General features: G+C 36.6%; 2 protein-coding genes across 2 annotated transcripts; both read left to right on the top strand.

The window, feature by feature from the left end:
* The first annotated feature begins 38,985 nt into the window (after positions 1–38,985).
* Positions 38,986–43,917, top strand: LOC113274727 (sec1 family domain-containing protein MIP3-like). Its single transcript, XM_026524118.1, has 8 exons — positions 38,986–39,086; positions 39,376–39,439; positions 39,610–39,753; positions 40,358–40,507; positions 40,723–41,256; positions 41,487–43,007; positions 43,255–43,323; positions 43,485–43,917. Exons 2-8 carry the CDS (start codon positions 39,392–39,394, stop codon positions 43,599–43,601), a joined length of 2,583 nt encoding a protein of 860 aa, XP_026379903.1. The 5' UTR covers positions 38,986–39,086; positions 39,376–39,391; the 3' UTR covers positions 43,602–43,917.
* A 2,979-nt stretch (positions 43,918–46,896) lies between these two features.
* On the top strand, positions 46,897–49,505 carry LOC113274726 (cytochrome P450 86A2-like). The gene has a single exon (XM_026524117.1). The coding sequence runs from the start codon at positions 47,545–47,547 to the stop codon at positions 49,138–49,140; it is 1,596 nt and encodes a 531-aa protein (XP_026379902.1). The 5' UTR covers positions 46,897–47,544; the 3' UTR covers positions 49,141–49,505.
* The last annotated feature ends 22,584 nt before the right edge of the window (positions 49,506–72,089 follow it).

The raw sequence follows: 72,089 nt of genomic DNA, 5'->3' as shown, positions 1-72,089 counted from the left end.
CTTCTACTGCATTACTTTTGGAAGTGCCTCTAGTTACAGGATCCATGAAAACGTATGAGAAGAAAGAAGAAGTTAAGAAGATTTATAAGTGGAAAACCCTGATCCTTGACACAGTCTTCCACAGTTTAAGGATCCACAATCAATATCGTTAGCAGGATATTTTCTTAAAAAACAAAGATACATACTTGATCCACAAGATGCATAGCCTCAATCCTCTCAAGCTAAGAATGAGGATGCAGGCGTCTTCGAGCTCAACCAGATACAAAGTGAGCCAGATGCTCCCCTTGCTTGTCAAGGCTTGTTGAATAAACAGGTTTTCTCCTCCTTCTGATTCTGGAAGCATTGGTTTTGCACGACCTTTGATTATGCATATTCAACTTTTGCATGTTCTCTTGTAGTTTAGAAATTCTTTTGTTCCTCTGATTGAACCTCCAACACGTGTTTTGAACATGATTTGCATTTCCACAAAACGAACAAACCGGCGATCCTTTGTCTTGTTGAAGTGCCTTCTGTTTATCACAACTACCAGCCTTTGTTTTCCCATGACACTTAAGAACATAGTTGACAATGCCTGCAGTCTTGCTCTTAAATCCTAAACCATTAGTGTTTCCAAAGGATTTCTGACCAAATAGCATTGCTGATATTTTATCAGAACTTCCAGATAATCGTTGAAGATCATCTTTGAGAGTATTAATCTCTTTTTCCTTTAGAAAAATGGTCCTGGTGAGTTGATCATTAATACAATCTATCTCAAGATCTTTCACTTGGATTAAAGATTCCAGTTTCTTCAATAAAGCTTTTAATTGAAGATTTTCTTGAAGAACCTCTTTGTTCAAGAAATTGAAAATCTCTGTGTCAGACTCAATTTCTGAATCAGATTTTGAGTGTATGGAGGTTTTTGCTGCGAGAGCCGTAGATTCACATCCAACAGACGTATTCAAGACGTCGACACAAAGAGATTTATATTCCATAGAATCTTTAGAATCTTTAAACGCAATAGCTTACAGGGGATGTTTATCACATCTAACGCTCCTCTTTATAAAATCCTTGATCCTTTCTGTTAACAACGGTTTATTGAACCGATAACCAGATGAACAACACTCATCAGCCCAAGATAAGTTAGAGGATTTACTTGTCTCGGAAATAGGGTTGAACGCAACGGTTTGAACAGAATTTGGATCACGAATTGTCACCTTTCCACATGAGGTATTCATGGAAGGAGTGTTGAGGTTGTTTCCTCCATTGATGGCATGTTTCTTAGAAACGTATCTCTTGTCTTCAAATACAGTTTCTAAGATATCCCAGGCTTCTTTAGTCTTAGTGCAAGTATCCACATAGTACTGAAGATTTTGGGTAACGGCCTGTCTGATAGCATTTAATCCAAAAGAGTTTTGCATTGCAGCAAGAGATTCTTCAGGACTATAACTACCAACATCCTTTGGTATAGATACATCGTCTTTTGTATTAACCGGAGGATTATAGTCGTTAACAATACATACCCAGGTTTGAAAATCACATGCTTGAAGATAAGAACACATTGCAACTTTCCATGCTGAGTAGTTTGAGCCATCAAAGACTGGTGGTACGTTAATAGAGATAACACCTCTGTCCATAGAGTCAGATCGCTACAAACACAGACTTTTTAGGTCTTAAACGTGTTTGCCTGCTCTGATACCAATTGAAAAAGCGGGGGTCTAACAACACCATCCAATATTTCGCTTAGTAATCTGTATGGACTAACTCCGGAATACTTTGCTAGAGAATCAACTAGACAGTCAGACTCAATCTAGATAAAAGTATCTCAAGGAGTTAATATCTCTCTCTTGATTTGATTTTTACTCAAGCTAAAAACAATAGCGAGTCTTTATAAAATACAAGGAATACTTGGACGGTACCAAAGACCAATGTCCAAGGATCAATTAATATCAATCAACAACCAAAGGTTGGATTTCCAATTGATGATCACGAACGCACAACCTGTATTATTTCAATTATAAAAAATATAATGCGGAAAAGGAATAACACAGACATCAGAAGTTTTGTTAACGAGGAAACCGCAAATGCATAAAAACTCCGGGACCTAGTCCAGATTGAATACACACTGTATTAAGCCACTACAGACGCTAGCCTACTCCAATCTAACTTCGGACTGGACTATAGTTGAACCCCAATCAGTCTCCCACCGATCCAAGGTACAGTTGTGCTCCTACATCTATGATCCCAGCAGGATACTGCGCACTTTATTCCCTTGGATGATCTCACCCACAACCAAGAGTTGCTGCAACCCAAAATCGCAGACTTGATAATAAACAAATCTTTCTCACACAGAAAAGTCTATCAAGGGGAAAAATTTGTCTCCCACAGATAAACCCTAGGTTTTGTTCCGTATAAAGATATGAAATCAAGGTGAACATGAACTAATTTATAATCCGGTCTTATATTCCCGAAGAACATCCTAGATTAATCAATCATCTCTCTACAATCCTTCCTGACTACGCAGGCGGTTTGTCGACGGATCACAAACAGTGAGACGAAGATGTTTGTGACTTCTTTATCTTGCCTATCGGAGAACTCTCACGATCTCAAGCCAATCAATAGATTGTACTCGTACGATAGAAGATGCAAGATCAGATCACACAACTACGATAAAAGTAGTATCAGTCTGGCTTCACAATCCCAATGAAGTCTTTATGTCGTTAACCTGGTTTTAGAGAAGAAAACCAAAGGTTAAAGGAGAATCGACTCTAGCGAGCGCACTAGTATCACACAGACGTGTGGGGATTAGTTTTGCACAATGGTAGATGTCTCTTTTATATAGCCTTCCAATCAGGGTTTTGCCTTAGTTACAAAGCAATCCATATTCACCGTTAGATTAAAACCCGATTTACATTCAAGCTAATATTTCTCAACCGTTAGATCGAAAACTTAGATTGTCACACACACTTGGGTAGACATTTACTAGGTTTGCGAAAACCATGCCAAAACGTGTACGTGTATGTTGGTTCAACATAGTAACCCAAAAGGTTAACCATATGAGCATTTCATATTAACCTTGTTCTTCTTCGCCATAACTAGTTCAATTGACTCAAATGAACTAGTTAAAGAGTTGTTCAATTGCTATGAGATCTTATGTAACTACACAAGACACAATTGAAACAAAGATGATTCGATTCGATTGAATCGTCTCATGGACTTTATAGCCACGGTTTGCATAAAGCATTCCTTAGTAATTTAAGTTTCATGTTCAGAGCACATCTTTAGATCATAACCACTTAAGCTCAAAAACAAGTTCGCGGACTTAAGACAACCGGCAGAGTTTTCCAAACTCAGAAGAAAATCTCGGCAAGGAGACTTCCGCCACTTTGCGGACTAGGTTCGCGGACTTACACGCAAACAAGTTTTTGGAAAATCCCAGCAGAAATTCTCGGTACGAGAACTTCCGTCAGTTCGGACTAGGTTCGCGGACTTGGGAAATCCAATTCCTCTGGTTTCTCTCAATCAACAAAGTTTGAAAACTTCGGATTAAGGAATACATGGTTATGTAATCTAAACTCTCATTCCAATCATTGAGACATTCTCATAGGATGTTATATAGTCGTTATTCACAGAACGTTTCACGTCAGAGCAATCCTCAAAGTAATTGAAACTTTTCATGACTTTCGTCACTAGGTGAAGATAAACTTGATCAAAGCGAAATGCTTTACCAACACATGATTTCGAGATATAGATAGGCGAGATATACTCGGCTCGAAATATCAAATGTGTATGATCCAGTCTATATAGCATACAAATTTTGTCTCATAAGAAGTAGGAGATAGACTTTTGAGTGATAGATAAATTCAAGTCTCCACATACCTTTTGTTGATGAAGTTCCACGGTTTCTTGAGTAGATCTTCGTCGTTGTATGATGAATCGCCATGAAGTCCTTGAGCTCAACTACACTTTTATATCCTAGTCCGAGACTTAGCTATGTAGGTTAGAAATCAAGACTCATAGTTTTGATCACTAACATTGACTAACATGCTTGAGATAGCAACGCATGTGAGGTCGACCGAGCTATGCTCTAACAGTTGCATCTCTGCAACTTGCCCAAGAACAGTGTAACGCTTTGAAAAAGGAAAACTCTGTTTTGATGATTAAGTCATTCTCTACACCTTCTCCTGATACGCACAAGGTTTTACCTCGTGTAAAGAAAAATTCTTACAAGGAAGTACCTACTGAGAATCACTTGCAAAATGTGCATGTGAAGGAAGAAGGTTTGGATCAAGGCAATCATGTCCCAATTTCACGATGTTGTTCATTCTGTGGGAAAAAGAATCACTATTCTATTCATTGTTTTGCTAGGAGGAAACAAATTTCTAATCTCCATACTTTTCTTCTTTCTACTTTCAATGGAGTAAATCGTCTGAGGACATCTACAGTGAATCTCTTGCCGACAGAAAAACAGAAATCTTATGATTTCTGTTCAAGAAATCATCACAGGTTGCATGTTCCTCATTATGGTATACACTCTTGTGCCACTAATGAAGACTTTACATGTGTTCATAAGAACAAGTCAGGTAAGTCTAGATCAAGAAAATGAAAATCCTCCAAATTCCCTTTTCTCTAGAACCTATTTCTAGAGGTCCTAGACTCAGTCCTCAGAAAAATCCTTCAGAAGGACTTTTGAAAGGGTTTATGAGTAATTCCTCTGGAATACGTTATAATCAATGGAAAAAGGGGAATAAGTAAAACGGTCAAAGAATCTGTACAACCTCTTCCCATGTTTGGTAGTGAGTTCACTTCTCACTCCTTTACCTAACTTTAGGTAATCTCATCCTTGAATCTATCTTAAGAGGTACAAGGATGATGACTATGGGAGTCTCAAAAAAAATTGTACGTCTTTATGTGTCGTTTTCTTTTTTCAATCAATCAAAGTTATGAAAGACTGTTTTATGACTCAGGCTCTAATTCTAAGGACTTTTTAGCAATATTTTACAAACATTGTGTTCTTCCTCTTACTGGATTTAGTTCAAATTCATCCCTCTCTTGTGAACGGTCCATGAACGTCCGTGTCATACTCCTGTGAGTTCATAGGGTTTCCAAAACAAGAGTTTCCTTCTCCTGTTTACAAACACATATATACTCTTTATTGTGTTATTCCATCCCTATAAAAAAGCATATGGAGAACTCTACAAAATCTCAAGAGATAGTGCATCTTGATATGGAGGAAGACACTCAAGGACATGAGTTAATTCAAGAGCTGGTTCTAAAGAAGATGCTTGAAACAAAGGATCACAACTCCTGGATTGATGATTCTGTCAAGGATTTAACTCATTTTCAGAACGATTTAAAGGTCGAGTTTGTGAATCTTCAACTGCAAATAAACCAACTCTTAGATGGTCAGGCCAGAATCCTTGCTAATCAGAATATTCTGATGCGGAATCAAAAGAAGTTCATCATGGACTATGTCAAGGCTAGACAGATTGCTCGGGTTGTTAATCGTAAAGTTAGTATTCTAACTCACGAACATGGTGTGTCCACGGTCAAGAGAGTAAAGGAAATTCGTGATACCTTCTTTGACGGATTCATTGAAAGGTATGAGGTTCTCAATGAACTGTGATTTTATTTTGGCTAGTAAATCTTCTGATGAGAATTTTATTTTCTTGTTTTATTTAGAAGAATAACTAGAGTTTGGAATAGACATTATTGTGATTACACATAGCTATGTCCAACGTTTTCATCTTCATGTTTTTAGGTTTATTTGTTTAAATTCTAAAAAATTGTTTGGAAGATGATTTTTGCAGTATTAATCTTTATGGTTTCATATATTGCAATTTTTTATGGGATATGTGTGTTTGCATCCGTGAACTATGATTGTCCCATACTTTGTTAAAAGTTAAGTCTTTCGTATTTCGATATACATGTATTGATAAAAGAATGAAAGAACTTCTGACATTAGAAAAGTTTGAAGCCTATTATGTCATTATGCAAATATTGATGGAAGATAGGATGAACTTTTGTTTACGAGGATTATGTATGTTGTATGTCATTGTGCAAATAGTGATGGAAAATAGAATGAATCCTTGTTTATTCCACAGTATTGATCTTCCATGATCCATATTTTATGTATATACTGTGCGGCTCCGTAAGTTCTCTCATGTCGAACATGACCAATTGAATTGATCATACTCTTGTGGTAATTTAGTTGTGTATTCCGATTGAATTAATCATGGGTTTTCTTGTGGTTAATTTAATTGAGTATTTTTGGGTTAAAATTCATATTCGTATGTGATTTGTTATGTCCAAAGAAATCCTTCTTTCCTTGTGAAAGTAAGGTCGTTCTTGTTGTTCTTTCGGGAATGGCATTTTATGGGGGAGAGTTCTTAATTGAACTTGTGCTTAATTGCCAAATCTTTATGGGGAGTGCGACTGTGGAATATTATAGGGGTTATCTTGTATCTTTATAAACACCTTGATGAATGCATGGCATCTAAAAAGTTGATATGCGCTTTCTTTTGGTCATGAAATGTCTGTATGGAAATTTCATTAGGACCCCACTAGTTTTCGTACCTTTTCCAATTTTAGTGACAAAAAGGGGGAGATGATATGGTTCTTTATGTTATTGTAGATAGTGGTAAAAGGTTGTCGTTCACTCAGACTTGTGAAGATTTGTTTTAGACCTAAATTAAAATAAAAACTCAAGATGAAGTTGTTATCAAAATTATAAAAATCACCGAGACTCAAGATTCCACCATTGACCAATTAAGTGATTTAATATAATCAATATTCATGCAATTGTTTGCGTTTAAAGTGATTCTAATGTATTGCCTCTAGTAGATTTTTGAAGTAACAATTGTATACATCAAGCATGAAACATCAAAAGTCTTAAACTAAGCATGCTCAATCAAAACGGATCACAATCATTCAATAAGAATCAATTTTCCAATATTAGTTCCATGCAAATAATCATAAAAGAAATTGCAAGAATTAATTAAAATATAAATATACCACTTTTCATGGAACAATGGCTTCCTCCGTCGCCTCGGCTAAGGGGTTTAGCTCCTCATATTATTCACATACTCAAAATAGGTTTTCATAGCTCAAAAGGGTGAAAAACAAGAGAAAACTAGTTAAGCAGGCAGTTTGCAACGGTGTATAAGCGTTACAAACAGCTGTTACAGAAACAATATATGAAAACTGTTGTAGAAGAAACGACTGTCTCTGGGAGTAGTATGTTCTTCGTGTTCTTCCCCTACACCAGCAGAACTGAATGTCTGTAATTTCAATTTTGAGCTTTCTGTGGTTATCTAAACTACCCCAAACTATTCGTAACCCTTCTATGCCCTATCCGAACTCCTTTTATACTGCTCAGAAACCTAAAAATTCCAATAACAATTCTCTCTTTCTTTTCGTGCAAGTCACGGAAATAATCTTCTCTGCCGACTTTTTTACGCGTTTCTGAGCTTTCCAAATCATCCCGAACTCTCTATTAGGTAAGTAGTTATCTCCGGAAAGATTATCTCCGGTTTAATCTCCCTGAAACTTCAAAAATCAGGCCAGCAGAGACCCATGTGTAACTTCACCTCTGTTTTGCTCCAACTCGAGTTCTAGCCCAATTCAATCCATTCCAGCGCTCATACCAAGCCTGTTATGCTAAATCACGTCCAACCCAACCACGATTGAATCTCCCTTAAATAGCCTAGAAATCCGACCCTAACTCTGGTATGCAAACTGGTTTTTTTCCCGCCAATTTTTTCTTTTGAATTTTGAGAAGAAAGTGGTCTCCCCCTATCCAAAGTGGGGGTGCGAATAGTAGATGCCCTGCAGGTATGCCCCTTAGTAATTAGGTTGCCCCTTATCCATGGTGAGAGTCTGAATAGCAAATGTCCTCCGGGGGTGCCCCGCACAACTTTTCGAGCCGATTTTTGCAAAAATGTTTATTGGCCAAAAATACCTACACACATAAAACACCGTAATAAGTACAAAAATGAGCACTATCAATTATAGAATCGAGACAAATTAGACACAAAAATGTGTATATCAAATACCCCCAAACTTATTATTTGCTAGTCCTCGAGCAAAGATAAAATCCTAACTCACTGACGCAGGCATCGTCGATTGCATTTAGCGTATGCAATAAGCCTTTAAACCCCTAGGTGGCCCTAGTGGCCGAGTTATAGTCTCGGGAGGGCTTACCAGAGGTATACCCACAAAACCTTTATACTCCAGACCCTAGCTATCTACGCAGAACCTTGGAAAGCACTAAAGAATCTCCTTGGTTGGCATACTTATTGACTACAGGAAGAAATACCCTGATGCGAAATTCCAATTGTTGTACACGAGTTTGCACTCAAGCATACTAAAATTCATATAAAGTGACAGAGCTCTACTCAGATAGTTGCACTATGGACATCAATATTCGGAGTCAAACCAATCACATGGATAGATTAAGAGATGGATATAGAAAAACGTAGATGGTTTTGATGTTTACTAAGTGAATGGTGTTTCCCATATCTGTCTGAAGGCCTCCGCCAAAATGAACCTATCCTAATGGATTGAGATACTGGTCTGACTAATATCAACAGAACTGGCATATACAAGGGAACCAGTGATCGATAATCCTAATTCTAGTTCAACACAACTGGCATATACAAGGGAACCAGTGGTCGACTTTATTCACTGATTTTTTTTCAGCATTTTCGTTTCATTCATTTTTTTTTGATCTGTTTGGTCTAATTGGTCTGGTCTTTTTTTTTTCTTTTTCTTTGTAACTCAATCACTTTAATTCACCCTAGCATTGGTAACAACTTGAATCGTGGGCCCCACCTATCACTTAGAGAAACATGGTTTAAAAACAAAATAAAATAAAAATAGAAGTGAAAAGGACTCAACGAGATATGGTGAAACTATCATGTTACTTCTAACATCTGAGCTATGTGCTTTTATGAATAGACTCTTCTAGATGTTTCCATCTAATCAGATTGGTCCCTCAACTCCTACGATCAAAATGCTTCCATCCACTTAGATTAGTTAGTGCAATCCTCAATAGGCATAAATTTCTAGGTTCTGGAGTTTATTTATTCATACTGCAACTAAAAAGTTTCTCCCATACTCCCAAACTTAAATCTAACATTGTCCTCAATGTTCTAAAGATAAAATTAAAAGCATGAACAAGGAGAAACTGTTACCATTTGAAGCAAAAGAGATAAGGAAAGATATTACCATGTTGCATGAGATTGGGTTACCTCCCAAAAAGTGCTAAATTTAAAGTCTTCAGCGAGACGTCAAATACCACAAAATGGCTAATTACCTTTCAAATGATATATTAATAGTCGAAACAACTGTGGGTCAACAAAAGCAAATAAAATTGCCACAATTATCAGACAACTGCACCAAATCAGAAAAATGAACAGACATAACACATCCTCATCCAAGGTTTCCTGCAAGACAACTGGGTTTTTCTGTAGTGCCCATTTAGGCTTCATATGAGTGTCTTGACAAATTGACTCATTCGAACAACAAGTCTTTAGAATTTCCTCCTGGACAATATTAGGAGGATCCGGTTGCAGAGTCGGAAGTGACTCAAGTAATACCTCAGGTACACTAGGCTCGAATCCCAAGTTAGGGACTTCTAATGGGGATAATTGACCATTACCCCCAAACTTAGGGTAGTCAGTATTCTCGGACAAACCTCTAACTATTGCTTGAATTTCTGGATCCTCAGAGTCTTTAAAATACTCAAGAGCTTCTTCTAGTTCAAAATTTTGGTCACCTAACTGACTTAAGAGAATTTCCTCATCAAGTTCATCTAAGGAATCACCAAATAAAGTGTCCCAATTATCCTGAATTAGATCCTGAACTAAAGTGCTAATCATATTCACTTCCTCTAAATCGTCAGAAGGTTGTCTATTAACATTAAAGACATTTAGTTCAGTGGTCATATTACCAAAGGAGATGTTCATAAGTCCGGCTCCTACAGTTGATGACAGCGTTAGCTGTGGCTAAAAATGGGCGACCTAAAATCACCGGTATTTGAGCACTAGGATTGAACAGGCTGAGTATCTAGAACAACGAAATCCACTGGATAAATAAATTTATCAACCTCAATCAGAACATCCTCTATGACACCACGAGGTACTTTGACAGACCTATCAGCTAATTGCAATGTCATTTTAGTCGGTTTCAACTTTCCAAGACCTAGCTGGTTGTATACATGATAAGGGAGTAAGTTCACACTAGCTCCTAAGTCAAGCAATGCCTTATCTACTGAATAATTACCGATCACACAAGATATGGTGGGGCATCCAGGATCTTTATACTTAGGGGTTGTTTGGTTCAGAAGGATTGAACTTACCTGACCAGCTAAAAAGGCTTTCTTATGGACATTAAGCTTACGCTTTCGTGTACAAAGGTCCTTAAGGAACTTGGCATAAGCAGGCATTTCCTAATTGCTTCTAATAAAGGGATGTTAATGTTTACCTGCTTAAATATCTCTAGTATTTCGTTGAAAGTCGACTCTCTCTTTGTTGGAGCTAACAACTGTGGATATGGGGCTTTGGTACAAAATGAGACCTGTCGGGAACCACATTGGCATCACTAGAAATTTTATCGGTTTCTTCAGTTAGTGGCTCCTTCTGGGGCTCATCTTGGGAACTAGAAGGTGGATCTACAGTATGTCCATTATTAGGCTTGGCTACCCTATTGTCTACCATTTTACCACTCCTAAGGGTTGTGATAGAATTCACTTGATTAAATGGTTTTGCACCTACTTCATGAACTCCTCTAGGGTTGGGGGTAGTCTGACTATGGAGCCTTCCGTTATCTCTCTCACTTAAGGTCTTAGATATTTGGCCGACTTGAAGTTCTAGCTTAGCAAGGATCTGAGCATTAGTTTGAAAGTTCTTCTTGGTTTCCTGCTGAAAACTAATTTGGCTTTGTGCTAACATATCCTGATTTTTTGCTAACATCTTAATAGATTCCTCTAAGCTAGTCGTTTTATTTTCTGGGCCAGATGAATTCTTAGTGTAACCAAAATCTGGGGGAGCATTAGAATTACTAAACTGACCTAGACTCTGGCCCTTAGACCATGAAAGGTTCGGATGGTTTCTCCAACCATGACTACAGGTTTCTGAATATGGGTCAAACTTCTGACGGTTGTCAAACCTAGTGTTATTATAGAGAGCATTGGCTTGCTCTTCATTATTATGGCCTTCCCAAAAAGGCTCTATTATACCACTAGTATGACCCAATTCTAAGGCTTCTAACCTTTTTGCTATAGCAGCAATTTTGGCATCTGATTCATAGCTTCCTTCTACCCTATTAACGTTTCCTCTACCTAGAAGAATTGTTTTCTTGGGTTCCCTACTATATTCCCATTGCTGGGTCTTTTCGGCGATTTCATTCAAAAATTCCATCGCCGCATCAACAGTTTGGTTTTCAAAACCACCAGTGCATAGAGACTCAACCATGGTTGTTTTCGAATAATCTAAACCCTCATAAAGGATTTGAACTAGCCTAACCTTTTTTAAACCATGATGAGGACATTGGGCTAATAAGTCATTGAACCTTTCCAAATACCTATACAAAGACTCTCCCTCCTGTTGAGAAATTGTGCAGATTTGCGTCCTAATAGACGATGTTTTGTGCCTAGGGAAAAACTTGTTCAAAAAGGAAGATGTAATTTGTTCATATGTTTTTATTTATTCGGAAGCCAAACTATACAACCACGACTTGGCTTTATCTTTTAAGGAAAAGGGGAATAACCTGAGTTTCAAAGCATCATCATCAAGGTTTCTAATTTTTAGGGTACTACAAATTTCCTCAAAGTCCCTAAAATGAAAGTATGGGTTTTCATTTTCTTTCCCTAAAAAGATTGGGAGAATCTGTAGGATCCCAGGCCTAAGTTCATAATTTGCTTCAGTTTCAGCTAACCTGATACAGGAGGGACGAGTAGTCCTAGTAGGTTTCAACAAAGCTTTTAAAGTTGCCATTTCTGGCACGATCGGGATATTTGGGATTCTATGCAATCATAAAACAAGGCTGACTCAACCAGATCAAACCTAATTTTCTAGCAAACAAAAAGCATGATGGTTCCACTTAGATTGTTTCTAGACCAGCTTCTATTCTTTCGAAAAGGAACTCGTTACAATCTGAGCAAACCCCTATGGAATCAATCCGATTCAAAATAAGTTGAATAGAGGCGAGGGAAGCTCAGTGGAGCTTTGATACCCAAGGCCTCACCGGTTACAAGGCGGCGCAGTCACGCATTCAACTCACAAAAACTATCATGAACTTCGAAGTATGCTCAAAATAGTAACCAATATTTTTCGAACGACTTTCCTATTAAGATCGTTACCCTATAGGTCTCGTTCTAGTCAAAATTTTAGGCTTAGGTTCACGTTTGGTTTCGTTTTCCTAAGGCGGGCAAGAAGAGAACGGTGATGAAATCCGAACCCTTATCTTGTATGGCCAGTCCTTGCCCTTTACTAGGAAATTAAAGAAGATGTTTTCAAGTCCTCAGCATATATGCAAACGAAGGAATACAATAAACCCGCTGACAGGGGATTCACGTGTGTTTCGAAAAACTTACCTCCCGTACCAGAAGGGCGAAGAACCGCTGAAGTCGATTCGGGCCACGACTCCTATGTCATGTACGAACCCGAGGGGCTGAGGCGATATCGTAATCACCGTCCTTCTCTGCACACAGTTTTTATTTAAACCAACCCTTCCGTAGGGTTTAAAAATAATAATGTCCCAGTCCAAAAATAAAGTCCAAAAAGTGTCCAAAAATAAAAAGAAAAATTACAAAAAATAAAACCCTATTTACAGTTTCTAAAAATAAAACAAAATAACTATATACAAAATCTTCTTCTTCACTCCTTTTGGATTCCTCTCTTCTTTCCTTCTTTGGCGATGCTTTCCTTTTATAGTACTTTTTTCTTTCCTTGTAGCTTCGCTCCAATCTGAAAAGAATCGAAAAATACCAAAGGCGTAAAAGAGAACAAAAATTCTAAAAGAAATAAAATAAATCTAAAACCTAAAACCTAATACAAATCCACGTCGGCGGCGCCAAAAATTGATATGGTTTTTTATGCTGTTGTAGATAGTGGTAAAAGGTTGTCGTTCACTCAGACTTGTGAAGAGTTTTAGACCTAAATTAAAATAAAAACTCAAGATGAAGTTGTTATCAAGATTATAAAAATAACCGAGACTCAGGATTCCACTATTGACCAATTAAGTGATTTAATCTAATTAATATTCATGCAATTCTTTGCGTTTAAAGTGATTCTAATATATTGCCTCTAGTAGATTTTTGAAGTAACAATTGTATACATCAAGCATGAAACATCAAAAGTCTTAAACTAAGCATGCTCCATCAAAACGGATCACAATCATTCAATAAGAATCAATTTTCCAATATTAGTTCCATGCAAATAATCATAAAAGAAATTGCAAGATTAATTAAAATGTAAATATACCACTTTTCATGGAACAATGGCTTCCTCCGTCGCCTCGGCTAAGGGGTTTATCTCCTCATATTATTCACATACTCAAAATAGGTTTTCATAGCTCAAAAGGGTGAAAAACAAGAGAAAACTAGTTAAGCAGACAGTTTGCAACGGTGTATAAGCGTTACAAACAGCTGTTACAGAAACGATATATGAAAACTGTTGTAGAAGAAACGACTGTCTCTGGGAGTAGCATGTTCTTTGTGTTCTTCCCCTACACCAGCAGAACTGAATGTCTGTAATTTCAATTTTGAGCTTTCTGTGGTTATCTAAACTACCCCAAACTGTTTGTAACCCTTCTATGACCTATCCGAACTCCTTTTATACTGCTCAGAAACCTAAAAATTCCGATAACAATTCTCTCTTTCTTTTCGTGCAAGTCACGGAAATAATCTTCTCTGTTGACTTGTTTACGCGTTTCTGAGCTTTCCAAATCATCCCAAACTCTCTATTAGGTAAGTAGCTATCTCCGGAAAGATTATCTCTGGTTTAATCTCCCTGAAACTTCAAAAATCAGGCCAGCAGAGACCCGTGTGTAACTTCACCTCTGTTTTGCTCCAACTCGAGTTCTAGCCCAATTCAATCCATTCCAGCGCTCATACCAAGCCTGTTATGCTAAATCACGTCCAACCCAACAAATTCCCGCGATTGAATCTCCCTAAAACAGCCTAGAAATCCAACCCTAACTCTGGTATGCAAACTGTTTTTTTTTTTCCGCCAATTTTTTCTTTTGAATTTTGAGATGAAAGTGGTCTCCCCCTATCCAGAGTGGGGGTGCGAATAGTAGATGCCCTACAGGTATGCCCCTTAGTAATTAGGTTTCCCCTTATCCATGGTGAGAGTCCGAATAGCAATTGTCCTCCGTGGGTGCCCCGCACAACTTTTCGAGCCGATTTTTCCAAAAATGTTTATTGGCCAAAAATACCTACACACATAAAATACCTTAATAAGTACAAAATGAGCACTATCAATTATAGAATCGAGACAAATTAGACACAAAAATGTGTCTATCAGGAGAATTAATGTGTAGTTCACACTACAAATACATAGGATTTTCGGATCCTTATGTAAGGGGGAGTGGTTTCCATGTGAGATGGAGTATTGACTAAGGGGGAGTGATACATATCACCATAGTATTGTTGTCGAAGTAGTGATACAATTGAACTTTGATGTTGTATAATAATACTATGACACTGTATAACAATGATTGAGAATTCTTGTTTTCTCATTGTTATGACTACGGATTTTCAACAACGGTGATACTAAACATACAACCTTTGGGATCATTGGAGTACTTGGAAATGACGAATATTTCGAGTAATGTTGAAGAACCAAGAAGATCAGGCAATCTACAAAAGTTTATTTATCTATTTTTGTATTCCATATGTAGTTATAGTTTTGTCATTAAAATTGACAAAGGGGGAGATTGTTAGAGCACTGCTCGTTCGAACTCGCATGTGTTGCTATCTCAAGCATGTTTGTCAATGTTAGTGATCAAAACTATAAGTCTTGATTTCTAGTCTACTTATACCTAAGTCTCGGACTAGGATAGAAAGTGTAGTTGAGATCAAGACTCCATGGCGATCATCATACAAACACGAAGAACTACTCAAGGAACTAGTGGAACTTCATCGACTAAAAGGTATGTGGAGACTTGAACTAATCTATCACTCAAAAGTATATATACTCTCTCATATCTTGAGAAAAAAGTCGTTTTGCTATATAGACTTTGATTATACACATTTGTTATTTCGAGCCGAGTTTATCTCGCTTATCTATTTCTCGAAATATGTGTTGGTAAGCTTTCGCTTTGGCCAAGTTCATCTTTACTAGTGACGAAAGCCATATTAAGTTTCAATTACTTGAAAATTGTTTTGACGAAAAATAGTGTGTGAACAACAACTATATAACGTCCTCTAAGAATGTTTCAATGATTGAAATGAGGTTTAGTTTATATAACCACGGTTGGATATAAGCATTGTGTGGTAACTCATACATGTATAAAACCGGAACTAGATTCTGCGTACCCAGTCTGTGTACTGTCGGAGGTTCTCATCCCGAGAATATCTGCTGGAGTTTGTGAATTGAAAACAAACTTATTCCGGGTACTTAAGTCCGCGTACCAGTCCGCGTACTTAAGTTGGTTATTTTCTAAAAACGATTATTCGTGAACTTAAACTTATATAAACTACGGAACGCAAGTTTGCAAACCGTGGCTATAAAGTTCATGAATCGATTCGAGTGAATCAAATCGTTTTTGCTTCTATTGTGTTTTGTATACTTCTATAAGATCTAAGCAATTGAACAACTCTCTAACTAGTTCATTTGAGTCATTTGAACTAGTTACGGTAAACAAGAATATGGTTGACATGAAAGTGCTCATATGGCTAACCATTTGGTTAACTACTGTTGAACCAACTAGATGTACATGTTTGGGTACGGTTACACAAACCTACATAAACGTGCATTTCATTTGTGTGTAACAATCTAAGTTTCGATCTAACAGTTGAAAGATATTAGCTTGAATCTAATCAGGTTTTCATCTAAAGGTGAATATTAAATGCTTTGTTACTAAGATAACATTGATTGCAAACCATGATTTGAAATACTATATAAGGGAGAACTCTAGAAACTGGGAAACCTAATCCCCACACCTCCTGTGTGATACTAGTTGTATTAGCTAGGGTCGATTCTCCTTTAACCTTGACCCTGTAGGTTAACGACTTGAAGACTTCATTGGGATTGTGAAGCCAGACCGATACTACTTTTATTGTAATTGTGTGATCTGATCTTGCTGTTTCTATCGTACTAAGTACAATCATAAGATTGGCTTGAGATTGATTTCTCCGATAGGCAAGATATAAAGAAGTCACAAACATCTTCGTCTCATCGTTTGTGATTCCGCAATATCTTCTTTCGCTAGTCGATTAAGATTATTGTGAGGTGATTGATAATTCTAGGTTGTTCTTCGGGAATATAAGTCCGGGTTAGAAATTGGTTCATGTTCACTTTGATTTATCAAAAGACGGAACAAAAACTCGTAGGTATTTCTGTGGGAGACAGATTTATCTATTATTGTAGACTTTTTTGTGTGATACTGATTTGTTTATTAAAGTCTTCGACTTTGGGTCGTAGCAACTCTTAGTTGTGGGTGAGATCAGCTAAGGGAATCAAGTGCGTAGTATCTTGCTGGGATCAGAGACCTAAGGAGCGCAACTGTACCTTGGATCAGTGTAAGATTGATTGGGGTTCAATTATAGTCCAAACCGAAGTTAGTTTGTAGTAGGCTAGTGTCTGTAGCGGCTTAATACAATGTGTGTTCAATCTGGACTAGGTCACGGGGTTTTTCTGCATTTGCGGTTTCCTCGTTAACAAAACTTCTGGTGTCTGTGTTATTTCTTTTCCACATTATATTTTTTTATATAATTGAAATATCACAGGTTGTGCGTTAAATAGATAAATTGGGAAATCCAACCTTTGGTTGTTGATTGAAACTGATTGATACTTGAACATTGGTCTTTGGTACCGCTCAAGTGATTTCTCTTGTATTCAATTAGACTCGCAGATTTTTATTTGCTTGAGTAAGTATTGAATCGACAAAGAGAGATATAACTCTTTGATATACTTTTATTAAGATTGAGTCTGACTGTCTAGTTGATTCTCTTAAAAGTATATTGGAATTAGTCCATACAGATTGCTAATCGAAATATTGGGTGTGGTTGTTAGACCCCCGCTTTTTCACTTTCAGAATACACAGAGAAGTTCCATTTTCTATCTTTTACAAGAAAGTTCCATTTTCTGAGATAATTCATACATAATCACATCTTACGAAGCTTGTCTCTCTGATCTCAACACCTTCTCTTCTTCCCTACGTAAGATCATTCCTTCTTCTTCATTTCGTGACCGAAGCAAGACTGGAATTGCCATTTCTTGATTTAGGCCAGAATTGCACAGATTGATCACTCGAATCTAAAGTATTCATGTGCAGTACATTTTTGTATGGAGTAGACTCGTTTCTCATCAACCTACCCACTGTTACTCTTTTCTCTTGAATCAGTTTTTACCCTACTACAACAACAACACTTAATTTTTATCGTTCTTTGTAACAGGAATTCTGCAACACTAATAAACGTTACAAATTCACGGTTTTAATTGTTTTCTCTCTCCTCTTATGCAATAGGTTACATGATCTTAGTCATCATCTACTCACATTAAAAGAGTAGATATAACTCCAGGATAATTTCCGTTCAGAAAATTTTGAATTAGTCAACAAGATTATATCTGTTGTAATTGTTTAATTTTATCAACGACGTTTGTTTTCGTTTTTGTTTTTCTTTTACATAAAAAGGTGTCGATGTGTTTGTTTGATCAAAATGAAAAAGAATGCTATGTTAGTACAGAAAATTACACATACTATAAGCAGTAATAGTGTGATTTTAGCGATGAAAAATATACATACATGATAATGTTTTTAATGTTTCGTATAAAATTCTTTCGAGTATTTTATTATATTTTAAATAAAAATAGAAAAAGACTAAGTCCGAATGGCCAAGCTAGCACTGCCTCCCGGATGCTCAACTAGATTTCCCGTTGGTGAAGTGGGGCCCTGCTAGCTGAAAAACTTGGAGCTCTACGTCTCTCATACGTGCATCGTCTGTTACCCTAGTACGTGTCGCGATGAGCGGGATACAGACGTAGTAAATCAGACAAAACACTCCACACAAAAAGGCTAAGCCAAGAAAGAGAACGCAATAAACCAAGAAGATCTGCAATCCTGATGACATCTCGGATTCTGGGGCCTTTTGTGGTGCCAGGAAACCTCTCGAACTAGCTCTACTCTGCATTTTAGAAGATTTTTGTTTAAAACCATGACTTTCTGATCAACTGTATTCATCAACGTTAAACTCTTAGGCTAGCTAGCTTTTATATGTTTGGCTACCTATTTGATATTTCAGATCTGGGATTTTAAGCACCTATGAATCATGTGCTTAGTAAAAACATACTCAAACAAGAGAACAAAAATCAAAGGGAGCTAAAAGAAGAAAACTTTATTTTTGTTGACTAAATGCAAGATGTATAAGAAAGAATTATTTATTGGGGGTTGGAGTCAGGATTAGTCAACCCTACATGAGGCCCACGTCACTTAAAGATGACATAAGCCTAATAAAACTTCCTAAATAGTTAAAAGCAGGTTTACGTAAACTTACCCGAGCCAAGATTTCTAGGAAGCGACCCCACATGAACCCCTGTAAATTTGCCCCTGATTGTAATTTGGATATTGATTATTGTAACATCGTCTCCGGATTTTCTTCAATAATTTTGTAGTTACTTCTTATTATACAAATTAAAAATAACAAGATTGATATATATGATATATATCTATATATTAAAGAATAAAAATATGTTAACCGTGGCTTATCTTTTTATAAGAGAACTGAAAAAGATAGTATCACTAGCACGCCGCCAGTTTTTTCGTTCGGGAACCTATATGGACAATCCTTATACAATTTATACGTTCGTTACGAAACCCTGTACTGCAAGGTTGTTTTAACAAGGTAAACCTAGTATGTAGTCGAACTGTGCATGAACCGAATTTCAGCAAAAACAAGTTTCGTAATCTAAATTTCAAGACATGAATTCTACAAGACAAGTCATGTAGGTTCTTTATAGCTGGGTTAATACTATCTAGGTAATGACGGATAATCCTTGATATTTTAATTGGTAAGTGGTAAACATGTATTCAAAATCATGATTAAGTAAACAAAAAATAACATATAATTACCCAGACATTGCAACTGTATATCACTCAGATATCACCCTAAAATTGTCTTTACATTACAATACATACCTAAATATCTCTTGAAAATCCATAGATGTGAGTTATATGTATTGGCGGGGTGTTTGTGATACATGTGGTATCACATGTAACTCATAATAAATATTTTTTGTTGTTAGATTATGTATAAAAGCTTCAAACGATATGCATTTGTTACCTAACCAAAATATACTACCTTGTGTCGAAGAAAAAATTCCTTAAAGAAACAAATACGTGAAACATTAGTTCTACGTAGTACAGACTTTTCATTCACATTCAATTGTTGGTCTCTATGTTGAAATGGAAGTTTTTCTTTATATCGACTTTCACATATATATTCTTAGTCAATCATAAGTGACAGGCCAAACACATCCTAATATTAAGTTGCGTGCAATGTCACCAAAGATGTGAACATATTTTTTGGTTCACATTTGTCTTCTGTATGCCTTTTAGATTTTTTTCATTTAACTGTACACACGTTAGTTAGACCCGCGAGATTGGGGTATTCCCAGACTAATTGAGGTATATTTAACAAAACAAAATAAGGTCATTAGAAAGTAAAACCCAAACCCCTTATCCATATATATTCACAAATGGCTAAACTGTGCTTGTTTAATTAGTAGTAATAAATATGTTTCACTTAATTAATGTTGTTAGATTAATTAGTAGGACTAAAATTTATGAAATCATTTTTAGATGGATTAAACTTATCGATTATGTGGGAGATTTTTGAGAATTTTTCTTATGTTTTGACAATTTTGTTTAATTAGAAGATCAAACAACTTAGTTTATGTGAAATAAACTCTAAAAAAATACTTACAAACTGTTGACGAGATAAGCTAAAGTGGCCAGCGTTGAAGATCTGTTGTTGGATAGCTACAAAATCACATATACCTTTTTGGATAATTTGGTACCTATCATGAATTTTTTGAAGACTTCTTGTCTTTGGTTTCCCATAGTCTCTCCTATATTGGTTGTATATCTTCGCCTAAATGGTTTCAGGTTCTACCCTTATAAGGGAGAGATCTACAACTCGACTTTAGGCATACCATGTTTTGATTATGGTCAAATCTTCATTTGGATTAAATGATGCCATGGTTGTATGTAGAGGCATGGATAAAGTTAGAAAGAATAGATGATGAAATGAACTTTGAAGAGTATATGTAAATAGGTGTGTATTGTTTTATAGAGAGAACTAGTATAATTATAGGATAGTGCCCGAATCTAGCCGTTCGAATAGCAAATCAATGCAATTATAACTGTAAAAATTTGAATTCTGAACTCTTCGTCAAGGTTTACTTTTTCTTACAACGCCGACTAGGTATAGTCGTCAGGATAGCTGTTTTGTTACCTAACGACTAGTAGCAGATTTGCACATAGGAAAATTGTCATGTTAAGTAAACGACGACTATCGTTTATGTCTTAATGTTATAAACATGCCGACTATGAGCAGTTTTGTACACAAAAAATGGTCACATCCATCAACATTTAGTCGGAACTGTAGATGTATACAAGGACGCCGACTAAGATATAGTCGTGTAGTTCGTAATGTTATAAACATGTCGAATATTAACAGCGTTGCACACAAGAAATGGTCACAACCATCAACATTTAGTCGTCACCATAGTGGTTTAACATAATGTCGACTAAGGTGTAGTTCTCTAGGTCGTTAAGTTCTTAACATGTCGAACCTGGTAGATACACCGTTTATGGTGCCAGGGTCGTCAGTCTACCACAAAAGAGGGTGTCGATCCTAGTTTGGTCGTCACTTTGTAAGTATTAAAACACTGATGACTAAGGTGTTAAAAACTTGATATAACTAAGCAAACCATTCATTCAACAACTATAAATCAACAATTTGTCCGGAAAAAGAATAAACATTTGTCCAAACATCCATAAAGAGATATGTGCCTCACCATTAACCTTAAGATACTTGTCTAACACATATAAAAAATAACAAGAAATTCACTCATGACCGCGACCACAACCAACACTCCGGCCTCGTTTTGCAGCATCGCCTCGTTGGCTTTCACCTCCACGACTACGAGGACTCTTTAGTTCAGCATTTACTCGACGAAACATTTCTGTGGCATCTTCATTATGATAATTCTTAGCATAGTCAATGTGCTTAGTTTGTTGTTCAACCGACAAAGGATCTCTTGTATCTCTCACGCAACACATCATCTTCACAAACATCTTTAAATTATCCTTCAATTTTTAGATAAACAAAAAACAACCATTTAAAACTAAATAATGTGCATAAATCTTAAAATGATAAGAGAGACACAATACTTACAAACTTCTTAAGACTTGTTGTTAGGTTTTTCGCGACGTTCTTCTTCTTACGAAACGGTTGATCAAAAATTTCTTCCCTAACCAAAGTAGGATGAGCAAAACCGGAGCACTACGTCATGTAATTTTCATGACCTTCGGCCACCTCGTCCAAAATAATCAAATCAATTCTCTGGTTACGTCTATCGTCCCAATGCGAAATTTCGGGTGACGAAGTGTAAACGACGTCAATAGATTTTTGGGACGTGCTGCACTTCTCCCTTAACACTTTAAACAATGGTTCATCACTGGATGATGTTCTTCTTGGAGGTAACCTATTTTTTGCATTACCCGATATGGATCGTACATTGAAAATCCTTGGAGGTAAAACAAGGGACCGTAATAAAATACAACATAATTTCTCCTTACGATTATTTTGTAATTTCTATCATCTCGATATGGATCGAAGATTACCTCATCTGTAGTCATGTTGACCAAGGAAACTCGCTTGTTGATAAGCTGCTGAGGTATATCCTTATCCTGATCACCAGTAAAAGTGCACATGTGTCCTCTACGCTTGTGCTTCGCAAGATCAATCTTGACTTTGATGTTGGGCTTGACTCTCACCAAGGACGGGAAGTTCTCATATGTCCAAATCTATGAAAACACAAAGTATAATGAGAATCTTATATTACAAACACTAACTACACAAAGATTTTGCAATATAAATGATTTAGATAATTGAATTACTTGAAATAGACTTAGATTCTCGTTAAATTGCTTTAGTAGAGACCTTGAAGCCTTTGTCAACTTTGTATTCAAGTGGCCATCCACCGTAGTACCCCATGAATACTTATGCATCTCATTAAGGGAATGCAATAGTTGAAGATATTTGGCGTCAATCAAGTTTCCAGAACTATCGGGGAAGACACAGTTGGCCAGGACGTATAACAAATAAGCGGACGCGGTAGAATTGACTCGCACTTCGTCCACACTTCATCAAAAATCTTTTTGGTCCCACTGTATGTGTCCCTCAAATTCTTCAGATTCAGCTTCTATAATCATCATTTATCACAAACATAAACTCCGACTTCTTCTCATCCGAACCGAACAAGTTCCTGGTCAATTTGAAGAGATTATCCCAAGAATTTTGATTATCGTGGTCGTATTTGGTAGATTTCCCATCAACCTTGAGGCCCAGAATTTGCTGACAATCATCGAGATAATCGTCATCTCACCGAATGGGAAAAGCATTGTATCCCTCTCCCCATAAAACCTCTCACAAAATGCAGATATGGAAAATTTATCATAGTCAAAAACCGAACTCTTCACCGCAGGTCACAACCCGGAGTTCTTGACAACCTCTTTCACGGCGTCACATTCCTTGTCAAGTGATCATTTCTTCATCATAGTATTTGAAGCTTGGCGCCTCAAAAGACGGGTGGCATTCTTATAATCCTAAATAATATAAACCAAACACACACAATAAAATATATATATATTTTAAAAAAATTAAGATAGAATGTCTTAAATAACAACAAAGTGAGATTGAGATTACTTATGGGAGTAGAATATAATTTCATACGTCCATGAGTCTTTGTATCCAAAAAGAACATTTCCATCATCTTCGGGTAACCCTACTATAGGATCACCTTCTTTCGGTACCTTCTTCAAGTGATAGGGCGGCACGTGGGAATCAATAGGTTTATTGATAACCGTCTTTTTTCTGGTTGCAGTTGCAGCTTGTGGTACTTGTTCAATGGGAATCCTTATTTCTTGACCATTACCTTCTTCTTCTCCATCTTCTATATGTTCTTCAACAATTTCACCTTGTCCGTCATCTTTATCACCATTATTTCCATCATCATTATTGTTAGAGCACTGCTCGGTTGAACCCACTAGAGTTGGTACATCAAGTTAGTTGTCAATTTTAGTTTCCAAAATGCATTCTTGATTTAGCATACTAAAGATAGTTTCGGACTAGTTTAGGTCTAAGAAGTTGAATCGAAGCTATCCTTAAAGGATGAAGATTGGAGATTGAAGGATACAAGAATACATCAACAAGTACTTCATCAGCAAAGGTATGTTATTGATTTCATTTGGATTCTTGTTCAATTGTACCTTTCTAATCTATCGAGATAAATGCTCACTCTATGGAACGATTCCTATGACGGTAAATGTACATTTATGTATATATACTTGAGGTTATTTGATTCATGACTTTTGTGATAATAACCTTTATCCCTATAAAGGATCTCATGTTATAGCGAATGAGCTTGCGAATCCAATGAGCCAAGAATCACTCAATTCCGAGTTATAACGACAAAGTTATGAGTGATTTAAGTTCATTAGTAGGAAACATTTCATGGGCTTTGGAGTGGTCCGCGAACTTGGGCCCAATACGTGACTAAAAGGGATTTTTTGTCAAGTTGGTGATGTTTCCTTATGTGAAAACTACAGGAAGACCCATTTTTCAGTTTTTCTCCACTGTGAAACCCACGGGCGGAGAAGTTCAGGCGCGCACCCATATTTGGTGAAAAAATTCCTCTGAAACCCTTTATTTTCTAAAATCATGTTTTCCCGAGATTTTTTTTTCATAGAGAGCGAGGAAAGAACAGGAATTTTCCATGGCTGTCGCTGTATTGAGAAGAAGTGGAAAAAAATTATTATCTGCTTCATTGATCTCTGCTTCTAGATCTGTTGATGTTGTTTCTGGACCTTCTTCTTCCCATTAAAAATATTATTTACTATTGAAAATCGATGTGGGATTTGGAAGTTGAATCGTTGATGCTGTTGACGATTGAGGAGTGTGTTCTGATGAGTTTAATTAGGTCATTATATAGAAGTTTAGGGTTTACTTAAGGTATAAAAATTGAATTATAGGAAGGGGTTTTATGCATCGGGAAAATTGAAACAGGTTTATGTACAGGTAAGATGCCATCTGGTGTATAAAACAGGACGTGGTGTTGTTGTAGTCGAAGATGGAGAATGGCAGTGGTGACGAGAAAGCTCAAGACATTTGGTAATTGGCTGTGAGTAACTGGCTCTTTTGTGAGCTTTGGTTCTCGGGAAATCAGTGGAATTAGAAAGAAGTTGAATCTAGTTGATGGTGTTGTGCTCGAGTTTGAGATACAAATCATTGGAGATGAGTGAGCTTTTATTATCGGGGCAAGGCAGGAAAGTGTGGAATTACAGATGACGAGCTCGAGAAGGTGTTTCCTGGAGTGCCTTTGTGTAGGAATGTACGACCAACATGGAGTTGTATATGAATGTGTTGGTTGGATGGACTGTGTGTTAGCTGAGTTGAGTTTTCCATGGTGCTGATGCATTCAAGATTACATGGGACAAGATTAATCATATGAAGTGATGCTCAGATGCTGTTGTGATCGATGAAGCTGTTGATACTTTCAGTGAATTGAGAAGACATAAGAGTAGAATGGATCCCTGGGCCTTGTCGAACTACCTTATTATATTTACAAAGAATTAAGAAACTGGTAAAAGTACTCTAGTCATGTGGGGAAAAGCATCCAATCGAGCAAGGGAACTTGAATGATCTCTACGTGTACGACATTTAAATTTTGAAAACTCAGAACCTCAATAAGAAGTTGATGCTTACCAACTTAGTTGGCTAATTCATCCCTATGAGATATTGCAGTTTCAGAAAGGAAATGTAGCCTATAATCTGTGGTTGGTCATGCGACTGAACACAAAGGAGTTAGGGAAAGATAATTTTTGGCTGGTTTTGTACGGATTGTTGCCGGAAGTTCAACAAAAATGAACTGAAATTGGGTGTTTATGTTGTTTTGGTTTGTATGCATGGGAGATATTGAAACATGAAAGATGATGATGATGCCGTTATGACTACATAACCTGTCATACAGTCGAGAAAATGTCTGCGTAACATGTTATTCAATCGTGAAAATGGATGCATAACCTATTATGCATCTACAAAATTTGTTGCATAACTTGTTATGCATTCCAGAAAACGGTTGCATAACACATTATGCATCAACTTTTTTGTCACTATTAAAACCAACAAAAACAAAGACTGCATAATGATAGACGCATTTATGTGTGTATTTTGTTCTCAATATTCTGTATTGTTAGACTCGATTAAGTACTTATTGTGTTATTTTGTGTTCTTGTAGGAAATTTTAGAAAAATAAGCCCTTACGGCGAAATGGGCTCAAAAAGTGGTGTTTTACACCCCCAAGATAAAGTATTAAAGGAACCCTAGAAATGCACTGGAAACGTCACAGAAATGTCCCGGAGGAACCAAGAAAAAATACTATTTCCACCCAAAAATTACTATTTCAGCCCCAATTGCTAAAGGGACACCAGAACTGGATTAGGGGGAGGCCAGTTTTCTTCCCAAATTCAAATTCCAAAATTGGCGGGAAAATTTGGTTATTTACTGGCATATTTGCCAATCGATTTTTGAAGGAGTTTCAGGCCGATTCAATGGATGAAACTCATTGGGTATCTTCTGCTGGGATAGACAGGAAGGATATGGGTGTTGGATACGATCAAATTTGGCTGGAAAATCCATCAGATGAAATCAGAGCAGACGCGTGCATGGAAAATATTTCACGGGGTTTTGATGAGTTGGAAGTGTGCTGCTCGTGTTTGGATGGGGCTTGGCTATATTCTGAAGTGTGTTTGAGATAAACAAAGAAAATCTACTCACCATTTACAGCTCCAGACGCGTATAGAGATAATTCAGGGAAGAAAATATTCCGAAATATTTTTCTTCAATGGTTGAGTAAATGAAGATTATTTGGAGTTAGTGGAGGAGATTCAATGGTTCAATTACGTATAAATATGTTCCTAATGTGCTACAGAGAGGTTGTCGAGAGTTTGGGGTCGAGAGGAGGTCCAGAGAAGCAGAAATCAAGAGTTGATGAAACTCTGTTGCTGCTGCTGCTGATGATGAAGAACACCAAGAACACGAAGAACGGACTCGCAAGGACATTCGTTTATGAACAGTGTCTAAGACGCACAGCCGTGGGTCGCAGCGCAGTCTAAACAGCAACATCACTTGTCTTTTATCGTTCATTTTGTGACGCTTTTTGTGCGTCGCAGATTACAGTTTTACACCATTTTCTCTTCTTCTCATCATTTGTAAACCATTTTTGAGCCATAATAAATTATTTTGAGAGCATTTTTAATATGATGAGTTAAACCCCAACACTGGGACGACGGAGGAGGCCGAACTTCATACATGGGTAATTTTATTAATTCTTTTTAAGATTTTTGCATTAAAAATTAATTGAAATATGATTTGATTAAATTGGGTGTTATTTGATTAGATGGGTCATGCTTAGCTTAGGTGATTTGATGTTCCATGCTTAACATTTACAATCAATGTTTTGAGAATCTACTTTGGCAAAATAAGAGTCCATATATGTTTTGAACGATTATTGTTGAGAATAAATCATTGAGACCTATGTTATGAAGATTGGCCGAATCATTAGTCCCAGTACATCTCTACCAATTTGTCAATATTTTTGTATATAATTTTTATAAATCTAAAAATCCTTCACCTTCACAAGTCTTAGAGTTCGAACCTTCATTACTACAACCCCACGAAAAATCTCTAATCACATAACTTGTCATGCACCTACAATAACATCTGCATTACATGTTATTCAGTCACGAAAATGGATGCATAACCTGTTATGCATCCGAAAATATGGCTGCATAATGCAATATGCATCGGGAAAATTGTTGCATAATCTTTTATGCATCGACAAAATAGATGCATAATGCATTATGCATCATTTTTTTATGTTCGCACTAATACAATGGTTACATAACTTGTTATAGATGCATAACTTTGTTATCCAAATGCATAATTTGTTATGCAGTGGAGAAAATGGTTGCATAATTTGTTATGCGTCTGCAGAATGTGTTATGCATCTTTTTTGGTGGCTGCATAATGGTTATGTGTCAAGTTTTTGAAATTTTTTCCTAAAATGATGATCACCTCCAATTTTTTCGTGAAAAACAAAAATTTGATATTCTTTTTTGTACTCGTTGCGCAGCTCTCTTAAAAAGATTTCCAACGATATAAAATTTGTAACATTCCAAGGCGCGGATTTTTAGATATGTTATATCCAAGTTGCGTTGCCAATTATACCCTTGATGCATAACCTGTCATGCGGATGCATAATCCGTCATGCATACATTTTTAAGAATTTCATATAATTATGGGTGTCACGGAAATAATTATGGGTGTCACGGTACCAAAAATTAATTGTGGGCTTGACAATGAGAATATTATTTTTTTTGGGTCTCCCCCTAATTTTCCCTTTCCTTATCTAGGCAAGTTAGCTATTGGTCCAAACACTTTTGATTACCATATTAAAGTGTTTGTGATTCCTGCCTAAGTTAAAATGTGATTTGTTCACATAAATATAATTTTTGCTAAATAAGTTATTTATTTAATCATTTTGGCAAGAGTTTTAACTTAGGAAAGACTTTCATATTTAAGAGAGTCTTGTAAAAGGAAAATAGTGTTGCTTAGATTCCAAGCTATTGTTCATTATAAATAATGAGTTCGCGAGTTTACACGTTTTTTTATCCCTTTGGAAAATTGGCGTAAGCTCTGCAGGTTGTTTTCCACGTCTTCCGTTCTTCGTGAACGAGAGTGAGATAAAAGTCTTTGTATTAGGGATCACAAAGCCAAGTTGTATTTAATCTTCGTGATTGATCATACAACTTGTAATCTAGGTTTTTCACCTCTTGTCTATTCTAAGGTTTTCTCTTCTGATATAAAACCATTCAAGAGTTGTTGAACATAAACCCTAGGTTTTGATAGATTTCAGTTTCCGATCGTATACCAACACTTGTTAGTCGAAATCAGAGACTAGAAAGAAAAATTTCTTTTGAGGCATCTCGTAAAAATCCTTGAGAAGTTTTAAACAAGATATCTCTAGATTTATTCAAGTTATTCTTTTGGTAGATTTATTAGGGTTTTCTTAACTTGGAAATTGATCTTTGGAATCACCCAAGTTTACTTACGGAAATCAGGTTCACGGACTCCTTGTGTGTACGCATACTGATTGTAAGTTAAAACCCTAATCTAAAAGTTTGTTTTGATATTACTTTTACCTAGTATTTATTTTTATCAAAATAAACACAAGATTTACAAAATCTTGATTCACATCTAAAGGGAAATCAAACTGGTGTTTTGTGCAACAAAATATCAAATCGTATCGATCGTTGTGGTGTATCTTCTAAAGAGAACTTTGGGTTCTGCTAGAAGATTTGTGTGAAGAGTTCCTAAAGAGAATCGGTATTCTGCTAGGAGTTCTACAAGTGCTGAAGAAGGTATTACATCTAGTCCGAATAGGTAGTAGGAAATTGGTGTAACAACTTATTATCAGTGTGTGTTTATTCTGGACTAGGTCCCGGGGTTTTTCTGCATTTGCGGTTTCCTCGTTAACAAAATTCTGGTGTCTGTGTTATTTCTTTTCTGCATTATATTTTATTTATATAATAGAAATATCACAGGTTGTACGTTAAGATCAATCAGTTCTTGTATCCGGCCTTAGGGTTGTTGAGTGAATTGATTGACACTTGAACATTGTTCTTTGGTACCGTTCAAGTTAATCCTCTTATATTCAATCGGGCTCGCAAATCCCTATTTGCTGATTGCGGATTGATTCAAGAGATAGATATATAAAACTCTTTGATATACTTTTGATAGATTGAGTCTAACTGTCTAATTGATTGTCTTGTAAGTATATTGGAGTTTGTTTATTCAGATTGCCAAACGAAATACTGGTTGGTGTTATTAGACCCCCCGCTTTTTCAATTGGTATCAGAGCAGTCAAGCACGCTAAGACCTCATAAGTCTGTGTTTGTAGCAATCTGATTCTATGGACAAAGGTGTTATCTCTATAAAAGTACCACCAACCTTCGATGGCACTAATTACTTATGGTGGAAAATTGCTACGCGAGCTTTTCTTCAAGCACGCGATTTTCAATCATGGGTATCTATAGTTAATGGCTATGATGCTCCCGTTGTGGTAGTTGGAGATGTAAATATTCCCAAGAACATCGGTGAATACAATCCTGCCGAGATACTTGCTGCAAAGCAAAACTCCAACGGTTTGAATGCTATCATCCATGCCATTACCCCCAGATCTTCAGCACCACGTGACTACGTGCAATAAGTCTAAAGATTCTTGGGATATCTTAGAAACCGTATTCGAAGGGAATGCCGCAGAGAAAGAAGCAAGGCTTCAAAATCTAGCTTCTGACTTGGAAAACCTTCGGTTGTCTGATGATGAAACCTTTTATGAGTTTAACCAAAGACTTTCTCAAATAGTTAACTCCTCTTTTTCATTAGGAAAAACTATTCCGGAGAAAGATATAGTGTGCAAAATTCTCAGGTATCTACCGTCAAGATACGAGTCTAAGAAACATGCCATTGGAGAAGGAAACGATCTTTCAACACTCTTCAGAAGTAATCTTGCTGGAAAGTTAAAGATCTTTGAATGAACACGCAAGAAAATAGGTGATTTCTCTTAAAGATGCAAACAATTCTGAATCCTCTAAGGATAAATCTGGTTCGCCAGATACTAAGGATGTTATTCCACGACAATTTAGAAAATTCTTGAGAGACAGGAAAAAGAGTTTTTCTAAAAGTGTAACATCTCCTAAGGATGATGTACAATGCTATAACTGTTGTGGTTTCGGGCACTTGTCTGCAGTATGTCCTAGCTGGAGTCGTAGACAATCGGCATATGCAGCAGATTTTCCTACTCTTGATGATGGACCTGAATATTATAATACTCAAGAGCTCATAGGCGAGGTTGCATTAGCTTCTGGAAAAATTCTTTCTGATACTGATTCTGATTCTGACGAAGAAGTGTTCCATGATGATCCAGTAGCTAATAATCTTCTTAAAGAAAGTCATCGGAAACTCTCGCAGGCTGAAAGCACCATTTTCAGTGAGAAAGTTAAATATGACAGACTTCGTAGTCGGAATAAAGACTTGCAAGACCAACTTGATTCTATTGGTGCAAGAGATTATCTCAACGAAATACGAAAGCTTAAAGAAGAAATTTCCGAAGGTCGAGATCGGGAAGTTACTCTTCAAGCAAAGCTAGATAACTTGGAGAATATTGAGATGAACTTGTTATTTGATTCGGAACGAGAAGACATCAAAGTTCAATGTGAATCATCCAAGAATGATCTAGTTATTGCGCTTGAGAAGGTCAAAAGTTTGGAAGAAGAAAACTTGAGCTAAAAAAAAGAGTTTGTCTAGAAATAACAGCTTAGATAAATTAACCTCGATATTAGGAGCATATAGAATTCATCGTGATACACGAGGATTGGGATATGAAGGAATAGACACTCCTAGTATTTGCAAAGAGGTAAAATTTGTCAAAGATAAATATTCTTCTCAACCAAAACCTTCCACGGTTGACAAAAGTAAAGTATCTCTACCAACTACGAATGGCGAAAAGAAGAAATCTTGTCAAGCTCCAAAGCAAGCACATACACATTCAGGTAATACTAAACATAACTTTTTCCATTATACTAAACATTGTTTTTATTGTGGAAAACCAGGTCACTTGCAAAGGAATTGCAGATTTCTTAAACGAGATAAAACCAGATATGATTCTGTTAGGATGACAAGATCTGATGTTCCAAACTGGAGAAAAACTGAGTCTCATAATATCAGTTCTTTCAGTATTCCACAAAGAAGTTTCACAACTATATTGGGGAGAAAAAGAAATACGTTTCTCCAAAAGCTACTCAGAAATGGGTACCAAAGAAGACCAATAAAGCAACAAGTTCTATTAAGATTGATCTCCCAGACAAGAGTTTGACAAGGGATAACATCTTAAAAAGGTACGGAACATTTATTGAAAGTTTCAAGGAAGCTTTTAAATTCCTAGAGTTCATGCATGATTTTGTTTCGAATACCTGTAGTGAGCAAGATTTTGCTTAGCTCAACACAACCTGATTGTGTTGAAAGTGCATCCTCGCCATGAAGCCCTAATAAATGCGTGAGGATTGCAAAAGAATTGTGGCACACATATTAAGTTGGGAAATTTCTGAATATGTAGAACAATTTATTGTTTCGAGCTGAGTTTAACTCGCTTATATATTCCTCGAAACATGTGTTGGTAAGCTTTCGCTTCAATCAAGTTTATCTCACCTAGTGACGAAAGTCATGAAAAGTTTCAATTACTTTGAGAATTTCTCTGACGTGAAACGGTCTGTGAATAACGGCTATATAACGTCCTCTGATAATGTCTCAATGATTGGAATGAGGGTTTAGATTACATAACCATGTATTCCTTGAACCGAAGTTTTCGAACTTTGTTGATCAAGAGAAACCGGAGGAATTGGCTTTGTCAAGTCCGCGAACCCAGTCCGCGAACTGTCGGAAGTTCTCTTACCAAGAATTTCTATTGGGTTTGTAGAATCAGAATCTCGCAGCAATAATGCCTCAGCGAAATTATTAACAACACAACACGACAGTGTCGCAGAACAGCTTCAGAAACGACATAATAAACGACGTCAGCTAAATCATGAGAAAAGTGTGATGGTCCTGCGAGAATTAGGGAGTTTGCGAGATTAACATTCGTAAGGTTGTGAGAATGTCCCAAATCATATCCGAAAATAAAGGACAGATTAGCTGTCATCCACTATGTAATTCCCTATAAATAGTCGTTTGGTTGTAAAGGGAAGGGGGAGATCTTTTTTGAGTGAGAAGCAAGTAAATAGGAGAGAGAAAATATAGAGCAGTGGTTATTCTTGATTCCTTTATCTTTTCTTGTAAGATTGTCCAAAGATTCATCAATAAAATTAAGATTGTTAATCCAAAAATGAGTTGAATGTTAATGAAATCTTGTGAGGGGTGTAGCGTAGGATTTCCTGCAACTACATAATGGCGCTAGAAACAGGGACATGAAGATTGAAAGTTGAAGATTGTTGTTGATATTGTTCAAATCAAGAAAGTGATTAAACAAATCAGTGAACCAGTTAAAAGAAAAATGATTAGAGTCAATGAAGATGACAAAAGATTGGAGTGTAATTTGATAAGAAAAACAATGGTTAATGAATTCCATGAAAACATCAAAGGGAGGATACATAAAGGAGATTTTGAAGGAAGAAAGGTTATGGCGGTAGAAAAAACATCACCCTTGAAAGATTGGGAAAAGCAAAAAATCACGATCATGGCAGCAGAAATATCAAAAGAAAATTTGAGCCACACGTCTCCATTGGTTATTATAGTACCTATTACACAAAAAGAGAAGGGGACAACAAAAAAATCCATGAAAGAATGGATATTGAACAGAACTTTAGTCGATACAGGAAGTTCAGTGGATATAATATTCTATCATGCGTTCAAAGGAATGGGATTCAAAGATGAAGAAATGTCTTATTCAACATATCTTGTTCATGGCTTTGGAAAATCCACAACAAAACCTAAATGAGAAATAGTGGTGCGAATTCCACTAGGAGAGATCGAAAGACAAGTGAAACTATGCGTAGTGGATATGGAATCACCATATAACATGTTGTTGGGGAGACCATGGATACACGCAATTAAAGCTGTAGCATCAACGTTGCATCAATACATCAGGTTCCCCATGCCAAATGGAGTAAGTGAAATTAAAGGAGATATTGACAATGCAAAATTATGTTATCAAATTGAAGTAAAGCATTATGAAGGACGAGCAAAAAAGCGACAATTTCGCAGAAAAATAGCAAAGGAGGCAAATAAAGAAGAAGAATTTAGAGTGTACATGATAAGAGCAAAAGAAGGTAAAGGAATACCCAGCGAAATTTCTGAGGAAGGAGATGGACCTGCGAAGATGATAAAAGAGCCAACACCAATGGGAGAACCCAAGGCCAGTTACACTGCGGCAGAACCAACAAAAGAAGTAAATGTTGGGACTATAGAAGAACCCCTAATACTGAGGATTGGAACCAAGATGGATGCAGAAGAGGAAGAAAGAACTGTTAATCTTTTGCGGGAATATAAAGATATTTTCGCAGGGAGCATGGATGAGATACCTGGAATAGATCTGTCAATTGCATGTCATAAGTTGGAGATTAACAAGAATGTGAGACCATTTAAACAGAGAATAAAAAATCGCAACGACCTACCATCCTCAAATAGAAGAAGAATTACAGAAAATGCTTGAGGCGGGAATTATAAGAGAAGCCAAATACCCGGAGTGGATAGCAAACATGGTTGTTGTTCCAAAGAAAAATAAAGGGATAAGAATTTGCATAGATTTCACTGATTTAAACAAGGCTTGCCCTAAAGATAGTTTTCAATTGTCGGATATTCCTCAAATGGTTGAATCAGCAGCGGGAAATGATAGAGTGTCTTCTTTAGATGGGTACAAAGGTTATAACCAAATACCCCTCGCTGAAGAAGATCAAGAGCATACTGCTTTTTTCGCTCCAAGAGGTTTATACTGTTATACAAAAATGTCGTTTGGTTTGCGAAATGCAGGAGCAACGTATCAAAGAAGGGTAGAGAAGGTGTTCGCGAAATGGATACACAAAACATTAGAGGTGTACGTGGATGACATGTTGGTTAAGAGTAAAGAAGCCAAAGATATGTACAAGATTTGAGGGAAATTTTTGAACACATGCGGCATCATAACATTAAACTGAACCCTGAAAAATGCATTTTTGGGGTTGCACCGGAAAAATTTTAGGCTACATTGTATCAAAAGAAGGAATACAAGTTGATCCAGAAAAGGTACAAGCAATTCGTGACATGCCAACACCAGCAACGATAAAGGATGTACAAAAATTGAACGGACTTTTAGCTTCGCTAGGAAGATTCATTTCGCGATCATCAGACAAATGTAATCATTGTTTCAATATACTCAAGAAGGGTACTAAATTCAAATGGACTGATGAATATGAAAAAGATTTTCAAGGGATCAAAGAACACCTCATGAATACATCTATTTTACAAAAGGCAGAACCAGGAGAAGAACTATTGATCTATTTTGCGACAACATCACATGCTTTAAGCGTTGTGTTATTGCGAACGGATGCAGGAGTGGAAAAGCCCATTTATTACATCAACAAAACATTTAATGCTACAGAGAGGAATTATTCAAAGATTAAGAAGCTAATTTTAGCATTAGTATACGCCGCATTTAAACTTCACATATATTTTCAAGCACACAAAATAAGGGTGCTAACAAAAGTACCAATTGAATCAGTGATGAAGAATTCAAAAAGATCAGGTAGGGTGGAGAGATGGAATGCACAAGTTGGACATTTCAAAATCAAGTATGAAATATTATCTTCACCAAAATCACAAGTTGTCGCAGATTTCTTAGCAGAATTTCCTGTAGAAGATGATGAAGCGGTGGAGGAGATGATGGATATAGAAGAAGAACATGGAGATCCAAAAGACTTATTAACAGAACCAAATAGATGGGAGATATTGGTAGATGGATCATCAAATGGAATTGTTTTAATTTCACCAAAAGGAGCGAAGATGGCTTTTTCATTCAGGTTGGAATTCACATCCACTAATTACGAAACAGAATATGAAGCTGTGATACATGCCTTAAAGTTCGCAATAGAAATGAAACTAGAAAATTCCAGGATCACTAGTGATTCGCAGCTAGTTATTCTCCAAATAAAGGGAGAGTACACTACAAATGAACCATCCTTGAAGAAATACAAGAAGCTCGTTGAAGAATTGTTAGCGAAAATCCCAAAGATAAAATGGAGGCACATTTCAAGGAAGGATAACAGACTCGCAGACGCTTTTTCTTTCATCTCAAGCATGATGACAGATCCAACTGCGAGATGCATAAAAATACAGACACTTGTGTCACCATCAATCAATAAAGAAGAAGAAGAAAAGAACGTAATGATGATAGAAGATGGAGAAGAAGAACAAACGAACAATATCGCAGATTGGAGAACAGAACTTCATGCATATTTGGCGAAAGGAGAAACACCAAGAAACAAATTGGAAGCACACAAGGTAAAAAGTCGCGCAACAAATTATGAATTAAGAGATGGGCTGTTATACGGAAAATCCTTTAATGGGCCATCACTCAAATGTTTGACACGAGAAGAATGAGAAAAGTTGCTAAAAATGTTACATAGTGGGGATGCTGGCAATCATAGCGGGGGAAGATCTTTGGCACATAGAGCAAAAATGCAAGGCTATTACTGGTCGTACATGCACGAAGATGCAAAACAAATATCAAGACGTTGCGAAGATTGTCAGCGGAACGGAAAGAAAATACATGCACCTGGAGCACCATTGTCATCTTCAACCACTGTATGGCCTTTTGGAAAGTGGGGCTTAGATATTGTGGGGCCATTTTTACCATGATCTGGACAAAGAAGATACTTAATAGTCGCAACAGATTATTTCACAAAATGGACAGAAGTAAAGGCAGTACAACATATTCGAAAATATCATTTGCAGATTTGGAATTCCCGCGCAGTTGGTATGTGATAATGGAAAACAGTTTGAAGGACAGAACATAGAAATGTTACTTAATGCATTTAAGATAAAAGTAGAAAGTCTACTCCTCTGTATCCACAAGCAATGGACAATCAGAGGCAACAAACAAAACAATTGTAGATATATTAAAGAAAAAATTAGAAGGACACCATAGAGCATGGTGCGAACAAGTACATAATGCAGTATAGGCTTATAACACAACTAGGAGAGAAGCTATTGGAATGTCACCTTTTTGTTTAACATACGGAGTTGAAGCGGTGTTACCAACAGAAGTTGTTATTCCGATGATAAAGAGAGAATCTTGGTAGAAAAATCTTAGTGCGGGTTTGATCTTAAGCAAACTTGATGAGTTAGAAGAAAAAAGAGAAAGAGATTTACAACATATGGATAATTATCAGCGAAGATTAGCCCGAGAATATAATAAGCGTGTTAAAGTACGCGAATTTGAACTAGGAGATTTAGTTCTGCGAGAGACACCAATATATCAGCGAGAAAATGGTGGACAGTTAGCGAAAAAAAGGGATGGACCTTACATCATTTAGGAGATAGTTGGGACAGGAGCTTATAAATTAATGGATTCAGAAGGTAGAGATATTGGTCATAGACTTGACAGACCATGAAACATATTGTACTTAAAGAGATATTATCCATAAGAAGCTTTGAGAAGTTATGTATGACGCAACAAAACGATTGCAAATAGATTCAATGAAAGAATAGTTGCGAGATTATTCAAAACAAGATCATGATACGCGAAACTTTCGCAGAGATAATCAGAGAACAATGACAAAAGAGAAAGGGGCGAACCTTTATGGCGTACATCCTAGTTCGCGAACACAATTTCGCAAGAGGAAAATGTAAGACCTAAAGTACGTCATATAAGGAGGTACCTGTTGCATGGCTCAGGAAAAGGCTACACCTCCCCCGGAACCTGAGTCATGGAGATTTGGGGTCAATAAAGCCCATCCGGGAGAGGCACCTTGGATTCTTAGCTTAAGCATATGACTTAGGTTGGGCGACTAAGGTAATATGGACTCTCCCAAGGAGTGCATAATCTGACCAAGGCGCCGAGGTACACGGTTGAGTCAAGAGTGCCAGGGGCGTCTGGAGCGTACCTTGCCATTCTTGACAAGTCTTGGCTTATACTGCACTCGGCCCGAAGAAAACCCCACTTAGGGTGCAGTCTCGTAACCATAAACCCTATAGGTAAAAGGGATAAGAGGTTGCGAAAACAACTAGTTGTTGTTAAGACCGGATGAGAGTATCCAACCTTGTATGGTAGAGGTACGCCTCCTTGAAGGGGAAACCAGGGGAGAGATAAGGGCGGCACCCTTCATTAGGGAGCTGATAAGTGTCTTAAGACGCAAATGTCATGAGTCTATTTACTCGCAAGGGTATTAAGGATTGTCATATTTGTGTGACAATCCTGAAGAGGAAATAATACCAAAGAGAAAGATAAGACAAGATCAATGGGTTTTCGCATGAAAGTGCGAAGACGTCCTGCGATTTCGTCGCACGACGACAATGTCATGGGGCTTTATTTTCGCAAGAATATTTAGGCCTGTCATATTTTCGCAACAATCCTGAAGAGGCAATAATACAAAAGAAAAAGTTAAGGCAATATCAATGGGTTTTTGCATGAAAATGCAAAGACGTCCTGCGATTTTGTCGCAATAACAAGAGGTGGCTTAATAAGACCTTTAATTAGGAAGGCAAAATAAGACCACATGACAAAACAAAATATTTATAAGTATTCATAACAGATTATTTCTCGCAAGAAAGATAATGAGAGGCAAGTATGGTAATCAGTAAACAAGAGGCATTATCTTTCTCGCCAACAAAATATTAAAAGAGAAAATTAATTTCAAAGTTGGTTGAAGAATATTATTCGCAAGAAATAATAAAAATGAAATAGTTCAAGAAGATAGAACTAGATAAGAAACTCTTCGCCAATGTTCTCATCATCACCAATCTTTTCTTCATTTCGATTCTGATCTTCACCAACAATAATTTCTTTGAGAGGGACTTCTTTTTCGCCGCCATCTTGATTATCGCCAGCAATTACTTCGTTAGAAGGGATTCCTTTTTCGCTTCCATCTTGATTAGCACCAGTAGTTGTTTCCTTAGAAGGAATCTCTTCTTCATCTTCCAAAAGATTATTCTCTCCACCACTTTCATAATCATACTAAACATGAAAAATTGTCATGATGGGCGAACAAAAACCCTTACGACTATATAATTGAAGTTTCAGAATTTTGTGTTTTTTGACCTAACTAGACATACAACCAAAAGTATTATTAGAATTTTTGTATACTGCAGTATAACACCAAAAGTTCAAAGTAGACAAAAACAATAAATCACAACAGAGATTATTTTTTATTATAACACGAATAAATTTTACTTAAGAATTACAATGTTATCAGTTACATTTATCAATGATATTACTGATATTTCCCTACCTTTAAATCGACTTTATGGAAAGTGCATTATCTCAGTTTCATAAAAAGTAAAGATATATTTTTCGACACAGATAAACAACTTTATAACCAAGTCAACCATCTCAAAAATTTAATGAACATGACGTACCGATGCGACCAAGTAGCATGCCTGTAATATGCTAGCCAGATTCGATCCGTTTATAGACTATTTGGAAATACATCCATAAGTTGCTTTTTGATTTCTTGAAACAAAAAAACCCAGAAGTTAGTACACAATTTCAGATTGAAATATAGAATCAGAAAAACTAACTTTTTATGAAGCAAAATGTTTTTGCATCCGATTTTTGCTTGCGGTATCCAAACACGCTAATACTCTCCAAAATTTTTAGCCTCGGTCAAATTCGAGGTGGACCGGGCTTGTTAACCACTTAAAGCCCAATAGTTTTCTCTCTTTCATCTCTTCTCAATTACCACTACGACTGAGCTCATAAACGGGAAGAAAAAGAGAGAAATGTCAGTTTCACAACACAAAATTACTCCAAAATTTCTCAAACCCTAATTTTCTCTCCCGATCTCTAGTTCAGGTAAATTTTCCATTCTTTTTTACTTCTAATTTCTTTCTAAGATTTCTGTAAAGCTTGCCCTAAATTAAATTTCAATCCCTCTAGATTCCAAACACAAGCAGATTAGGTTTTCCCAATTTGTTTGATCCTTTTTTTTTCACTCAATTGGTAATAAGTCAGTGGATGTCATGTTGATGGTTGAAGTTCACAGTGTAATTATGTCTAATTCCATGTCTGCTATGAACGAACAAATATTCAATTAGGTTTTCGCAATTAGTTCAACACATGATTGCAAATTTACTGATTGTAGGGCGAAGGAGAAGAACATGGCTATGGCTGATGTGGTGAAGTCTTGTTTGGATTCTATTCGACAAGTAAGTTTGCGTAAATTTGTGTTTCTTTTGTGCCACATTGTATAAGATCCTTCAGTCATCTATTCATGTATATATCTGGATTATTTTTGATGTACATGCGATTGGATTGATTTGGCAACAAGCTTGAAGTTATTCAAGGTAATAATAAAGTTCCACTTGATGTTGATTAGATATCGGAGGAAGTAGAAGGTGCAGTAATTTACCTGGATGCTGGTTGCACAGAAGCCTTTCAGTTTATTGGAGCGGTTCCATTGTTGTTGGAACTTGGAGCTTGCGCAGTTTGCAGTCTTGAAAACGCATCTGCTCTTGATGCTGTAAGTGACGTTTCACTTTTCTAAGTTATTGAAATTGATTATATGAACGACCGTTATCCAGCTCTGAACATTACTGTATCCAAATGATTGCTTTTCCACTCTACTGAAGTGATTAGAGTGTATTTGTTATGCAAATAAGGCAGAAAGATGTTTTAGATGAAGTTGCTATCATTCTTGAGTTGTCTTTTCTTCTACTTTCTACCACAGCCAACATTTCAAGTTTCTCAGTAAGTTGGCTTTAGTTTTTTTAAGTTGGATTTAGAGTGTCATTGTTGCGATGAATAGTCTGAAGTTTAAACCATGCCATATTAGAGTTCAAAGAGATGTTTTCTTTTCTCTCGTTAGTATACATTATTATCCAGTTCTCTGCCTGACTGCCTGTCAAGCTTTTTGGAAGCTTCTAATATCAGGCACAGTCCCATCGTTGCAATTCGAAAATTCCTCATTGTAGGTCGTGTTAAATTCTTTTATTCCAAAGAATGTGTCTTCTTCCGCTCATTTTATAACAGATTGATCATAACTCATAAGTGGGTTTGAGTCTTTGAGATTCGATATGGTATCGGAGTGTAAAATGACACTTTTCTGATTCATTGTTTCTGTTTAGGTGGTCGACTGGAACTCAAATGCCAAGAATGCAAAGAAAATGGTGGTCATCACATCACGTCTTTTAAGCGACGCACATCGGTATATTCTTCGCTGCCTGAGCATGCATCAAGCTATTCTTCATTGCACCATCTTTACATCTATCTCAGAGGTGCCTTTTCAATTCTCCACCTGTTCATGCTCCTTTAAAACTTGGTTTAGGTTTCTCGCCCTCGAATCACTTAATTAACCCATGTAAGAATGGCGCGTTTGTCATTTGAATTGGTTTTGCATGGATTTGTAAACTCATCTCCAATCATTTGATAGTTAAGTCTTTTTGTTGATGTCATTATTGTCTTCTTCTTTTTTTTCTTTTATGAACTTTAGGTAGCTCACTCAACGTATCCTGACTCGCCATTAGGACCAGATGCCTTCCGTGAATATGAATCCTTACTTCTCCAAGATTATGAGGAGCTTGTTAGAAAGTGTGAGATAGAGAAGAAAAGTTTATCTCGACCCAGTGTCTTTGGACGATCAGAAGCAAGCATCCTCGGTGAAAATTTAGCATCAGAAGATGAAGGTTGGTCAAAATTTAGTCCGAGCGAAGAAGAAATCCCTCGCACACCTCGTACACCAAGAGAAAATTTGGATGAACCAAACTCACTGGTTACCAAAAGAGACGGTTTGCTTCGAGTCGATATATCTGTTAACCACTTCCCTATGGTTTTATGCCCTCTATCTCCGAGAGTGTTTGTCTTACCTTCAGAGGGAACAATCGCAGAAGCATGCTTATCATCTGAACATGAAGATTTTCTTGGTCCTGGATTGCCTTCCATAAGTACTGGAGTGCCTTCTGATGGCGAGGACACTCCACCTGGAGCAATCCTTACCGCTCATCTACTTTACCATCTTGCTGCGAAGGTAGTGGGTTAGCTTTAATTTAGTAATTCTTATTTTAATTCATTTTTGTTACCTTATGAAACTGCGTAATTACGGATCTAAAATTGATTTATGCGGCTCATTCGTTTGGTGACCATAATCAATTGCAGGCCTGTAATCTATTACTTTGTAGGTTAATAAACAAAGCGTTACTCTGGGTAGCTATTAACTATTATTAAATCTTAACCATAGCTTCTGCTTCCTACATGTAGATGGATTTGAAAATGGAGATATTTTCTCTAGGTGACTTGTCGAAAACCATTGGGAAGATTATGATGGACATGTCAAGTCTTTATGATGTTGGCAGACGAAAAAGATCAGCAGGTTTATTACTTATTGACCGTACGCTCGATTTGCTTACCCCATGCTGTCATGGTGACTCACTTGTTGATCGTATTTTCTCATCTCTGCCTCGTAGGCAAAGATCATCTTCTTCTTCTGTAAACCAAAATAAGCATGGCCCTGGCACGATACAACGTGCTCCGCTAGATGCTCAGATACCACTTGGAAAACTTTACACCAAAGAAGAACCTGCCATTTGGCCGATAGAAGGAATTGAGGCTTTTTTAAGTGGTTGGAGTTCAAATGAACCTTCAAGTCCAATCCCTGTTCCTACTGATAGAAGCACAATTTCTGGCGAAACTTCTGCACAATCTGAAATTGGATCACTTAGTGGGTCGTTTGTAACAACTGAAAATCATCGTGGAGCAGAATATTTAGAAGCATTAATGGATAGAAGAACAAAAGATGCGGCAATACTGATAAAGAAATGGCTCCAGGAAACAATGCGACGAGAAAAAGTGTCTGTCAATGTGAGAACTCGCACAAGCTTTCCGGCGGCATCAGAGTTGCAGTCTATGGCGAAAGCTGTGGCAAAGGATCAGTCATCTTTATTGAGGAACAAAGGGATTATTCAACTAGCTATAGCTGCGGCACATTCCTTAAGTGAACCTCATACTTCTCATTGGGATGCATTTGTCAGCGCTGAGAAAATATTGAACGCAAGTTGTGGAGATACTAGCCAAACTCTTTCTGCCCAAATCCGGGATCTCATCAATACGAGTGTTTTGGTCAAAACGCTAGATCAGAAAGAGCAGAGTAAGGAATCTTCTCAGGGTCTTCTATCTTTCCGAGATGCTCTTCTCCTTGCAATCACGGGATATATCTTGGCTGGTGAAAATTTTCCGACATCCGGGTCTGATGGTCCTTTTTCTTGGGAAGAGGATCATTTTTTGAAGGAAGCTATAGTGGATGCACTACTTGAGAATCCATCAGGTGCAAGGTTGAAATTTTTCCATGGCATGGAGGAAGTTCTTGAAGCTAATTTAAACAAGCACAAGTCTGAAAAATCTAAAGAAAATTCTTCCAATCAGTCCACATTGGAGGACTTCGATGACGATCAATGGGGTAACTGGGGTGATGAAGATGCAGAAAGTAACAACGAACAAGTGTACGGTGATATGCAACTCAAGTTGGAATTGCGTGATAGGGTGGACAATCTTTTCAAATTCTTTCACAAATTATCCAGTCTAAAAACGAAAAATGTAACACTCAGAAATGGACCACTGGGATTAGAAAGCAGCTATGGAGGGGATCCTTATATGGGCAAAGGATTGCTTTATAAACTTCTCACCATGGTTCTTGGCAAGTATGAAGTACCTGGATTGGAGTACCATTCATCTGCAGTCACAAGGCTTTTTAAAAGCGGATTTGGTAGATTTGGCCTTGGACAGGTATAATTTCTTTTAGGAAGCTTCTAATATCAGGCACAGTCCCATCGTTGCAATTCGAAAATTCCTCATTGTAGGTCGTGTTAAATTCTTTTATTTCCAAAAAAATGTGTCTTCTTCGGCTCATTTTATAACAGGTTGATCATAACTCATCAGTGGATTTGAGATTTGATATGGTATTAGAGTATCAGTGTAAAATGACACTTTTCTGGTTGGTATGGATACTAAATTTTTAATTCAAATTCTGCAGGCAAAACCGAGTCTCGGTGGCCAAAGTGTTATTCTGGTTTTTGTAGTTGGTGGAATCAACTGTCACGAGGTTTGAAATTTTTTCTACTATTGAACTATTAAAATTTAACCACAGAATGCATATTTTTGCGTAGTAATTCTTGAGAAATTAGAACAATATATTAGGTTCTTTCGAACAGAATGAGTTGAATGATGATTTTAGCGTTTTTCTTTGTCTTACTGTCATTTAAGGTCCTTGAAGCGCGGGAAGCATTGTCACAGAGTGGAAGACCAGATGTTGAGTTGATCATCGGTGGTACGACTCTTTTAACTCCAAATGATATGCTTGATTTACTATTGGGATCCTAACTAAATTTAGTTCCTAGTGCTTACTAACATTCTCCGAGTAAAAAAGAAAATTGAGTTGCTAGAAGTTTTGGATAGAAATTCAACGGTGTGTTTTTATATGCCTTATGCAATTGTCCTTGTAACAAATGTGATATAATATTTCATGGGTAAATAGAGTGAACAAAGGTTGGCTATCTTTAAACCTTTTATTACATGAATGTTACAGTTGAAATTAGCTTTTTGTAACGAGGGTGATCCAGCCCTTGGATCATCTCCATGGGTTGGTAATTGAGCTCTGTAATGAAATAAATACATACGCTTGACCTTTTCTTTTTAAGATAGTAAAATAGTAAGTACCAATCATTATTTCTCCAAAGATTGAACCCTACGAACTAGTTGCTTGAAAATAGATTCAGTTGACTCTGCAAAAAAAAAAAAAGCTTTTCCTAGACTGAAGCGTGTGATAATAGTAAGACGCAGACACAAAGTTAAAGCTAAGATTTGACATGTTGAGCTGTGGTAGGATAGGTTGGCAATTTGGTTTGTGGTTTGCATCCTCCACAGTAAATCTAGATTGATACTGCCTCAAGTAATTAAGGTAGGATAGGTTTGGTAGCTCATGGTTGTAGTTTGTAACATTTTTAGTAAATCAGGTTTGGTATTTGCCCCTAGCACCTAAATTTCACTATATCTAGTATCTCTGTAGGGTGCAACTGCTTTTCTCAATATTTTCTAAGGTCTACATTCTTAAGGTTCGTTTTGGTCATAGGCCCGTTACTAGAGGTCCGCATGTTTGTTCATTATTTGGCACTTTACCAGGTCTGGTCCAGAGTCTTACAGTTGTTTAGTAAACATTTCGACTCCCGAAATTACACAAAAGATCTCACTCGTCAGTCTCTGTTCAATGGTCTTTGTTACCCAACGGATTTAGAAAACATTTGAAATTACCCAAAAGGTCTCACTTGTCAGTCTCTTTTACATGTCTATATCGGGACGAAAATGCTTTATACCCGGCTTTTTGCCCCCAAACTTTGCCCCCCCCCCCCCAAGGTATCTTCGTTTTGAATGATGACACCGACACATGGTTACATTGCATTAGACAAAAAACACTGCTCTTAAATAGGCGGTGGAATACAGTAGCTTGAGCCGTGATGGCTTAACTAACTTGGGAACTGCCCCATTCTGATTCTGAAAGCTGCTTGCTTGAAATCAATCCAGTTGATCTCGAAAATATCCCACTTCAACCGACGTTTGCCATCATTTTGGCCTTGCCTTTGTGTAGTCTTGGACATTCATGAAATGGCAAGGATGGGATGGGACCGAAAGTCACCTTAACGGCTTAACCTGATCCCGAAAAATTGAATGGGGAAGAACAGTGTTCTTTAGCTCGAGTGCTGAGTCAGCAAAACAGAAGGATCATTGTCCATAAACATTAAAACCCATCCTAGCTGGGTTGACACGTCATCATATTGCCACGCAGCTGGTTCATTTCCCTATAGTTGAAGAGGTACTTAGAATTGAAAGCTGCTGCTGTTGCTGCCGTGTTTACTGCGTTTGACTCTTTAGGCAAGGCGCGTAAAGTGTGAACGTGTACTTTTGTACTGATAAAAATATGGGATCAGTGAAGTTAATGTTGGGTATTTCACAGTGGCTGCTGCGAAGCAGTCAATTACAATGTTACATCTTACTTGTGGCCCTTTCGGGATATCCCAAGTGTGAACATGAAATGCTTGTACTTATCCATGGGGAGTTAGTTTTAGATGTTACTGTGAATTCCATAACAGATTTGTCTAGGATCTTATATAACCGGCACCACCAATGCTCACAGTTTTGGCCTTCCTAGAAACTAGTTAAGTGGCACACAGTTGCATTCTTCAAACTATCCAACTTTACCACTTCGAGTATCCACAGTTGACCCTTCAGTAATGAATTCTACCTAACCCATATCTTAATCCCCAAGTGATATTTAGGAATTTCAGACTCTTTGAAGGGAAAATAGGAATTTATTGAGGCTTGACAGAGTTAAAAGTCAGGCCAGTCAGGGTATTAACCTAGGCAGTTGAGGATATTTTTCTTGGCTGTACCGTGTCTTCTCTTGTAATTCGTTTTGAGTGGCATTCTAACCCTACCCTACAGTTTTCTGCGTTGGTTTTAACGGTTAGTCTGTTTTGTGCGGTTACTCACTAAATCCGTTTCACCGATGCAAACAAAAAAATAGTCTAATAAAATTCTCTGAAATCGGCAACAATCATCCAACTCAAAAATTATTAACAGCTAATTTGATACTGACCAGGGGAACAAATTTGATACAAAATAATGAAGCATTTCAGAGCGAGAGACAAGAGTAGCCCCATGGCATCATATATGCATCTTAAATGAGTCTGGTTATAGACCCCCCAATGTCTAACGTGGGTTTAGAGAACCTCCCATCCCAAGCACCGTAAATCGGTCGTAGGGACATTGCTGTGCGTATATATGACTGAATTTAACTCAGTTAGGTAGTTGTTGACAGTTTTTAAGTCCTGCTCGGCAAACCAAGTACATTTGGGGATGGAGCTTTAATAAGTCATTCTTGGGTGACAGTCTTCCACGCGGCTTTGCTAAACCCTGAAGTTCTAATTAGGTTTCATTAAGATTAAGCGTTTTTTCCATTCTTGATTCAACACTAATTATTCGACAATGAATGCCTTAAGGGCCATGGGATTAGTCCTCTAGATGATTAGTCATGCATTCTGTAGTCACAGTATTGTCACTGTTGTTGAAAGTAGATCCACCAAAACATATACATAAAATAAAGAAATGATATATCAACTCTTACTTTGTAGTTAAACAGTTTTTCATGTCCTTTGAAAATTTGTTTGGTTCAATACACTTGTATTAGGCATGCATATCTCTTGAAAAAGTATTAGGCATGCATATTCATTTCATCTTACGTTTCCAATATGGATTCTAGAACACCGTTAAAAGAAAGTTTGATGTTACTCCCTCCATTCCACTTTAAATGATCTTTTAAAAGTTTTGACGCAGAAATTAAACTGCTCATTAAATTAAATAGTTATCTACACGCAATAAGTTTACCATATTGCGAGGGCAATTGCTAGCCATCTACAGTTTACGCGTAGCAAGTTTACCATTTTGCGAAAGAGGCATTCATGGAAAACCACAAAACACGGCCGAATGCCGATTCATTACGTTAAGACACAAAAACGGAAAAGCCTATCTAACTTGAACAAACCCCACCTACAAATTCTATTTTCTCACTCACATCATACACTCAAGTTTGTAAACAATAAGGTTCTACACTTCTGGTTATTGGAATTAATTAATTAACTAATCAAGGAAGGTATAGGTAGAAAAAATCGGTGAGCAAGTTTTGTTTTCATTAAACACATTTCTTTCTCTTTTCGAGTTTTGTGAGTGTTTTTCCTTATCATCTTCTCCTCATCTCCGTTATCTCAAGTCTCAACTAATCACATTTACTACACACCATCGGCACTATTCACATCTCCTCTCTTCTCTTCCCTGTATTAACTTTTCCTGTCAAATTCCCAACGACCCTCTTCCCACATTCATTTATTATAGTGGTGGTACTCTCACATGGCAGTAGTCATTACATCCTCCTCCCAGCAAAGAAAACAACAACAAAAAACTTACATATACTATTCCCCCTATAGCTTGTAGATCTTACACCACAATGAAGAAAAACCTAGCAACAGAAACTTAACAACATTTCTATCTTCTAGTCTTTGTTTTCATTCTTTATTTTTCTTCCTTCTTCTCTATAAAAATCTTCATCTTCTTCTCTTCATTCTATACCACTAGCCATCTCTAGCTAGATATCTAGATCTCTCCTGCAGTGACCACATCTCAGAAACAACATTATTGCATAAAGTTATAAAAAGTTACAGTACTTCAAGCAACAATCACAAGATTCACAACAGCAAGATCATAATCTATCTCATCCATGGATACTTCTACTATGTTCTTAATCTTCTCTACTTCATTCATAATAGTGATAGTTTCTTACACAATTTGGTTCAATCTAATCAAACGTTCGTTAAAGGGTCCAAGAGTATGGCCATTGTTGGGAAGCTTACCAGGTTTAATAGAAAACCATGATCGTTTACATGATTGGATTACTGAGAATCTACGTAAATGTGGTGGTACATATCAAACATGCATCTGCGCAGTGCCGTTTTTAGCTCGGAAACAAGGATTAGTAACGGTTACAAGCGATCCGAAGAATATAGAACATATTTTGAAGAGCCGGTTTGAGAATTATCCAAAGGGACCAACTTGGCAATCTGTGTTTCATGATCTACTTGGTGAAGGTATTTTCAATTCAGATGGTGATACATGGTTATTTCAAAGGAAAACAGCTGCATTAGAGTTCACTACACGTACACTTCGACAAGCTATGGCTCGATGGCTTAATCAGACTATCAAATTTGGGTTCTGTCCGATTCTTAAAACCGCTCAGCTCGAATGTAAACCCGTCGATCTTCAAGATCTTCTTCTCCGGCTAACATTTGATAATATCTGCGGGCTTATAGTCGGAAGAGATCCGCAAACATTATCGGCCGGGTTACCGGAGAATCGTTTTGCTACGGCGTTCGATCGAGCTACTGAAGCCACACTTCAGCGTTTTGTGTTACCTAAAGTTGTTTGGCAGCTAAGGAAATGGCTCCGGCTCGGAATGGAAGTCACATTGAGTCAAAGCCTTGACCACATCGACGAATATCTATCCAACGTCATCAAGACACGTAAGCTGGAATTGCTGAGTAAGCCAGGCAGTGGGGCCACAGCTCAACATGACGATTTGCTATCAAGGTTTATGAAGAAGAAAGAATCCTACTCAGAGTCATTCCTCCAACACGTGGCACTCAATTTCATCCTAGCTGGACGTGACACGTCATCAGTTGCACTTAGCTGGTTCTTTTGGTTGTGTATCCAAAACCCTAGAGTTGAAGAGAAGATCCTCAATGAAATCTGCACCGTTCTGATTGAGACACGTGGTGATGATACAACGAAATGGACGGATGAACCCTTGGGGTTTGAGGAGAATGACCGTCTGGTCTACTTGAAAGCAGCATTGTCCGAGACCCTCCGGCTATATCCTTCCGTCCCCGAGGATTCGAAACACGTAGCTGTCGACGACGTGTTACCTGACGGCACATTTGTCCCAGCAGGCTCGGCGGTCACTTATTCGATATACTCGACCGGCCGGATGGAGTCAACATGGGGTGAAGATTGTCTAGAGTTCAAACCAGAGAGGTGGTTATCAAAAGATGAGAAGCAATTTGAAGCCAAGGATCAATTCAGATTTGTGTCTTTCAATGCTGGTCCAAGAATTTGCTTAGGGAAAGATTTGGCTTATTTACAGATGAAATCTGTTGCTGCAGCTGTATTATTACGACACAAGCTCACAATAGCAGAAGGGCATAAAGTGGAACAGAAAATGTCATTGACTTTGTTCATGAAATATGGACTGAAAGTCAATGTGCATCACAGAGATCTGACAGATGTCCCAGCACAACTACGTGGAAAGGTGTGTTTGTGATTTGCATAGTAGAGACGTTCTTATCAGCTGCTGTTCAATGTTAATGGTTATAGTAAATGGTGTTGGGGGTATTGGTTTAATAGGTTTATTAACAGGGTTTTGATATATATAAGATGAATTCAAGGAGTTTGCTAGAATAATTACACGTAAAGAGAAAGGGCTGAAGCTCGAGGCCAATTAGAGTTCTAATAATTCTACGTATACCCTAAGTCCTTACTTCTTTCGTATACATCAATGTTCCTGTTTTGTTGGTTCTCCTGAAACAGCAATTTATAGATTTCTTATTGGTATAATTTATTTTTTCGAAGATAATTATTGGAATAATTATGATTCAGTCAGTTTAATTAACAGATTCCTATTTTTCTATGCACATTTTTGCACCCTGCCATTTCCCGTTATACAAAATAAATCAACTTATAACTAGCCTCCATCAGTCCGGTAGATGGTGAAGTTGTTATACAAAATGTCCTACAAAATAATCAACTCATAGCTAACTAACTTTCACTTGGACTCGTAAAAATAATTAGCGTCCAGCGCGTAAAATAATATTAAGATAACAATGCCAATGGAACTCTCTCTTAAAGTTATAAACTTGAACCGTACGCAGAAGATTGTCTTACATAATCAGGTAAGGTTTGCCAAAACTCTTATATAGTAAACGCAGGTTTAGATCATGTTGATTTGAAAGAAAGAAAGTGAAGTAGCCAGGTAGGTTAGATGAATCTAATTAATAACAAGTTTAATTAGAAAACCAAACTTAAAAGTCAGTGAAGAAGATACGAAATAGTTGAAGATAGTTAAGCAACATTATGGTACGTATTTATTAATAGATTCTTCCTGTCAAGTAGGTGTAATATGTTGTTGCCTGAGAATTAATATCATGCATACCCTTAAAAAGACACTAAATATGTATTGGATCATGCGTACGCTTGGATTATACACATCTCATTATCATGCATTCATACCTTAGAAGCGACTAATAAGTGAGTGTCCAATGTCTGACAAAATTAGTTACGTCTCCTTATCATGCTTCAAATAGTATGACTGATACGTGAAGGTAGTAATGTTTGTAATAAACTATGAGTTTGTTGAGTGTAAACAATGTTTATTAAACAACAAAATTCAGGCAAGAGCATATGAAGGTAGATTTGAAGGATTACTCGTTCAAGTATGAGTTTATTAGTTATAACTATCCACCATCAATTCACTAGCAACGACTTTTGCAACTCAAGAACTTGACTTGTCGGATAATACTAGTCGTCCGATCCATAAACTTATACAAGTGTGTTGTTCATAATTTAGTACCCATGTCCGGTCGGATAACACTGACTGCTATATGAAGACTCGCTTTCGATACAGTTCCGGGATGCCACACTAAACACGCTTTGCTACGGGAGTACTCAGTGTACTCAAACCATATGAGATTGCACTATCACATTGGTAAATTTGGGGTCACGGTTAACTGAACTAATTAAATCAGAATTGATCGTGCAAGGACGTAAAGGACAAATGATTTATTTCTACCATCAAATTTTTTGGACCTATCTCAGCATTTAGCCGATTAATTAGTTGTGGGTGGAGTTCCAAGTGGGGGAATATTTTATTGTACGTAATAGGAGCATAAGGTAAGTGTCGACATATCTTTCTTATTGGTTGTCAAGTGCCTACTTTTCAAGTGTGTAAAAAACAGGGATGGACGCATGATTCCTCCTTGAGTAGGGATGGATTGTCTCTTAAGGCGCCCGGCAACCAACTTTTTTTACTACGAATCTCGTAGTTAGTGGCCAGTTTTACAATTAGAGTGCTAGATATATAAATAACTAAAATTTAAAACGAACAAAATCAATAACAACAAGTAACCACGGAAAGAAGAAAAAAAATGAGAGATAGTTAAATGAAAAAGAAGCTATTTTTTTGTTTATAAATTAGAACCACGGTGACTAAATACAACCTTGGTTTTGGTTAAATACAACCTAATCGTGAAATCCAAAATACAAGAAACCTAAAAAAAGTTGGTAATCCGGACACTTGTTTTCACGAGCCGCACCTTCAGTTGGAATTCTGGAATCCAAACAAACGTAATCTTTCAGATTTCAAAACATGATTCTTCCTCTGAATTATCTCCACATTTCTTCATCACCCAATGTTAATTAACGATCTTGGTCAATTTATGATGAACTGTAAAAGACTTTTGCAATTGTTGCGTCCAAGTTAGAAAAACTGGATATGGATCATCATCTTTTGTCATTATATATATATATATATATATATATATATATATATATCACTTGCTTTGAATTTTGTAATATGTAAACCTAATTGATCGAATCCTTCATCACCATCCTTATCATCAATTTATATTTATTCATACCGGTTAAAAAATAATTAATATAAAAAACTTTGCAAAACAAGAAAAATTTATCAAATTAATTAGGGTTTGGGGTTTATAATTCTTGGCTAGTTTAGGGCCTAGGGACATTAGTTGGGTCTTATGACTACAAGACAAAAAAGGTTAATAAGAGATGAAACTGCCAATTTATCCTATATCAAATATTAATACTATCAATATATCCTTATTAAATCCTAATAATAAAGCTAAAAACTAAAATCAAAATTAAATCAATTTCTATCTCCATCTCCACTTCAACTGATTCTTATTCTCTTGTTCTCCCCTAAGACGAACCATCTTCCAGTCCCATAGAAGCAGATGAAATGGCACGAATCAAGTACTTTTCTAGCAACCCAATCCCCTAAATTAGGTTTTAGCAACATGCAATCAGTCAAAATTTGATTTTTTTGAAATCAAAGTGTTCTGGGTTTATTAGAATCGGTTTACGTCAATGTACTTATGAACCGATTTCATTTAGAAACGGATTTTGTTCATGCCCACAAAGACCGATTGTACTGAATGTGTATTCTGGTTGGAGAAAATTGGACCAGAATCGGCTACGTTAATGTCCACATAGCCCGATTCTAGCATGGAAGAGAATCGTTTTTTCTGTATATTTTTTTTGTTAGAATCGGATTACATGTGTGTCCACATATCCCGATTTTACAAACTTTGATTTCTTAACTTCTATGCCTACAATTGGATTATTGAAGGGTCCACATAAACCGATTGTTATTGATGTTCCCCAAAATCGGTAGATATGGTACAACACATCAACTGATTCACTAACCATGTTTAAATTTTTGGACAAATATCAAAAATTTTATCTTTATATTGTGGAGCATGAAATTATGAATTGAATGCAAAAAGAATGAGATCATTCCGACATCAGACAAAGAAGTTATGAGAAAAACAGTCGAAGAAATGCCCATATTTACAATCGGTTTATGTGGGCATTAACATAAATCGATTTCGGCGAAAAAAATCACAGAAAAACTCTTGAATTTTACAATCGGTTTATATTCTAAGCCTCACAAACTGATTCATGAATATCCACCGATTCTGGTCGAGTTTTTTCAAAAAAAAAAAAAATTCTCATGTTTTGATGACGAATCAAGATTAGTTAATTTCTAGTTTAATTTGATTAAACATCAATTATTAATCAGGAATAAATTAGACACTATGTAAAATAGTTGGATAAAGGGTTACCCTTTTTACCTTTTAATGACCCTTTTTGGTCTATAGTCGTAGGCCCCAAATAATGTTCATCTGCCCCAAACTAGCTAATTAAGTTATAACTGACTTATATTTTTTGTCCTTCAAACGAAAACTCTTTTAAATTCTAAGTAGTATAAATTATTATAAATTTACATTAACGAAATTTATTAACCAATCACAAGATACTCAATAGTTAAAGTATTTAGAAGGAAAGATTCATATACAATGAATGAAGATGTGTTAAAGTGCATGATCCTAACTAACCTCGAAAATCGGTTTGCAAGGTTAGGGTTGTCCAAGGCATATAAATTTCAAAAATCCAAGAAATTAATCTAGGCGATGTGGGATTATAGTTAGCGCCCCCTCACACCTAGCCGGGGAAAAACAATACTGTTAGAGCACTGGTCAGTCGAACTCGCAAGCGTTGCTATCTCAAGCTTATTGTCAAGTTTAGTTGCCAAAACTATAAGTCTTGATTTCTAGTCTACTTATAGCTAAGTCTCGGATTAGGATAGTAAGTGTCGTTGAGCATTAGACTTCACGGCGTTCATCGATTGAAGACGAAGAACTACTAAGGGGAGGTTTTGGAACTTCATCAATAAAAGGTATGTGGGGACTTGAACTCATCTATCACTCAAAAATCTATCTACTCTTTCTCTTATTTGATACAAAAGTTTATAGCTATATAGACTTCGATTATACACATTTCTCGAAATATATGTTGATAAGCTTTCGCTTTAACCAAGTTCATCTTATATGCTTGACGAAAGTGAAAATATGATCATGTGAAAATCGCCTTATGACATCTTACATGATTTGTGTGAGACAGTCATTTGATGCAGACTCTGAATGTTTTGCATTGATCATTCGATCACTTGAAAATTGCTTTGAAGCTAATAGTTTGTGTGAGACATCTATTGTCGTCTTCTAAGAATGTTTCAATGATTGAAATGAGAGTTTAGAACACTTAACCATAATTGGATTTAAAAACAGGATGCGTACTTGCATATGTGTTGATCCAAGACCATAATATAATATGCATACCCGTATGCGTACTGGCGAGGTCAGGTAAAGTCCGGGAGCTAGAGTATGCGTACTTGTACACGTACTGGCGAAGTCAGTTGAATTCCGGGAACTACAGTATGTGTACCAGTACGCGTACATGAATCAACTGAAACTTGGAAGTGTACGACAGTATGCGTACCCATTTGCATACTGGCGAACAAAGTTCAAGTCCGGCTACTTAGGTATGCGTACCCGTTTTCATACTTGATTTGGTTATGTTCTAAAATCGGTTTGTTCATGAACTAATACATTTATATAATAAGGATGCAATCTTTTCAAACCATGTCTATAATGTTGATGAATTGATTCGAGTGAATCAAAACCGATTTTGCTTCAATTGTGTCTTGTATACTTCTATGAGAATATAAACAATTGAACAACTCTAGAACTAGTTTCATTTGAGTCATTTGAACTAGTTATGGTTAAGATGAATAAGGTTGATATGAAAGTGTTCATATGGCTAACTTCGATTAACTATTGTTGAGCCAACACAGGTGTAACGTTTAGGTACGGTTACTCATATCCAAATGAAGTCACTTTCATTTGTGTGTAACAAGGTAAATTCGATCTAACGGTTGAAAGATATTAGCTTGAGTCTAATTAGGTTTTCATCTAACGGTGAATATTAAATGCTTTCTTACAAGGTAACATTGATTGTTAACCCTGATTTGAAGACTATATAAAGGAGCACTCTAGCAACTGGGAAACCTAATCCCCACACCTCCTGTGTGATAATAGTTGCGACTAGATTCGATTATCCTTTAACCTTAGGTTTTTCTAAAACCCAGTAGGTTAACAACTTGAAGACTTCATTAGGATTGTGAAGCCAGATCCAACTATTTTCTTTGTAGTAGCGTGTTCTGATCTTGCTGTTTTCTATCGTGATTGAGTACTATATTCTCTAACATTTGCTCGAGATTTAATCTCCGATAGGCAAGATAAAAAGTAGTCACAAACATCTTCGTCTCATCGTTGGTGATTCCACAATATCTTGTTTCGCTACCATACGATTAAGATTATTGTGAGGTGATTGATATTTCTAGGATGTTCTTCGGGAATATAAGTCCGGTATATCAATTGGTTCATGTTCACCTTGATTTACCAAAAGACGTAACAAAACTCATAGGTATATCTGTAGGTGACAGGTTTATCTATTCAATAGACTTTTTTGTGTGAGATAGATTGGTTTATCAAGTCTTCGACTTTGGGTCATAGCAACTCTTAGTTGTGGGTGAGATCAACGAAGGGAATTAAGTGCGCAGAATCTGGCGTGGTTCTAGAGGTGTATGAAACGCAATTGTATCTTGATCATTGTGAGATTGGTTAGAACTCAACTACATTCCAGTCTAAAGTTAACTTGGAGTAGGCTAGTGTCCGTAGAGGATTAATACAGTGCGGTGTTCAAATCTGGACTAGGTCTCAGGGTTTTTTTGCAATTGCAGTTTCCTCGTTGAAAAAATTTCTGGTGTTTGTGTTATTTCTTTTCTGCATTATATTTGTTTATTTAATTGAAATATCAAAGGTTGTGCGTAAGTTCAAACAATTGTGAATCCAACCCTTGGTTGTTGATTAAATTGATTGACACTTGGATATTGGTTTTTGATACCGTCCAAGTTATTTATTATATTCATTCGGGCTCGCAAGTTCCTATTCGTTTGATTGCAGATTGAATTGAGAAATAGAGATATAACTCTTTGATATACTTTTCTTAAGATTGAGTCTGACTGTCTAGTTGATTCTCTTGAAAGTATATTGGAGTTAGTCCATATAGATTGCTAAGCGAAATTATGGGTGTGGTTGTTAGACCCCCGCTTTTTCAATTGGTATCAGAGCATGCAAACATGTTTAAGACCTCATAAATCTGTGTTTGTAGCGATCTATATCTATGGACGTTAGTGCTATCTCGGATAAACACATCATTAGAAATAAAAGTCATGTTTCCAAGAAATCTATTAAAGAGAAAGATTTGTTTATCTCCAACTTAGATGAACATTGTGTTCCAACAAAACATGATTGCACTGATAAGTGTCACCCCGATTACCTTTCTAACGAGTCTGACTCTGTTGAAGAAAGGGAAGCAGCCAAAGAGAGTGAACTGATTCTAAATCTTGTTAGAATCCAGGTTGATAGAATCAATCGGTTGAAACACAACATCAATGCACTTATCGGTATAGTAAAAGATCGTGACTCTAAATTAATGGCTCTTAGCGAGGAGAAAGTCGTTTTCTCCTCACGAATCTTACTTGAGGTGAAACTCAAAAAGGATGCCTTGGAAATTGAACATCTATTTAACAAACTCTCTATTCAAGGATGTTCTAAAGAGTCCACTATACCAATTGCTTTTGACCCAGCTGTAAATTCAGTTCCAGAAACTAAATCGCAAACCCTTCTGGTTAGAAAAGATGTGCTTGTATCTTCCTCTAATCAAGGAAACTTCACATCTCTCGGAAGGAAGAAATCTCCGAACAACGTTGTTAAGTTTGTTCACTCTAATCACTCAGGTGATCAGAAAGTGTGTCTCTTTTGTGATTCAAAAGGACATGTTGAACGAAAAATCAAATCTAGGTTGAATGAAAATTCTATTGTTCAACTCCAACACACCTTAGATTTAATTCTCAAAGGTGTAACTGACATTCGGATGTCTAAACCGATTGGTTTTAGTACTCACCCTGTGAATTCTTCCAGGAAAGTCAGTTCAATTTGCTCATCGAATGTTCGGACAAATTGTAACTTTAATACAATTTGGTCAAAGAGATTTCAGAAAGGTCCCTCTCAACCTAATGAGAAAAATGATGTTCAAGATGTGAAAAAGGTTCCTTTAGATGGAAGCAACAATGGAGATATGAAGGACAACCTTAATCTGATAATTGAAGGATACAAGGATCTTATCAACAGGCTGTCCAAATCCTCCTTACAAACTTCTGTGGGTAAGGACTCTAAATTAGCCTCATATTTTGATGACAACAAGTTTTATGATAAATTTTCATATCAAAAAGGATTTTCTCCTAGAATTGGAAGAAAGAAAAGAGTCAATCATGAACACCATTCATTTAATGAGATTAGGGCTCATACTTGTGCTAATTAACCACAAGGGTTGAATGCTTACTCATAAAAATAATGTTGAGTAAGAATTGATAATAATCAGGTCTCGGAAAAAATTCTTTCTGATTAGTTGAGCTATTTTCTTATTGTCCATAGCTAAACTATTATCCACAGTCGACAGCTTTGCCTAAGTATCGGTTGTGTGTCAAGAATCTCTTCGTTTATTTTTTTTTGTTTTTGAAAAGGTTTTTGTTACAACTATGTTGCCTGCTACTCTTGTTCTTTAAATTGTTTCTCTATGGAGATATAAAATTTATTGAGCCAAAAATTTGTGAAAGAAAATCATCACGTAGCAAAAGTATATTGTTTTTCCTTGTCTTGTAAAAAGGTATGTTTCGTTTTTTTTTTGGATCGGATTGTGTTTGTACGGGTACCCATGTCTTACTTGTCACGATATGCCTTTAGAAACCCTAAAAGTTACCGTCCCTAAGAAACGATTTAGATACCAAACCTATCGAGTCACACACGCATACTCTAGGTTTTTTTTTTTGTCAAGAATGTCTTCACCTTCTAGCATTGGTGGTTTTGCAAAAGTTTTTCTCGATTCTTCTTTAACCTTAGGTTTTTCTAAAACCCAGTAGGTTAACGACTTGAAGACTTCATTCGGATTGTGAAGCCAGATTAGGGATGCACAAGACCCGCCCATCATACCCAAAACCGCCCGTACCCGCTAAACACGTGGGTTTTTAATCCGAACCCGCCCGTTGTGGGTGCGGGGTTGGTTATGAAAATAAAAACCCGCTATCTATGGGTGTTGGTTTTAGCTAATACCCGCCCAAACCCGCCCATGTGCAGCCCTAAGCCAGATCCAACTATTTTCTTTATATTAGCGTGTTCTTGCTGTTTTCTATCATGATTGAGTACAATCTTCTCTAAGATTTTCTCGAGATTTAATCTCCGATAGGCAAGATATAAAGTAGTCACAAACATCTTCTTCTCATCGTTTGTGATTCCACAATATCTTGTTTCGCTACCGTACGATTAATATTACTGTGAGGTGATTGATATTTCTAGGTTGTTCTTCGGCAATATAAGTCCGGTATATCAATTGGTTCCTGTTCACCTTGATTTATCAAAAGATGGAACAAAACTCATAGTTATATCTGTGAGAGACAGATTTATCTATTCAATAGACTTTTCATTGTGAGACAGATTGGTTTATCAAGTCTTCGACTTTGGGTCATAGAAACTCTTAGTTTTGGGTGAGATCAGCTAAGGGAATCAAGTGCTCAGAATCCGACATGGTTCTAGAGGCATAAGGAACGTGACTGTACCTTGATCAGTGTCAGATTGGTTAAGGCTCAACTACATTCCAGTCCGAAGTTATCTTGGAGTAGGCTAGTGTCTGTCGCGGCTTAATACAGTATGGTGTTCAAATCTGGACTAGGTCACGGGGTTTTTCTGCATTTACGGTTTCCTCGTTAACAAAATTTTCGGTGTCTGTGTTATTTCTTTTCCGCATTATATTTGTTTATATAATTGAAATATCACAGGTTGTGCGTAAGTTCAATCAATTGTGAATCCAACCCTTGATTGTTGATTAAATTGATTGACACTTGTATATTGGTTTTTGATACCGTCCAAGTTATTTTTTATATTCAATCGGGCTCGCAAATTCCTATTTGTTTGATATACTTTTCTTAAGAGTGAGTCTGACTGTCTAGTTGATTCTCTTGAAAATATATTGGAGTTAGTCCATACAGATTGCTAAGCGAAAATTGGGTGTGGTTGTTAGACCCCCGCTTTTTCGAATACCCTTACTGGGTCACACACGAACGAAGAAGGAAGAGCATAAAAAATACTCTAAGTGGGTTACAAACACAAACAATCACTTAAACGGGCCAAACAATGTCCACACACATCGCCTACACACCTTCTTTGATACCATGTTAGAGTAGGGGCATCCAACTCAAAACCGACTGACAATGAGTGGAGTGTCCCTAAGGATTATAAACCGCGAGATCTTAGATAACCCATACAATGTGGGGCTAATAATCTCAACACGCCCTCTCACGTGTAGCCTCGTTGGGTCTAACACATGGAACGTGGACGATAAATTGGGTGACACAGAGTAAATGTGCGGTCAAATGGCTCGACATAAATATCCTGTTCTGATACCATGCTAATCTCGAAAACCGGCTTGTAAGGTTAGGGATACCCAAAACATATACACTTCACAAATCCAGGGAATCTGGGAGACGTGGGATTATACTTAACAAAATAATCACCTTGTTCATGTTTTGATTTGGGTGGTTACTATCTTAAAGATTTGTATCGTTTTTTTTTACCCAAATTAGTGGTGTTTACACAAATTTAATCTTTTTTAAGCAGGTTCTATTTAACGGAAATAAAGGTTGTATTTAGACACAAACATTAGAATTTGTATTTAGTAGGCTAAAAATGATCTCATTAGTGGGATACAAATACATTTATGGGGGCTGGAATACTTATAACTTGATGGGCTAACATAATTTTTTCAAAAAAAAATAATTAATATAAAAATAATGTCATGTAAGAATTAGGGATGGGCTATAGCCTGGGTTAGCCTATTGCTAGATCCGTCCCTGGTAAAAAGATAGTCTATCCAACATTACATAAATATGTATTGTTGTTTCTTGCAAGCTTGAAGATCACATTATCAAAAGGGTTTCACTAGAATCACTACTCACTTTCCAGAACTTGTAACATATCCTTGTGATTCTTGTAATGTTTTCTTTATGAAGATGCCCTATAAGACTTGGTCTTATGGATCTTCCTATCCAGTTCCCAAACACATTTACACGTCAGCCTAGGAAGGGCCTAAGTCCATCGACATTTCCCGGTTTAAGCTGAGGACGGGCAATTGTTAGCTGTTCTCTTTCAAAAAAACGGGTAGCCATCAACCGTTTCTTTAAAAACGGACATCCATAAACCATTTCTACTGAAACGGGTAGCCGTTATCCTTTTTCTGTATCTTGACCAGTCAACAAGAATTGAACATCTTAACCATTACCCGTTTTTGTATTTTTCCTATGGTTTTTGGATTTTTCCTACAAACACCCTGAGAACTCGACCATCCCTCAGTTCTTCCCCCATTTTTCATGGTTTTTGTGAGAAAAACCAAAGTTCATCTCGCAAATCTTCACCATACCACTCAATCATTACGAATCTTTAATTGAGTTTGTTCAAGAAGGTTTCAATTGGTAGTTGCAAGTGATTTTAAGGAATTTTATCAACTCAATAATCATAGGTAATCCAATATAAACTAAAACCCTAATTTTGACTTTTTGTTCATTTGATATGATTTTCATTATGTTTGGTAATGAATAACATAAATTGAATTTAAATAGCATTAGTTACTGCTTTATGTTTGTTTAATTTGTAGAACATCCTTTGTTTTAGTGAATTTTTGATGAACATGGTTAATTTCAATTGACAGTGATATACATAATGTTGCGTGGCTAGATATCTTGACAAATAACAATGTATGAGTATGAATTTTTGTTGGTCCTTTATAAGCTTGAAATATTTTTGGTGATGTTATTTGTTTGGTTCATTAGATTATGACATGGTGGCTTCCTCAATCTAAAAACTGTCAGAAATTGGTAGAGATGGGCATATATCCGGTCATGATGCATCAAAAATGAAGCCGATTACTTGTTGGGGACGCCTAAATGATTATTAAAAAAATTATTGTTGCTAGTCATCCTTCTGCATTTCGGGGTACTAGAAAGTTGTGGGTTTTCATCGATATTTCCATTTAGGTTTAGGAATTCATATCTGCAACTCGCAAATGCTCTTGTAGCTAGATGGTGGCATACAACTAAAACTTTCCACTTCCCTGGCTTTGAAATAGGGTTGACACATTTAGACTTTGTAATTTTAACGGGAATTCCAATATGTAAAGGTGAGTCTATAGATTTTCCTAGGAGGTTGCCCAAAGATGTTCTTGAAAGTTTTGACGATTCGTACTTCAGTGGTGTGATATCTAACTTACAACGACAAGCTGCAAATCCTAAAGAAGATGCCCAACGTCCAGCTGATGAAGTAACATCTAAAGTACCCTGGGATAGTAAATCCTCCATTGTATGTATCTCTCACCTTTCTTCTTATATCAGTAAAGATGGTTTGAATAACTCTGAAATCTGGTAGGAATTGAGAAGTTTTTTTTTTCTTTGGGTTATTGGTCAAGTATTCTTGGGATCCACTTTGTCTAATGTTTCAAAAGGATGGTTGCTTATTTTGGGAGGTTCCAAAATCTTGGAAAACCTTTGCAGGTATGATTGAGGTTCTCTTGTTTATGGGAGATTGTTACACTACTTGGATAGAGTTAGTAGTGGAGGTGATGGTAATATGAAAGCAATGTGGATGATATTAGAGTACTGACATTTTATTTACTTCTGTAATTGTCAACAATTACTGAAGATGGGGACATTTATAGCATATACGGTGTACCCTGCAATAAATATTTTTAAAACTAACATAAACAGGGTATGCAACAGACAGATGATGGCAAACATTCCGTGAACAATGCTAAAAGACAGATGGATTTGAGAGTGTCCCCCGGGGCAGTTGTTTGGTAACCATCGTTTTCCAATGTACACTATGATGTTTAAGATGTTGTTATAGATAGAGAGGTTATTCGAAAGAGAATATACTTTCCAGGAGTAGTTGTGAAGAAAGAAAAGACACTTTATCTTGAGGAGAGATGTTTGAGGCAGGTCATGGGTTGGATAACAATTCCTTGTCAGCCTCCTGATTTAGCCAACACCAAAACAAAGGATATCGAGGAAGGAAAATATTATGAGGTAGAAAATGAGACAGATTACACTACATTTTGGAAAGCTTGTAGCATGGAACCTTTGTTGCCATATTTTATTCGTGTTCACCACCACGAAGAGGATGGACTTTGTCACATCAGAAGCTCTCATTTCATTCCAAACGTACCTCCTCCTACTCAGTTTCCATAAACCTTTGTGTATACCCAACCAGAGCCTACATCAACATTTTCTACGGTAAGTGGTCATGTACTTATGTTAACTCTGAAGGGATACATGAAATACATAATCTTCCAGAGAACACGTATCACCAGGATTTGAGTAATATCCAAGGCACCGAGGTTAGTACTTATTGAGTTAATATATTTCTTAGTACTCATTTTATTTGTTGTTATTTATATATACCAACCTTAAATGTTACAGATTTAGTGGAAGAACTTGGCACAATTATCATTTGAGAAGAATGATGCGCTAGGAAAATCTATTGTATGACCGCTTTACATATGGCCCTTCAGATCCTAGTGGTACATATGTGACTTCTTTTAGTTCTGAGCAATCTGAAGATGAAGATTCTATACACAACACACTTGGTATGATGGGCTTAGGTGGTTCTGGGGAGTGTAGCCGTAAACATCAAGCTACTTCTACTTTGGATGATCAAGGTTTAGGGTATCACCCCATCTTGGGTGATTCTGGTGTAAGTCCTCGGTATTCAATTCCCGGATTAAGTCAAGATGAAAATCCTTACTTAAATGGTAATGTAGATTTAAATAAGGATATGGAATTTGTGGTTGAAACCCAAGATGATAACCAACATCCGAGGCCGCTTGATTTCTTCCCAGTATGATTGTATGGCTTAAATGTTTTACGTGCGAAATGGTTTTTCAATAGAATTAATATATGCAATGACATTTCTTTTCAAGCCTACAATATCCTAAAAGAATGACTTCTGACATAACTTGTCAGTAACAATAACAATGATTCGACAACACAACGAAAATGAATGGTTCAAAGGTATCCATGTGGAGGCTAATCACCTTGATGGATGCTATAAAAGTGTGGATATCCTTTCAATATTTCACACCAAAACTCAAATTTTCCTTCTTCATTTGTTATAAACACCGTTCCTTTTAAAATCTTTTGTTGAAAATTTATGGTTTTGTTTGATTCTGCGGAAGACTTGGTTATCATTCAAACTTGGGTAACCATAAGCTCGCACTGAGAAGTTGTGCTTCGTTGCGTACCAACTAAAACCTTCTGGTCCAAGGTATGGCACTATTATCATATCAAAGACATATATGACGTAATTCAATAAGAAATACAATTATATTATGCCTTCCAGGCGGACGTTGTCGTCTGCTGCAGAGATCCTAAAGCAATAACAACTGAAACTATGGTGAATATTTATTTAATACATACGAATAATTATGTAGAGACGCATAAACACTAATGCTAATTTTTGAATATTGTAGGAAAGGATGGTCGAGTTGAAATACAGACAAATAAAGGGCGTGGAATTTCTTTAGTTCTGAAGACCATGTTCCCCGATTTCCTTACAGAGATTAAAAGAAATTCAGAGTGATGCATGAATCATTCTACGTACTAGTTAGTCATAGGTTTTGTGGGCACATTTCTTTGTAAACCCTCACGAAACTACATTCGTTCATTAGGGTCACCTAATGGTTTAAAGACTGGTTACACACGCTAAATATAACCACGATGACTGCAAAATTGGTTTATGATTAAATGAAACTTTGTATCATGCTTGATGTTTTGGTTCAATTAACTTTACTCTATTTTGAACACATTAATGTAAAAACGATGACAAAATTAACTTTTAGGATAAAAACACAATATATTATAAAATTACACACTTTCAAAATCTTGAATAATTAACATAAAAGAACAAACTACATGATCATCAACACCCACAAACTCTCAAGTAAACTAAATCGTAAAGCAACACAATAAATCCGAAACATCTCTACCCAAAGTCTTGATAGAACTCTAACATAACGATATCTAATCAGTCCATCCCACCAAATTACACCCATGACATTTCCAAAATCGTTTACTATAAGTGGAGTTATCACTGGAACAATGCAGTTTCATAAAAAAATTACAAATTTGGGTTGAGCAAGAAGCCAGTTTTCCGCATTCAATTTTAATTTTCCTTTTTTTTCCAAAGTTCTTACACAGTTCGTCTAACTTTGCTTCTTCCTTAGCTTTCATTCCATCAGCCAGCAACTGTGGTTCTTCACGGAAGTTCTCATACATACATCGCAAATACCTTATCTTTTCTGGCTCCGTTTCAACTACCATATTTATCCCAGAACAACCTCTTTGGGGGAACTTGAAACAAATCCAAGGACATTATAGCAAACTATGGTCATCCATAAAACATAATGGACATACCTCTTTTGCTTCCACACATACAATCTGTTTTCCTTTGCGACTTGTAAACATGGTTGAAAGTTTTTTTTGCTTGAAAATTAAGTTTGGGTGGAGATGTAAGTTTACTTCATAAATGAAATTGGGGTTTTATAGGATTCGTGATAGACATTACCGTTATAATATTCAACGTTACCGTAACATTTACCCTTATTTTTAAATATATTTTGAATATGTAACGGATAACATATTGAGAGCACGATGTGGAAAACTGAGTAGGGGAATAAGCCTAGGGCTAGAGTCCTTCCATACTCATTTCGAGTTTTCAGACACTGTGTTGTCAACTCCGGTCTTGTCTTTAATTTCATATCATTAAACTCTTTTTCTTTTAAGCCTTTGAAACCCGTCCGTCAAAGAATCGGTCGGTTGGTAGTTCTGGTTGAGGAGCATAGAGTAGATGGTCTTCGCAGCTTTTGTCTGAGGGTGAAGGTGATTCTTTACATAATTTTGGTTGTACATTTAGTTAGTCGGTACAATTGGCCGATCTTAATCACAAGTTGTACTACTCTGCAGATTCCATCGAAGATAAAAAGTTGTTGTTATAATAAACAAGCTTATTACCCGGTGCATACGCACTGGGAGTGTCTAAGAATCAACCTGAAAAAGCGGGGGTATAACAACCACACCCAATATTTTTTATTAGAAATATGTATGGACTAACTCCAATATACTTTCTAGAGAATCAACTAGACAGTCAGACTCAATATAGAGAAAAGCATATTGAGGAGTTAATATCTCTCTCTTGATTTGATTTTTACTCAAGCAAATAGAAATCTGCGAGCTTTTATCAAATACAAGGATAATAAACTTGGATGGTACCAAAGACCAATATCCAAGGATCAATCAATTTCCAATCAACAACCAAAGTTTGGATTTCACAATTGATCGATACAAACGCACAGCCTGTGATATTTCAATTATAAAACAAAATATAATGCGGAATATAAATAACACAGACACCAGAAATTTTGTTAACGAGGAAACCGCAAATGCAGAAAAACCCAGGGACCTAGTTCAGATTGAACACCACACTGTATTAAGTCGCTACGGACACTAGCCTACTACAAACTAACTTCGGTCTGGACAGTTGCGCTCCTTACGTTTCTGATCCCAGCAGGATACTACGCACTTGATTCCCTTAGATGATCTCACCCACAAACAAGAGTTGCTACGACCCAAAGTCGAAGACTTTAATAAACAAATTTGTATCACACTGAAAAGTCTACGGTAATAGATAAATCTGTCTCCCACAGATAAACCTACAAGTTTTGTTCCGTATTTTGACAAAATCAAGGTGAACAGGAACCAATCGATAACCCGGACTTATATTCCCGAAGAACAGCCTAGAATTGTCAATCACCTCACAATAATCTAAATCGTATGGTAGAGAAACTAGATATTGCGGAATCACAAGCGATGAGACGAATATGTTTGTGATTTCTTTTTATCTTACCCTATCGGAGATATAATCTCAAGCCAATCTTATAATTGAACTCGTACGATAGAAAATGGCAAGATCATATCGCTCAACTACAAGAGAAGTAGTTTCGTCTGGCTTCACAATCCCAATGAAGTCTTTAAGTCGTTAACCGACAGGGTCTCGAGATGAAACCTACGGTTAAAGGAGAATCGACTCTATCAAACCAACTAGTATCACACAGGAGGTGTGGGGATTAGTTTTTCCAGTTGCTAGACGTCTCCATTATATAGTTTTCAAATCATGGTTTGCAATCCAAGTTACCTTGGTAATAAAGCATTCAATATTCACCGTTAGATGAAACACCTGATTTATCCAACTAATATCTTTCAACCGTTAGATCGAAACTTATCTTGTCACACACAAATGAAATGTATTCATTTAGGTTTGAGTAACCGTACCTAAACGTGTACACTTAGTTGGTTCACAAATAGTTAACCAATGGTTAGCCATATGAGCACTTTCATATTAATCGTATTTATCTTTCTCATAACTAGTTCAAATGACTCATAAGAACTAGTTCAAGAGTTATTCAATTTCTTAGATCTTTATACATAGACACAATTGAAACAAAATGGGTTTGATTTACTTGAATCAATTAATGAACAATGTAGCCACGGTTTGCAAAGATTGCATTCCTTATTGATTTATTGTTTAAATTCATGAAACCACCGATTTGAGAAATATAACCAGCTTAGCTACGCATACGGGTACGTGTACCATAGCAACCGGACTTTAGTTTGAAAACTCAGCAGAAATTTTTGGTTTGAAAACTTTCGTGGGTACGCGTACGTACCTAACCTGTCTTCTTCACCAATACCGCATGCACACATATGCACACACTTAGTTTCCGGCACATGGATTTATATACTAATGTGCGAACACACTATATATGCTTATATCCATAGTTGGTTACGTAATCTCAACTCTACATTTCAATCATTGAAACATTCTTCTATAATGTTATAATAGTCGTTAGACATAAAGAATCGACTATCGTCATCAAAGTTATTTTCAAGATTGAAACGTCATCATGAATTTGGTCATGGGTAAAGATGAAAATGGTTAAAGAAAAAGCTTACCGACACATATTTCGAGAAAAAGATAGGAGAGTAAACTCGACTCGAAATAGTAAATGTGTATGTATGAAAACTATCATACTTATACTACTTTTGTCTTAAGAGTAGGAGATAGAGTAGATAGACTTTTGAGTGACAAATGAGTTCAAGTCTCCACATACCTTTTGGTGAGATGAAGTTCCACTGGTTCCTTGAGTAGTTCTTCGTATTCATAAGATAATCGACATGGAGTCTGGAGCTCAACTATTACTAACTATCCTAGACCGAGACTTAGTCATAAGTATACTAGAAATCAAGACATATAGTTTTGATCACTAACATTGACAAATATGCTTGATGTTAGAGCATTGCTCGGTCGAACTCGCATGCGTTGTTATCTCAAGCATGTTTGTCAATGTTAGTGATCAAGACTATAAGTCTTGATTTGTAGCCTACATAGCTAAAGGTCTCGGATTAGGATAAAAAGTATAGTTGAGATCAAGAACTCCATGGAAATCATCATATAAGATGAAGGACTACGGAAGGAACTGGAGGATCTTCATCGACTAAAAGGTGTGTGGAGACTTGAACTTATCTGTCACTCAAAAGTCTATCTATTCTATCTCCTACTCTTGAGACAAAAGTCGTTTTTATATATAAACTTTCATTATGCACATTTGCTATTTCGAGCCGAGTTTATCTCGCCTATCTATTTCTCGAAATATGTGTTGGTAAGCTTTCGCTTTAGCCGAATTCATCTTTACCTAGTGACGAAAGTCATGTTATGTTTCAATCACTTTGAAAATTTCTCTGACGAAAAATGGTCTGTGAATAACGGCTATATCCTCCTCTGAGAATGTTTCAATGATTGAAATGAGAGTTTAGATTACATAACCATTGGTGGATATAAGCATTGTTGTGGAAACACATATATGCATAAGTCCTATTCCTTGAACCAAAGTTTGCGAACTTTGTTGATCAAGAGAAATGGAAGTGGCGAGAGACAAGTACGCGAACCAAGTCCGCGAACTTGCGGAACTTCTCGGCTCGAGATTTTCTGTTGGAGTTCGTGTACTCCTTCTATGAGCTTAAGTCTGCGAACCCAGTCCGCGAACATGAGCAAGTTATATCTAAAACCGGTTGTTCTTGAACTAATGTTTAAATAAACTAATGAATTCTTTTGCAAACCGTGGCTATAAAGTTCATGAACCGATTCGAGTGAATCAAACCGATTTTGCTTCAATTGTGTCTTATGTAGTTACATAAGATCTAAGCAATTAAACAACTCTGTAACTAGTTCAATTGAGTCATTTGAAATAGTTATGGTGAAGAATAATAAGGTCGATATGAGAGTAATCATATGGATAACCATTTGGTTGACTTTTTGAACCAATAAATGTTAATGCTTGGGTACGGTTAATAAACCCAAAATTGGACATTTCATTTGTGTGTGACAAGCTAAGTTTTCGGTCTAACGGTTGAGAAATATTAGCTTGAATATCACCAGGTTTTCATATAACGGTGAATATCGAATGCTTTGTTACCAAGCTAACATTGATTGCAAACCCTGATTTGAAAACTATATAAGGGAGAACTCTAGAAATAGGGAAACCTAATCCCTACACATTCTGTGTGATCCTAGTTGTACTAAGCTAGAGTCGATTCTCTTTTAACCTTTGGTTTCTTCTTCTAAACCAGGTTAACGACTTAAAGATTTCATTGGGATTGTGAAGCCAGAGCGATACTACTTTTCTTGTAGTTGTGTGATTTGATCTTGTATCTTCTATCGTACGAGTACAATTGATACTAATTGGCTTGAGATTTTATATCTCCGATAGGCAAGATACAAAAGTAATCACAAAAAAACTTCATTTCATCGTTTGTGATTCCACGATATCTTTTTTCGCTGCGTGGATTAAGATTATTGTGAGGTGATTGATAATACTAAGTTGTTCTTCGAGAATATAAGTCTGGTATTATTGATTGATTCCTGTTCACCTTGATTTATCAAAAGGCGGAACAAAACTCGTAGGTATATTCGTGGGAGACGGATTTATCTATTATCGTATACTTTTCTGTGTGATACAGATTTGTTTATTAAAGTCTTCGACTTTGGGTCGTAGCAACTCTTAGTTGTGGGTGAGATCAGCTAAGGGAATCAAGTGCGCAGTATCCTGCTGGGATCAGTAGCGTAGGAGCATAACTGTACCTTGGATCAGTGTGGGATTGATTGGGGTTCAACTACAGTCCAGATCGAAGTTAATTTGGAGTAGGCTAGTGTCTGTAGAGGCTTAATACAGTGTATGTTCAATCTAGACTAGGTCACGGGGTTTTTCTGCATTTGCGGTTTCCTCGTTAACAAAATTCTGGTGTCTGTGTTATTTCTATTCTGCATTATATTTTTTTATATAAATGAAATAATACAAGTTGTGTGTTGTTCAATCAATTAGAATATCCGACCTTTTGGTTGTTGATTTAAATTGATTGACACTTGGATATTGGTCTTTGATACCATCCAAGTTATCTGTCTTTGATAAAGACTCGCAGATTTCTATTTGCTTGAGTATATATCAAATCGAGAGATTGAGATATAAACTATTTGATATACTTTTATCTAGATTGAGTCTGACTGTCTAGTTGATTCTCTAGAAAGTATATTGGATTTTGTCCATACAGATTGCTAAACGAAATATTGGGTGTGGTTGTTAGACCCCCGCTTTTTCACTTGAGATAGCAACACATGCAAGTTCGACCGAGAAATGCTCTAACAATCTCCCTCTCTGTCAATTTTAGTGACAAAACTATCAATACATATGGATTACAAAATAGATAAAACTTTGTAGCTTCTCATCCACATGCTTGATCTCCTTGGTGCTTCAACATTACTCGAAAACTTCGTCTTTTCCAAGAACTCCCATGATTCCATAGATGTTTAATTCAGCATCATAGTTGTTGAAGTTCCGTAGCCATAACAATGAGAAAACAAAAGCTCTCGATCATTGTTATACAGTATCATAGTATTATCACACAACATCAAAGTTCTTATATCACAACTTCGACAACAATACTATGGTGATATGTATCACTCCCCCTTAGTCAATACTTTCGTCTCAACATGAAAACCACTCCCCCTTACATAATGACCCGTAAAACACGTAAATCATATGTATTTGTAGTGTGAACTACATATTAATTCTCCCCCTTTTTGTCAATAAAATTGGCAAAGGTACGAAAATGAAATTTCGATGAAGACGCTTCAAGATCAAAGAAAAGTACATATCAACTTATTTAGATGCAATCATAAAGCCGAAGCTAAATGCATTCAACAAGGAGTTTATAAAGATACAAGATAACCCATAAATAATTCCACAGCCGCACTCCCCACAAAGATATGGAAATTAAGCGCAAGTTCAAAAGAACTCTTCCCCATTTGATGTCATTCCCGAGAGAACAACAAGAGAGACCTTACTTTTACAAGAAATGAAGGATTTTATTGGACACCAAAAACCATAATGAAATGATTTTCTATATCCAAAATTCTCAATTAAACTAACCACAAGTAAACCCATGATCAATTTAATCGGAATACACAATCAAATTAAACACAAAAGTGATCAATTTAATTGAACATGCTCAACATAAGAGAACTTACGGAGCTACGACTATGTTAGCCATAAAAGAATGATTAACTCAATCGTTTTATGATCAACATAAGAAAACCTTATGGAGCTTTGCAGTATACACATAAGATATATATGGATCAGGGAAAGATTAATACTGCGGAGTATACAAAGATTCATCCTATTTTCATCACTATCTGCATAACGACATATAATAGACATAATCTTTGTTAACAAAAGATTTTAACCTATCTTCCATCAAAGAATTGACATAATAGGCTTAACTTTTGTTTGTCAAAAGTCCATTGATCTTGTATAAATACTTGCATATCGACATATAAAAGAGATAACTTTTGACATCGTATGGGACAATAATAGTTCAGGACGCAAACACATATATCCCATAACATATTGCAATATATAAAACCATAAAGATTAAAATTGCAATCATCATCTTCCAAAACAACGTTAGAATTTAAATAAATAAATTTAAAAACATGAAGATGAAAACATTGGACATAGCTATGTGCACTCACAATAATGGATATTTCAAACTCTAGTTATCCTTCTTAAACAAAAACAAGAATAAAAATTCTCTTAAGAAGTTTCCTAGATAAAAATAAAAAAACATTTACTAGAAACCGATCACAAGATGAATCAAGGTTCACGTTCGCCAGCTTCACGGGTTTTAAGGCCTTTGAGCTTGTGATTCATAATATCAACTGCGTCTTCGGAGAAGATATCCTTGTTGAGAAGTTCTTTAGCTTGTGACTTTATGAGACCAAGGTCAGTAGTAACCTTTTTCAACTCAGTTCTAACCACATCAAGATCCTTCATTGTATCAACAAGTTGCAGTTTTGCTTCCTCAGAGTATTTAAGAAAGTCATGAACCACTTCAGCAGAAATCATATCCTCATTCTCAACATCTTGGTGTGAGTAGGCATAGTAGCATGAGGCATTAGGTGCACCATCTTCTACAAGAATTATTTTCTTCCTCCCTTTTGATTCTAAACTGAAACCTTTCTCAAGAAATCCCTTTGCAAAATCACCATAGTGAGATGAAGAAGACGACATTCTGGATAACCCAAATCTAGAGTATGAGTATGTGATTTACATAACTCAATAGGTTGGGTACTTAAAGGTTTCTTAGGGAATGAGTTTTTAGGGTTTCCTTAGTTGATCCGTGCCAGACATACGGGTAGCCCATGCCAGATCAAACTTGACCCAAACGAGAGGCAAGAGTCATTTGCACACGATCTTGCAGAAAACTCTTTGCACAAGAGGAAATCATAATGTCTCCAAAAATCTATGTCTCATAATAGAAAGAACTTTTAGAGTATATGAGTAGCACCTTGTTTAACCAAAAATAAAACGGAAATAGAAATTTCAAATAAATACCTGTGCGAGTATATTTGCAAAGATACTCATGCTAAAAACGATAAGAAGATAGCTTGAGAGTCTAAAACTACCATTTCTCACAAGTATACCTGAACATATCTCTCAACCAGGATTTTTTTGTGTGAGAGATTTCAACCTTGTGATCAAGTAGAACAAGTATGAGCTTTTAGCTCATCAAATGAATACTCTTTTTGGTTAAACCCCTTTTTTTTGTACTTTGGAAGAAAACTGTTATGATGTGAGAAATTATCATAAAATTTACTATCATCATAATATGACACATAATAAGGATTTTGTACCTGAAGAGTGTTGTCTAGATGGAGTATACAATCTGTTGATGATTTCCTTATATCCCTCAGTAATCAATCTTAGGTTGTCATCCATTTTCTCATGCCTTCATTCTTCACTTGATAC

The sequence above is a fragment of the Papaver somniferum genome, chromosome 4 (assembly GCF_003573695.1).
Source record: "Papaver somniferum cultivar HN1 chromosome 4, ASM357369v1, whole genome shotgun sequence".
NCBI lineage: Eukaryota > Viridiplantae > Streptophyta > Magnoliopsida > Ranunculales > Papaveraceae > Papaver > Papaver somniferum.
This window is presented reverse-complemented; position numbering and strand designations above follow the sequence as displayed.

What these genes read in the sequence shown, in the direction of transcription:
- LOC113274727 (XM_026524118.1), top strand. Translation starts at nt 39,392, where the DNA reads ATGGCTATGGCTGATGTGGTGAAGTCTTGTTTGGATTCTATTCGACAA. An exon ending in GTAGATTTGGCCTTGGACAG is followed by an intron (nt 43,008 to 43,254) that starts GTATAATTTCTT and finishes CAAATTCTGCAG; the next exon opens with GCAAAACCGAGTCTCGGTGG. An exon ending in GTGGAATCAACTGTCACGAG is followed by an intron (nt 43,324 to 43,484) that starts GTTTGAAATTTT and finishes CTGTCATTTAAG; the next exon opens with GTCCTTGAAGCGCGGGAAGC.
- LOC113274726 (XM_026524117.1), top strand. Translation starts at nt 47,545, where the DNA reads ATGGATACTTCTACTATGTTCTTAATCTTCTCTACTTCATTCATAATA.